The following is a 66,055-nucleotide window of genomic DNA, read 5'->3' as shown; positions in this document are numbered from 1 at the left end:
CTCTTATTATAATGCTATCTAGGGGCAGGGTTGTAAAAAATACTACTAGTATTTAGTATACTAATACTAGACTTAAGTATACTTAGTATTAGTATAAGAAAACTATACTAACCTTAGTATTAGTAAGTATTAGTATAGCCTTTGTTAGTATTAGTATTACTTAGGTATACTTAAGTATACTAATTAGTATATAAAAATAAATAAAAATAAATAGAAATATAGATAATATATTTTTAGTTATTAATATACTATATATAATAGTATATATATACTAGTATAAATATATATATACTATTAATACTTTTTATAGTATTTTTTTACTTTTTTTACTTTATAATTATAATTAATTTATAATTTATACTAGTTTTTAAGTATTAAGTTAATTATTACTAAGATACTAGATTAGTAAGCAAGAAGTTTTACTTACTAAAGTAGTTAAAAATAGTAATTATTTATTTAAAATATTAATTTATTATTCTTATTTATTTTTATTTATTTTTATTTATCTTTATTTATTTTTATTTATTTTTATTTATTTTTACTTACTAATTAGTATACTTAAGTATACTAATACTAAACTAGCCTAGTATTAGTATACCCCTATACTAGACTAGCCTAGTATTAGTATAGGCTCAAAAATACTATTAGTATTAGTATAGGCCAATACTAGACTTAAGTATACTAATTTACAACCCTGTCTAGGGGTGGTCCGACATTAGGGGTGGTCCGAGTTATAGGGTGGGGTCTTAGAATCCAGGGGTACCGGAAAACTGTCTCGCTAATCACCACCCCTGCTCGGAAAAGGAAAAAGTGCCTGGTGAGTTCGATATTTGGTTGATGTTTCGATGATTTCTCCACGCAGCTTTGCGCGAGCTGATTACCCGGCTTGGAGCTGCTGTCCGTTGAGGGTTCTTGTTCCTCGAACCAGATTCTTAGGACTCTTGATGTTGAAATAATTTTGGAGCTCTTCGTAAACATTTCTACATCGTTATAATCCAATCACAAGGCAGAATCACGAGAATATCTTCGTTATAAACACTCAGTCGACACAATGCCACGTTATCATTATCATGTCGCTTAACGAACGAAAGCGCCACCTCCACTGGCACCAACAAGGTTACCCGTCATCCATCCGCTCTCCGGCAGGCAGCAAACTCCTACAACACCAGCAACCTCTTCCAGGTACCCAGGGCGGCCGCCAATGCTCTGGGCCAAATCTAGAACCTCTTGGCTGTCAACATCAGGCCTAGCCTTAGCGAGGGGAGTAAGAATGTTAAACGGCCGCAGAGCCTCACGGGGCTCATCGGGCAGACTAGAGTACAGCCCAGTATCCATAGGGCCGGGGGCTACGGCATTGACCGTGGCCCTCTCAGCAAGCTCACGGGCCCAGACACGAGTCATGGCCTCAATTGCACCCTTGGTACCGGCATAAGATGTCTGCCACCAGACACCCCAAGTAGTGGTAGCGCTGGAAATGTTGACGATCCGACCAGAACGGTCAGTAGGCAGGTAGGGGAAGGCAGCCTTCACAAGCAGGGCGGGTGCCTTGCAGTTCAGGTTGAAAGTCGCATCGAAGAGATCAAGATCCAGCTGATCAATCCCCTGAGCGTTCACGGTAGCGGCGTTGTTGATGATGATGTCAATCTGGAACCGCCCATTTGCGTCGGTGAAATGGGCCTTCGCAGCGTCAACGACCTGCTGAGGAGCGTCGGACTTGCTCAGGTCGGCCTTGACGGGGAGAGCCTTGACGTTGTATTTGATCTCGAAGTCCTTGGCGAGCGCCTGAGCTTTCTCCGTTGAAGCGTCGGTGGCATAGTTGATAACAACGTTGGCGCCTCTGCTAGCGAAATGCTCGGCAACAACGGCACCGAAACCTTGCGGAACAATCGTCAGTTCAGAGTCATTTTGGAGTAGGCCCTCGTACCCTGGCCTATAGACAGCTCAACGCTATTCCGAGGAGTCAAGGTACATACTTCGCGAAGCGCCAGTGATAATGGCAAGTTTGCCCTCGAAAACTCTGAAAGGAGCCATTACTTCTCAGGTGTGAAATGTAAGGAGAAGAAAAAATAATCAATGTGACGTGGTGGCGGGGAGAAAGTTATCCCTCCCCACTGTGCGCCTTATATACTGTTATTGTCTTGGTCCTTCTGCCGTACTCTATATCCACAATGGAAGCTAGACGACTGGTCTATGCCTCCGGGCCGCATCCTGAGCGACTTCCGAGCGGTAGTTTGGGTCAGGGGTAAAGAAGGTTCTTACGGCCCATGGCACTCCACATAGCCACGTCAACTACCCGAATCGCTCGTCGATCTCAATGTTCATAAGCTGCTCGTGAAACCCGTTGGTAACAGCTCCTTGGCAGCAGTAACAGGGTCGGTGAGAAATTTGAGTGACGGGGCCATATGTGGTAGGTATTTCAGCACCTTGGTGAAAAGATAGCCCAAATTTGAAAAATAAACGAATAGGAAGATGATGCGAGTGTGCTTGGGTCTGCAAGGTATCTATCTCACAGAGGGCGGCACCATGATTTGTTCTCAGACGGCTCCAAGAAAGAAGTGGAATGAGACTCAGGGTTGCAGCCGAGTTTCCCAACCCCATAAAATATTTACGTTATTATGTACAGTGTTGAAGAGCTTGTTCCACATTTCCGGGTCAAGATGACCTGGTTCTACTCCGTTTTACACCACCGGAAGCCTCTGACGAATGCCCCGGCCTTCGCGAAAGGGCTATTTGTACCGAAAATGGCAGCGATCTGCTACGTATGGAGACAGTCCGTTTCGAGGCGGTGGGATCAATGCTACGCTGCGTAGAATCAAGGCAGTAAGTACTCTGAGAGGTGTATAAATCCCGCGAAGCATTGATTATTATGCTGGTACTATACTGACACGACTTCGGGACGCATCACGATGAGCTGTGAAATATCCGAGACAATCAGCATAGATATTAGTCTTCGTAGGAACTTTGTGGGAACCTCAAAGAGAATTCGTGAAGGTTAAGAATATCTTCCAACTTTTCGACCAAAGAAAGCAGTGTGATATCAAATGGCGGATGTCTGTACCGGGAAATGTTCGCTAACAAGAATTTCGCAAGTTAGTATTAATCTGAAGCCATATTAGAGTGTCGCGGCAGGGTATACGTGCTTGATGGAGCAGAATGTTCTAAATGTGAAGTATGGGTACTTTGAAAAGCGCTTCTGATAGGAAAGCTGTCGAAATTAAACTGCTTGACCTGGGTGGGGGGTGTAAACTCAGCCCATGCCGTCTCCTTTTATGGCAAGGAGCATCACAGTGCCGCACGGCATATATCTCATGCTGGGATTTGGTGGATACCATCTTGCACTTCTGTTGCTAAAACAATCGGGCCGCTTTTAAGCAGTCGACAACCCCAGGTTCGATCCCGCGCAGTTACTCTTCTTACAAGCTTTCTGGGCCACAAGATTCCGTTTTTCTTAACTGCTTGTTCTGTGGTGCTTCCATCTCCCGGCGACGGAAACATAGAGCACGAAGCTGGTTCATCAGTCGTAACGCGCGTCGTTCGCCACAAAATTGGACGCTCTAGCGTCAAACGATACTACGGTTACTATTCAGCCGTAACGCTGCAGCTCGGACAAGATGGGCGCCGCTACATCAAAAGATATGGCCGCTGCGGTCCTGGTGCCGCTCCCATTCAACATTATCACGTTGGTGCTGCGGTTCTGGATTCGAACGCAAAGGAAGGCCTGGGGTCCGGATGACTGGGCTATGGTTGCCACCGTTGTAGGTTCTTACGTTTCCGACAACCCCAAAGTCTGAGACTGACAGATCGAAGCCTGTTTGGATTGTGTCCCAAGTTGGCCTGCTAGGCATGGCCTGGAGCGGAGTTGGAGGAATTGATGCAACATTGACTGCACAACAGGTGACGAACTCCTATTTTGTGAGTACCTTCCCTGGAACGAATGGCCCGGCCAGCTCTAATGAGAGGTTCTGCAGTGGTTCTACGTGTTTCAAGAATTCTGGTGCTTTACCTTGGTCGCGGTGAAATGGTCAATCGGGTTTACTCTGTTGCGTATTGGTAACGGACAACGTTGGGTGCAAATAGTCATCTACACTTGTCTTGCGTTAGTCACTATTTGCACCGGAGGTACTGGCATGTATCTGTTTTTTCAATGTTCGCCAGTTGAGTAAGTTGTCTCGATGGTGCTTCCTGGAAGCTGCTCTTACTGACTGCATAGGAAAAACTGGTATCTTACGATGGAAGGAACCTGCAACCCCCGAGAGATTCAAACCGCGCTTTCGTTTCTTGTTGCTGCTGTGTCTATTTCTACCGATTGGATATTTGCAATCATGCCATTTGCGCTGATCTGGAAACTCCAAATGCCGAACAAAGTCAAGGCATCTGTCATTGGACTTTTGGGCTTGGGTTTCTTGTGAGTTCCTGCTCAGGGAGCCCCTGACATGATCGTTTTCTTGCTAACAACAGCCTACCAGCGCATCTGTTGCTCCCATCGTCCGACTAAAGTATCTCCTCCTGCTGAACGATTCCGCAAAGTTCCTTCACGGTCTAAGCATCATTCTTGCTTGGGCCCAGGCAGAAGTCGGCATCGGAATGCTTGTTGCGAACCTCCCCGCCTGCCGACCGCTTCTCGAACGGATGCTTGCGCACCTGACGTCCTTCACCAACTCCAAGAATAAATCCACGAAGGACCCCGCATCATCAGTGGCACCTAAGAATAGCTATCTTGAACTAGGCGAGAGGGATGCGACCAAGAAAGCTAATGGCGCCAGCCGGTCTGGCGTCGAGACAAGAGTATATGGCAGGGACATGGACGGTGACAGCAACGAAAGCCTGCCAGACGATCACAGTCAAAAAAGAATTATGACCGGGGGTGGCTTCGGCGCCATTCGAGTACAAAGGCAATTCAATATGGAAGTTGAGAAGAAGCCAAACGACAGCGTGGTGTGAAGCATATAAAAGAGATCTACATTAACAATGGCACGATGGGGTAGAAGAGAAAATCAAATTGATATGTATTCACGAGTAGATTTAAGATGCTTAATGGCGATGACCGTCTAGCCATAATATAATTTCGTTGGTGGCAGCTGTCGATCGTCAGCGTTGAGTTTTACGAGGTCCTTTGGAGACAAGCAAACTCGTAGCAACATATTCATTGCCTATGTTAAACTAATTTCTAAAACATGCACAGGTACTGCCCTGCCCCCCTAAACTTCGAGTATACATTTTTTGACTGGCTCGATTGCTTTGCGCGAGCCACTTCCGTGGCCAGGCGCGTACACAGTGGAGTGGGCCGGAGCGGGCCGGAGCTAGCGTTCCGCCATCTCCATAGACGGCCCGTTAGCTTCACCTACAGTCGCTAAGCAGTTCTTGGTATAGCTCAGCGTGTGTGACCCATGTCTGCGCAGAAGTATCGAAAGCAAAAGTAGTTTGCAATGTGGCCTACAGTTGAGAATTCCGAAACCAGCGAGCCCTAAAGAAGTTATCTTTCTCTGCGTTGTTTCCAAACCCTCAAACCATTGGCAACTTTGTCCCACAAAGTCTAGTTAAGACTCGAGCCAGACCCCTTAGAGATCATTTATGTCATCCTTCCCATCAGCCACCCACAGTCACTCCATCTACCAAAGGCGGTTGAGTGAGATGCTTTCTCACTGAGAAACTATTCATAGTTATTTATATATGATCTAGATTAAGGGACTGCGGCATATCTTCACGTACCCGCCCATGTAAAACCTTGAGCCACTCAAAGCACGGGGCATTTTCGATGGGCATGTCAGAGTTGAAGCCCAAGTGCACGAGCTTTGCCCTCCTCACGCTATCGCCTTCCCCGTCCACGCTCCGCTGGAAATCTCCCCCATCTCCGGCTCCGCAGCCGGGTCCGCGTTCCGGAGTGTGAGCAGCGGCGCCTTTCCTTTCAACGAAACGCTAGATTGACCCGAGAGTCTTGGGGAACAAAATTTGTGCGGTGACATCGTAAGCCGTAGTTGCGCATTATAAATCAATATTCCGGCTTACCCGGACATTCGAGGGGTAGAGGATGAGGACCTCATTGACTTTCTCGGCAGCCGAGATGCGCCGAGCTGCCATCTAAATAGTCAGAGCGCCAGGTTGGTCGACAGATGGAAATTACTCGGAAATAGAAGCAAACTTCCTCGATAGATCTCTTTTTCACCGAATCTGTTGGGTTTCGTATTCCAAGCCCGGCACTATCTCCGGGCCCGGCACTATCTCCGATCCGGTCACTATCTCCGATCCCGGCACTACCTCCGGTCCCGGCACTACCTCCGGTCCCATGACCGAGTCACTCCCCTGCACACGCACGCTAGAGTGCCGTTGAGCAACATGCCATTACTTATAAGGAGAGCCTCACAGTTTACGGGGCTATCTATCGACTCCAAGAAGTAGTGAGAAATTTTCCTTGTCTTCATACAATGTTCGCCTCCGACAAAGACACTGTCGCAGCTGCCCTTGCTGTCGAAGGCATTGCCTGCAACAATCTCCTCGCACCAAACCCAAAATTGGGAAATGCCATTGCGAATTCTCAAAGGAACAATCTGCCGGAGATCTCGGTATCTCCTCTACAAGGCCAGTTCCTCGCCATCCAATGCCAGCTGATCAATGCAAAAACTGTTCTCGAGATCGGCACGCTCGGTGGCTACTCGACCATATGGCTTGCACAAACAGGCGCAAGGGTTACCAGTATCGAGATCAACCCGAAGTACCGCGAAGTCGCACTGGAGAACGTCGCGGGACTTGACACTGAGATCATACTCGGTGCTGCTTTGGACGTTCTGCCGAAGCTGGCCAAGGAAGGCCGCAAATTCGATATGGTGTTCTGCGATGCCTCTTGGGGCGAACAGAAGAAGTACTTCGATTGGGCAGTTGAACTGACTAGGCCCAAGGGGTGTATTTATGTTGACAACGTTGTTTGGAATGTGCTTGAAAGTAATACCGCACAGACGGGGAAGAATTCGCTCTTGACTCATGTAGGCAAGAACAAAAGAGTCACGGCTACGCTGGTTCCCATGATCTCAACGGCACACACTGTGTCAAGGACGGATGGGCCAGACGGGCCGAGCGCGGGTCAAGCATCACGTGACACTGAATGAGCAGGGTGTGCGGCGTGAGCGCGCAGGGCGCACAAGAGGATCATGTGCTTAGAGGGCGCGCAGAAGCGAAGTAAGCGTGTACACACTAGGAATACTTAGGGGAAAAAAGGAAGAAGAAAGGAGGGAGTAGCTTTTAGCTTTAGTAATACTATATACCTACCTTTGCACTTATAGCGTGTTTACTTATTACCTTAGTTACCTACTACTATTTAATAGTCTAAAAGCTTTACCTAGACAACTAGCCTAATAAGTAATATGCCTACAAATACCTGTTATATAACCTAAGAGGTAGCTATGCCTAAGCATAGCAGCAGCAGCGCCTAAGCAGTAACTAACTTAACTAGTTGTCTTTTACCCCCTTTGCTTATAGAAGGGAGTACCCTAAGGAGCTGTAGCTTGTCCTATAGACTTGCTATATTAGTAGAGAAAGAGTAATAACTAGAGGAGGAGCTTAAGATTGCCTACAGGGAGACTTGAATTTATTATTAGTATAAAGAGCTCTTGTAGCTCTAAAGCAGTAGTTGTGCTCTTAACACTAGAGCTAACTATGTAATAGGCGTAGATAATAAGCTATTACCCTAAGACTAGAGTAGGGCTTAAGATAGCCTAGTGATCCTTTTAAGCACTAAACTAGATAATAGTTTACACCTATATTAACCCTTGTCTCTCTTTACACTGTTATATAATAGGGAATTATATAGAGACCTCTAGGTCTTCTTGTTTAACTACTGCATACGCTTTACACTATACATAAAGCAGTTTTATAATAACTACAACAAGATAGTGTATACAACAAGCTACCTTAAGGGCTATATAAAGAGGGGATAGATAAGGTATTTAACTAAGAAAGAATATAGCTTTATAAAGTAGGTAATTAAGGCGTAGGGAGATTTTAAAGATTTCCTATGCAACAAGCTTTTAGACCTAGGTAGCTATGTAGTTACAGTAACCTTATAGCTAGACTGCCTCTACTAAGGGCCTAACTAGAGCTTTAACTAGTTCTTTATAGAATATAAAGCGCTAAAGATAAAGCTGCCTTATACTATTCTAGAGAAGTAATGTATTTTTTTCCTCCTAACTAAGCTATAACTAAGCACTTAATAAGCTATTAGCTTATAGCTAGTGCTCCTAAGGATATGCATAGAGTTAGTTTTACTAGTAAGGCATATAAAGTAGGCTACTAACTTTTACTGTTAACTATAATATAGCTAGTATAATGCTTACCTTACTTAAGTAGTACCTAAGTAGCGCAAGAGAACTAACCTTACTGTTACACCTAGCTTTAATAACGTAAGTAAGTAGATAAATAGTAGGGTATACTATAACTATAATAAGTTAGGGTATATTATAAAGAACTACCTATAAGTAGAGAAACTATAGGGTATATACTACGCCTATAGAGTATAAGGCTATTATATAAATAAGTGCCTAGAGATAAAGTGTAAGAGATATAAAAGAAAGGGGTATATGTAGTGTAATTACTACAAGGAAGTAGATAATATAAACAGTATACTAGTAGTAGTAACAAGGGGGGGTAGTAATAAGGACACTATATTAAGATCTTGCTTATATTATAGAAGAGCACTATATAGGCAACAATAAAGGCGCTTATTAACTTAGGATTAGAAGCTAATATAGTAAGCCTAAGTATACTTAATACTAACTACTTACTATAGATATATCTATCTGCTCCCCTAGTTAATATAAATAATAAGCCTCTCTTAATAATAGAGTATACTACCTTTATATTAAGGCTACTAATAGTATAGGAGTAGTAAAGTATTAACTATATTACTTTATTATAGTAGACCTATAGCACTTAACACTTATCTTAGGTATTAAGTAGTTATAGGAGGTAAACCTAGTAGTTAACTAGTAAGTAAAGTACTAGTAATACCTTTACTATAAACAAGATGTTAGCCTTGTTAGGTTAAAAAAGGAATTCTATATACTATAAACTATAGTAATAGCGCTAACGCTATATATTACACCTATAGCGCCTACGCAGGAAGGGAGCAACAAGCTAGAGTAGTGTAAGTAAATAGCTAAGTATATAGACTTTAAGGAACTATTCTTAGAAGATAAAGCGCTTAGCCTACTAGAATACTCTATGCATAAGCACTATATTAACCTTAAAGAAGGTACTAAGGTGCTATAAGGACCTATCTATACGCTATTAGAAAGGGAGCTTAAGATACTTTATAAATACCTTAAGAAGGCTAAGGCTTAAGGGTAGATTAGGCTATTATAAGTCTAGGAGGGGCACTTATCTGTTTATCCTAAAGAAAGGGGAGCTGTGACTTTATGTTAACTATTGTGCGCTAAACAAGGTTATCAAAAGGACTAAACACTGCTACTGCTAATAGGAAAATCCTTAACTAGCTATCTAGTGCTAAGATTTACACTAAGCTTAATATTAAGAATATGTACTATTAGATATATATATATATAGGCAATAAGTAGAAGACAGCCTTTTACACCTAATATAGCTACTTTAAGTATTATGTTATACCTTTTAGCCTAGTTAATACACTAGTAATGTTTTAATTATATATTAACAAGGCCTTAGTAGGCCTAGTAGATATAGTGTATATTATATATTTAGATGATATTGTGTCTATAGTAGTAAATCTAAAGAGTATAAGGACTATGTAGTAGTGTCTTTATAAGGCTAGAGTAGTAGGGGCTTTACCTTAATCTAGGAAATATAAGTTCTATAGGATAATAATTAGGTTCTTAGGATTTATGTTTTAATAGAGGGTATCTTTATAAAGTAAGGGTATATTAAGGTAGTTACTTAGTAGCTACTACTATATAGTGTTAAAGATATTTAAATATTTCTTAGATTTATAGGGTTTTATAGGTAGTTTATTTAGAACTACTTTAAAATAGTAGTACCTTTAACTAATAAGCTAAAAGAGAACTAGAGAGGGAGCTATATCTAGATTCTATAGTAGTTATAGTGTTTAAGTAACTTATTATAGCCTTTACTAAAGCGCTAGTGCTACGCTATTTTAATATAGACTTACCTATAGTAATCTACACTAATATTTAAATTTACTATTAGGGTAGTGCTTATATAATAGTATAAAGGAGGTAGTATCCTATTGCTTTCTAATTATATAAGCTATAGGAGTAGAGATATACTATAGTACTAGTAATATAGAGCTACTAGTAATTATTAACAGCCTATAGAACTAGTAGTAATATATTAACTATAGTAAGAAAATAGTTATAGTATAAATAGATTACTTTAACCTTTAATTCCTAGATATAAAGAAGTACTTTAACCTAAGACAGCTACACTAGCTTAATAACTTAGTAGTGTATAATATTAATATTAAGTTTAAACTAGGTATATAAAACCCTATAAATAGACTCTTAAGAGGCTAGACTATACAGTAGATAATAAGGAGTAGCTACTAAGTAGTAAGGTAAAGGTAATATTAGTGTAGCTATAGTAGGCAGAGGTAGAATAGGAACCCCTTTAGGTTATAGTAATATTACTAAGGCTGCGCAAGAGGGCGTGTGTACAGAGGGCTAGGAGACAGCAGGGGTAGGCACCTAACCTTAGCCTGACTAGTTAGAAGGGGTAAACTAGGGGGCACAGCAGGAGCTGTGCTAGAGTAGTAATAGAGCAGAGGGCTAACCGCTTAAGCCTATTGCTAGGGCTATAAGTTGTGAATTATATGTCTTATAGAGGAGTAAAAATTAACGTAACTCTAAAATAGTAGATAGTAAAGTAAAGCTAATAATTACTATGTTACTGTAACTTTAATAGGGGACACCTTTATAAGGGAAGAGTAGTAGTCTAAGAGGTAAAAGTGTAGTAATTAAGCTAGGCTTATAAAGAGAAGGGCAGTAGAGGAGCCTAGTGTATTAACATAAGAGGTCTCCTCTATAAAGGAATATAAGTCTATATACCTTAAAAAGAGGGAATAAGGAGAAGGATCCTAGAAGACTACTATAACATAGAGTATATAGGACATCTAGGCGTTAGCTATATAATATAGCTACTATAAAGAAGCTACTATTAGGATAGACTATAGAAGAATATTAAAGAATATATTAATATATATATAGTATACTAGAAAATAAAGCTATAGTATTACTGCCCTTATAGCTACCTTGCTTTACTACTAATACTAAAATGTCTATATATAGAAATATTAATAGACTTTATTATAGGGCTTCTGCTATTAATATTACTACTAGGGAAAAAGCTATATAATATTATCCTTATTATAGTTAATTAGTATATAAAATATAGTATTTATATTACTATAAATATATGCCTTACTATAAGTAGCCTAGCTAACCTACTGTTTATAAGGGTATTTATAACTTTTAGAACACCTAAGGGTATTATCTTTAATTAAGGTGCACTATTTATAAGTAAGTTTTAGGTATACCTCTGCTACCTCTTAGGAATAAAGTAGTGTCTAAGCACTATGTTTTACCTATAGACTAATAGGTAGACTAAGAGGTAGAACTAGAATATAGAGCACTACTTTTACTACTTCTACGTAAGGGACTAAGTAGATTAGGTATAGTGACTTTACTTAGCTTAATTTATATATAATAACGTATATTACTTATCTATTAGTATATCCTTAAACAAGGTATTAATAGGCTAAGATTTACCTTTGCCTATAGATATCCTAATAGTAGGGGCAGCACTAGCCGTAAATATCTTAGTAAAAGAGAGGGTCTAATAACTTTGCACTAAGAAAGCTAATCTAGAGCTTATACTACACAAGGCAAGCGTACAGTAGACACAGGTGTACAATAAGAAAAGGACACTAAAGAGATTTAAGGTTAAAGACTAGGTACTACTGTTTAGTAAAAATATAAAGTAGAAGTGCCTAAGTAGTAAACTTATAGATAAGTAGCTAGGCCTTTTCTGTGTACTTATAGTAGTTAGCTTCTATAGCCTAGCTTACTAACTTAATACTTTTACCTACTACTGTATATATAATGTTTTCCTTATATTTTTACTAGAGCTATTTAAGAGTAGGGATAGTAAAAAGCCTAAGTAGCTATAGCTATATAAGATAAACACTAGGCTACTGTATAAGGTAGAAGAAATCTTTAACTATAGGGGACTAAGGTGTAATAGGTAGTACCTTATCTAATAGAAAGGATATAGTAGTAAAAAAGACACTTAAGAGCTATAGTATTATATTAAGATAAAGTTACTTATTAATAAGTATAAGAAGTAGAGAAGTAATATAATAGTAGTGTTAAGGGCCTATAGGCTAAATAACTAAGGCCTATAGGCTAGGGTATTTATAACTAGAGAAAATAAAGCTAAAATAAGTAACTAGAGTATATATAGGGCGTAGGTAATAAGCTAAAAAGACTATCCTAGGACAACGTAAGTAAGTAGCTTACTTAGTGCTATTACTACTAAGGGGTATAGTATTACTACCCTTCTTATTATTAGCGTTAGCCTTAGCCTTAGCCTTAGTAGTAGTGTAGTTAAGGTGTAGCTATGCCTCCTGCTAAAAGATAAAGTAGTACTATATATATGTTAGTAATAAGTAGTAGTAAGTAGCTTATAAGCAGTAAAGAAGAAGTAACGTATATAAGCTACTGCAGAGGTAACGTTCTTAATAGCTATAATAAGGCAGCTGGCCTACTCCTTGTTAAAGAGGGGAGCAGTGGCGGCAGCGCTAGCAGCGCTAAGCATAAGTGTGTCTAAGGGCGTAGCAGGGGCAGCTAGAACAGGGGGCGTAGGCAGGAGCACTAGGGGTACAACAGGGGTAACAGGAGAAGGCGCCAGGGGCGCACTGCTGGCAGTGTACGCCGCTGTAAGTATGTGCGCTATATTATTACTAGCGTTGTAGAACGCAGTTTAGAGCTAGGAGAAATCAGTGTGTGTAAATTAGATAAGCAGCAAAAGAGATACTTATAGTAGTAGCGTTAGGAGTGTCCTTAGTAGATGTGCCCTAGGCGTATATAGCCTAGTTAAGCACTTAGTAATGACCTAGGAGTAAGGCAGAGATCTAAGTAATAAGTAAGCAAGGTGTAAGTAGTGCTAGGGATACGCAAGGAGGGGTTATATAGGGCCTAGGTATAAGTGCCTACTGTTAGTATAATAAGTGTATTATATACCTTGGCCTAGAAGAAAGAGTAAGTAGGGAATAAGTAGTAATAATAATAAGATATATTACCCTAGTTAGAGTAGTGTTTAGTGGCCTTGTTAGTGTAGAGGTAGTGTACACAGGGTGTACAAGGCACATTATGTACCTTACTATGCTTATAGTGTGTGTAGCCCTTCTTCTTAGTAGGCTTTTATATAGAGTTAGTAATAAACAAGAGCAGTAAGTAAGTAGTATAAAGTATACCTTTATACTGCCCTTAGGGGTAGTAGGGCTAGCCTTTAGGGGACCCTTAGGGGGGCCCTTAGGGGGCTTAGGAGGACCCTTAGGAGGCACTATCTATAAAATAAAATATTAGTGCCTAAGTAGTAAATAAGTAGATAGAATAAGCGTATAGCAGTAGTTAGGCAAAGGGGAAGGTAAGTAAGTATTTAAAATTTCTATGTAGATGTTAGCGTAGGGTTATAAAATAAGCGTAGAAAGTGCTATAGGCGTATAGCGCTTATAAAAAAAATAGGGTAAAGAGAAGTACAAAATACACTTCTACTTAGATATAATAATAATAAGTTAGTAAGGCTAATAAGTGTAGTAAAAGCGTAAAGAAAACAATAAAATTATAATAACAAAAGAAAAAGGATCTATATAGTTAATTTAGGTTAAAGAAAAAAAGAAAAAAAAGAAGAAGAAAATAGCTATAAGAAGTTATTTATATAGGCCTAGGGAGGCCTAATTTAAAGAGAAAATATATCTAAAATAGGAAATTAGAAGAAAAAGAAGAAGCCTTTTACGCTTACCTAGGTTTAAATAGGAAACTAAAAGAAAAAAAGAAGCCTTTTACGCCTACCTAGTTTTATATAACAGTAATAATATATAAGACTAAGTAAAGAAGTTATAGTAATACTATAAAAAAGGGAAATTATATAAAGAGGACGTATAGTAATATAGTAGTATATAAGGGGCTATAGGAGCTTATAGCGTAGTAGGGTAGTAGAGGAAATAGCACTAGAGCTAGTCTACTCTAAAGAGGCTTCTAGGACAGAAGCCTAGAGGAGGAGGGCACTATGTTAAGGATAGATAGGCTAGATAGGCTAAGCGTGGGTTAAGTATTATGTGACACTGAATAAGTAGGGTGTGCGGCGCAAGTGTGCAGGGTGCACAAGAGGATTATGTGCTTAGAGGGCGCACAGAAGTAAAGTAAGCGTGTATACACTAGGAATACTTAGGGGAAAGAAGGAAAAAGAAAGGAGGAAGTAGCTTTTAGCTTTAGTAATACTATATACTTACCTTTGCACTTGCAGTGTGTTCGCTTATTACCCTAGTTACCCACTACTATTTGACATACTGCCTCTGCGGGACGGACTATTCTTGACGGTTTTTTAGTGGCGGTAGTAAATTGAGGCCTGTTAGTGGAGACGATGACTCTGATACTGGGGCCATAGTGACCTTTTATATGAAATAGTTAAGTAATTTGACTACACCAGGTATAATATGCTGACAAGGGGCAATTGGAATATGCCACGGTCAGTGAAGATTGGACCTGAGTGGCAGCTGATTGCAAGGTCATTGTACTTGATGATTCGAGGGTAGCATTTGGCTCTGGTATCTAAATATGAAGTTCACTATTATACACTCTCTGCGTAGCCAGTCTCCTTGACTGGTGCTTGCTTCTTCTCGAAAATCTTTTGCCTGATCTTGTCCGTCAAGTGGTCTGTCTTATCTCCCAAGAACGTCTTGATGCAACCATAGACGCCGGAAATGAACCAAAGAATAGCGTTCACTAAATCTATCCAAACAGCAACCTTCATTGCCCCGGTTTTGCTGCCCTTGTACGAGTCTTCGCTGTCTCTCTTGAGAAAGATGGCCGCGAAAATGCCGAAGACGACGATCCAAGCAATGAACAGAGTCAGATCCCAGGCAAAAGCGCGATATGTCTTGAATATCTTGATTTTGCTGCCGACGAAAGGGATAGCGCCGAGGGGCGTGGCGGCAACAAAGAGGACAGCTGTGACGGCTGAGGCCCCGGCGACAGTGATGGCAAGAATCCACTCGGGCGAGAAGCCGCTATCGCCCTTGCGGTCTGCGTCGACGCGGTTCCCGTAGAAGCCGCAGGCTATGAGGGCAAACAAGAACTGCAGCCCGCGGCACACAAGGCGTGGTATGACCTCTAAGGTCTTGAGCCAAGTCTTTCCCATGGTCTTGCCCGTCTCGGCACCTTCATTAAAGACACCGCGGCCGGCTTTTCGGCCAATTTCCCCCTTGTCGGCGGCCCGAAACTCTGACGCGGCGCCGGCGAGGCCTTGTACATTGCGGCCTAGCTCAATGGCAGTCTGGCCGGCCTGAAGAGCGGTTCCGAGTTTGCCCATTGTTGAATTGTAATGAAGAGTGATGAGTTTTATCGTGAAGTTGTTGAGAAAAGGTTGGCGAATTACGAATTGAGATACTTTGTGGAAGTGACCGATGATGAGAGGGCTATCAAACGTTGATGTAACAATAAAACAATGCGGGAATGCAAGACCGGCTGGCAGCTTGAAACAGAAATACTCCAAGGAAAAAACAGTCGCCAAGTGATTGAGAGAGAGCAACGAAACAACGCAGACTGAGAGAGTGACGAGGTGCTTGGATGGTACGGCTAGTATCTCTTCTTTATAGCATTTGGGAGGCAAAGACTCATTCGCCTTGTCAGAACGTGATACAAATGAATCACGGTAAGCAACAGTCACGCAAATAGCAGCAGCAAGTATTTGGCGCTGGCGCTGTTGTAATGACTGGTTGATAGCAGCCAATCATTCCAGAAGCTGTTGTTTGTCGACCCCTTGCAGGTGATCAAACATTGGAGGCAGCGGGGCTCAGACGTCTGAGCTGCTGTCACTTAATCCCCAATCATTGTCGATTGCCGCCCCCGGACGAGGCGCTTATCAGACCCTGTCGCCCATTACGCGCCGACAAAGAAGACCTCTTTGAACGAGAGGACCCACGGGACTGTGGTCATTTGGCGTATCTGCGTTTGCTTGTAACCCGCCCTGCAGTAAATGTATGCCGGCCTTAATAATAGCGCGCAGGCAGTAAGTGAAATGTAGGTATCTACAACGGCCGATCGACAGCCGAGCGGAGAATTTTTGTGCGCAAGAGGGGCCGATTGCGGCGGTTGACCGATTATGGAAACGTGGAGAGGCTTGCCTGCATGTTACTCGCGACTTGAGGCCATGAACACAGCCAATACCCCGCGAGCTGAGCCTCATTAAATCACCATGATGTGGAAGGGCTCAAGTGAACGAATTTGAGAAAAAAATCTCACCACCAACGGCTTTTCGGCACTAATATTGTGACGTGAGTTCATTTTGCATCTAAGGGTATGCCTAGTCTCTCTCTGCTCAGCGTTTGCTGCTCCGTCGTGCTAGTTACCTACACATCATATTAATGACATAAGTATGATGCAGCTTGTACATCTTTCCATTACTACCTAGAGTAAAACACACTGTAACCATAGAGTAATCTCTGTCTAGAAATCAGCTAGCTATTTAGCTCCAGTAATGGCAATAGTCGTAATAGTGAGAGTGACAGTGATAGGCAGTTGGAGGGGGGATATCACTGCTAGCTATCAAGCTAGTAGAAGTAGTAGCCATGTTACCTAAACTTGAAATGCCGGTAGTAGGGAGGGGTCATTAACTTTCGCCTGGTGCTATTATATTATAGTTTGACAAGCACTGCTCTCAAGACGGCCCTAGTCACATAGCGCAAGCTTTTTCAGTTTCGGTCACATGTCTTATCCAAATTGATAACCCAACCTTCCGATTCGGCCATGCCGAGCGACAAAACACAGGATACCGTTTTCCACAGCCACCTCCAAAAGTTATTCTGTTTTTTTTTTTTGTCGCCCGAGTTGTCCATCTTCAACTTTGTGCTGTTTCGTTTCATACCAGCCTTGCAAAACACCATGGTCTACGATGAATCCAAAAAAGACGTGGAAGCCGACGAGCGCATTGCTGAAGCCAATTGCTCTCCGCGCGCTGCCACCAACGACGCTCTTAGCACCCGTATCAAAAAGACGGTTAGTTCGGTTCCATGTTTTCGATAGCGTCCTACTGTCGTTGTTATGATTGCTTGTTCTGACGCGTATACGCTCCTAGTTCGACCGCCGATTGATGCCCATTGTGTTCTGCCTCTATGTCTTGTCCTATCTCGACCGTGGCAACATCGGCAACGCAAAAACCGCTGGGGCACAAACTGACCTTGGCCTGAGCGATTCTCAGTGGTCATTGGTGCTGATTTCTTTCTACATTGCCTATGTCTGTTTCGAGTGGACCACGGTGTTGTGGAAGATCTTCCCAGCCCACATATACGTTGCCGCTCTCTGCGTCTCGTACGTCGTGTCCTTTTCTTCTTCATGTTTCTGTGGGTAGTCATACATAGCTGACGACGTCTAAGATTTGGTACCGCGGCCATGTGTTCTGGGGCAGCGAATAACTTGGCCGGGCTCATCGCTTGCCGCGCACTGCTAGGCCTATTCGAGGCAGGCTTAGGGGCAAGCGCCCCGTACTTCCTTTCTCTTTTCTACCGTCGAGAAGAACTTGGCATCCGCGTGTCTCTTGTATTGGGAACATCCCCGTTAGCCAACTCGTTTGCTTCGGCACTTGCATACGGCATCGTTCATATCCGAGGCTCCCTGGAACCGTGGCGCTACCTATTCATTTTGGGTGTGTAACCTCCCCAAACAACCCTTCAGTTGATATCCTTTAGACTTACTTGAGCATGAAGAGGGTGCACCCACCGTCATATTCTCCCTCGTCGTCTTTTTCTTCTTGCCCGACTCCCCGGCGTTGGCAAAGTTCTTGACGGAAGAAGAAAAGATACACGCCGTAGAGCGACTCCAGGTCCGCGACCGCACCAAGAAGAACCGCCTCAACTGGAAGCAAGTGTTTGCTGGCTTGTCTGACTACCAAAACTATGTCCACTCGGCCATGCATTTCTGCTGCAACTATTCATTTGCTGCATTGTCCAACTTCCTTCCCACTATTGTCAAAGGCTTGGGATACTCGTCCATCAACGCACAGGGTCTGACAGCGCCAGTATACTTTGCTGCCTTCTTGTGCTGCATTACGTCGGCTTTTGTTTCCGACAGATATAGCAAACGCGGCTATGTTGTGGCTGCGTTTGCAAGTCTGGGCACCGTGGGATACTTGATCCTCACTGTCGTACGCGATTTGGATAGGCCCGGTTTGCGATATGCCGGTATCTGGTTTGCAGCTTGTGGCATATATCCGGCTCTAGTGATTAATGTTACCTGGGTTCTGAACAACCAGGGGGGCGACTCAAAGAGAGGAGCTGGCTTGGCCATGTTGGCAGTTTTTGGCCAGTGTTCATCCTTTGTGAGCAGCACCGTATTCCCTTCTACGGACGGGTAAGTGACCAAAATTCACTCCAAGCGCAGAAAGAAAAGATCATTACTGACATGCCTTTCATTTTAGACCTTTTTATACCAAAGGCTGTGCCATTGGCTGTGCCCTCACAGGCATGATAGTCATTATGTCACTGACATTACATTTTCTACTGGAGCATGACAATCGCAGGAGGGACAGGGAGCTCGGGCCAGTCGACAAGAATACAGCAGTTGATGTGACGGATGAGGGCGACAAGCACAGAAACTTTCGTTACTTTACTTGAGCCAAGCTTCATATTACGAGAACAAAACCCAGCGGTACGGATAACCGGAAAAACACCAGGGGTATTGTGGCCGTATTGGACGACGCAGTACCCCATCTTTTAGATGGTTCCTAGGCTGACTGGATGCTGTAACTCCGACCTCAGAAATCGCCGAACCCACGGAATCCATGATTCATATAATAGCTTGGGCTCTGATTCTCTGCACCTTGTTAGTGACCTTCACCTAGGCTGCGTTACACGCGTGTTTCCGGGCCGGCAATACAGAGTCTATCGTAGGTGCTCATACTGCTGTAAAGAGTTATCTTGCTGTTAGTAGCAGCATGTATTTAAGACGTCTAAGATTTAGAATAGATATAGACTGTTTAATACTGATCTTATAATACATCACTTAAAGTGGATTTTAGTGTCTCGAACTGCACTTGAGATTTTACCTGGTCTGTAGACTAGATAGTATACCTTTTAATACTAATAAATCTGCTAATAGTAGTTAGAGTAGTTAAGTTAGTTTAAGCTAGTATAGAGGTCGGCAGTATGTAAGTCCTGTTTGAGTCACTGGTTGGTGTCGAGTTCAGTGTACTTAATCTTCAAGTTATAAACAGTTCTTTAGGAGAAAAAAACCTGGCAATCAAACTAGATATGATTGTAAGTAACGAGCTGGACTACTAAAACATTTTAAGCCGATTCTGGATTCTTCCATGACTTTGAATAGTGATGGACATGCGACGACAATGTGCGTACCCTTCTCGCCGGACGTCATCATCGCATCAGCAGCGCTTCTACAAAGCCAAGAGCTGAAATCGACAAGAGGGCACCGAAGAACAGCAATCGTCCGCGGAAGGGCTGCTAGTAGCATATAGGTATGGCCAAGGCGGAAGATGCCGACCACAATGGGCCGTACTTCACTAGGGAGAACGGCTTTTGGTGTGGTGGGATTGGGACGGTATAATAATATGGAGGGTTGAAACTGGCGAATGCCCGAACAGGGAATATGTTCGAGGTCCACGAGTCCGTGGTACGAGAATTTTTGCTGCAACCAAAATGAATGGGGCGGGGAAGGGAGCAGCAGCAGCCATGAGACGTGGATGATGATTCGTGGCTCCGGGAATCATACGTTTACCCGTGCCGCACCGCGCTGTGCCTCTCTCCTAGCTCCTCAAGCTCAGCCCCCCCTGGTCAGTTCTGGCCATTGAGAGCCAGGAGACGAAGGCAGCTTTGCCGCTTGTCGGTTGCAAAAGTTCTTGTTACCATGGGCCCACGGAGACCCTGAACCAACCCGGCCGCTTCGCCAAAAGGCAGGTCGGAACTCGCGGAGAACCAGGGATAGGATCGCTTCGCTGAACCCCACCCCCTCTACTTATGGGAATTGCTGGCCTGTGTACGGAGTAGCTGCACCAGAAATTGAAAAGGAAAGAAAAGTTACTGGTGTGTTGAGAGACCCAGTCACAGCTGGTCGTCAAACTTATGCCAGCACCGATGCTGCGCCAACGAGTGGCGGAGAAGAAGTCTAGATAGAGTCTTTACGTCTCTGCTTTTATCGCCCACATTTATTGATCACTGGTGCACGTCACCTTGCCTCCGAGCTCCTTCTTTTCTGATGTATCAAGGTTTTGATGTTTTGTGGCTCCTCATTTCCATCGGAGAGTGTCTGTGGTGCTATCTGGTATTATGGGCCAGTCATAGGGATTTAGTTAGGAGGATCCATGGTAATCGCTCTCGCGCCTTACAGGGGAGAACAGGGGAGAACAGGGGAGGTAACCCTCCCACATCCCCTGGTTCGATCTTCATCGTTGGTTCGGTTACCATCTCCATATATTCCAAAGATCCAACCTTGACACCGCTGGTAAGGGACTGTTGCTACCTAACGACAGATATGGATGAGATGATGGGCCGCTGTTTTGATCGCGGAAGCTGGCCAGATTCCTCGGGTCCATAATGGCTGGCGAAGCACGGAGTAACAGCCACATAAGCTTAGTCGTGCGAAATGAGATAGACTCTACATGCACCCCACTGCGAAGTAAGGTTGGCAGCTTAATCCCATCGCCTCCGTGGTAGAACTAGGCCTGGATCCCAACAGCCAAGGGCGGCTGCATACAGGCATGGCAGAACAGATTGTCGAAACACCCACGGTGTTGCGACTGGAGTCTCGCCATAGTAGCGTGACCTTTTGCAAGCTAGAAGGTACTACCCTGGTGGATTACCTCTAACTCTTCCCTGTCGATCCGAAGAGGCGTGATATTGTGGGATTTTAGGCCGCAGGTGCAGAGTTCCAAGGTTTCTGTTGGTCCTGTTGGTCCTGTTAGCGTGATCCGAACCTTTGCTCTTCACTACCTCGCACCATTCTTCCCATTTGCTGCACATCCGTCAGATGTCCAGTTGTTGTAGCGAAAGCCGTAATTAATCAAAGTGCCACCTACTTACCCTGCCAGTCTCCCATGACTCGCTTGGAAGAAATCTATGTCGCTTCCGGACCCTTTGTACCTGCATCCAAGTCGTGGCAGCTTGAAGGCGGCGAAGCCATTCGTGATCCTGGGCACCATTAGTGGTCTGTTTACCAACCGTTCTGAAATTTCGGGTAAATCGTTTCGCAATTTTTCTTTAAGCTTTCAACCTGTTCAGAAGATGCAAATGGCACATATCTATCTATATACCCGCCTGCCCTCCGCCTTCGACTGACTGACATTCCTGCTTGACGTGCCCATGGCCGGTCCTAACACGTAAAAGCTTGTCTGTGCTTCTCGAACCCGACAACGTCAACGCTGCGTTACTTATCAGCTATGGCGGGCGTCACCAAAGAGGCTGTTGTGGTGAGTAAGAGTTGTATTTCCTCGGCTCTCCTTGGCAACCTCTTATTATACCATCCCATCTGCTAACATACACTGAAAAGCCTATTGAGGCCGTGCTCCTTACGCTTGCGGTCACCCTTGTTCTCGCACGATTATACCTTCGTCTGATTCTGCAGCGCCAGACACCCACTCTTAGCGATTGGTTTCTCATTGCTTCGATTCTCGATGCCATCGCGCTGTTCTCGACCGACACTATGGCGTATAAGTTGGGCGGAATGGATGAGTACGACCCATTTGCTCCAGAGGCTCCAGAGGACCAGCAGATTTCGCTCATGAAAGTTGCGTTTGCGGGCAACTACTTCTACGACACAGGCATTTACTTACCAAAGCTGGCTTTGCTGTCCTTTTACTTCAAGTTGGTTCCACCAACGATGCCTTTGTTGCGGAAAGTCCTATACGGAACGTGCGGGTTGACACTGGCTTTCGCCATGACTACTGCCTTCTTGGATACGTTTTGGTGTGGTCCCGACGTGTCTGTTAACTGGGGCTTGGATTCTTCCTGCTCAACCTTCGACTCTAAACTGGTATTCCGCATCGATTGGGGGATGAATTTTCTGTCAGATCTGCTGAGTATGTTCTTTTTTGCCCAACTCTTGTTTATTGCGCTTGGCTCACGAACTCGAAGTCTTTGCTATTCCATTCCCCCTTCTCCTCGGCCTTCAGCTCAGCAAAAGGTATATTATTGGGCTTGCAGCTACGTTCTCCACGGGCATGATCACAATTGGAACCAGTGTGGCGAGATTTGCCACTGTCGAATCCATTCAGGCATGGACCAACGTTTGTAAGTTTCCCCGGACCGATTGCTGTTCTCAACAGACTAACCAAAGAACAGATGTGCTATCAATGACGGAGATGGCAGCCGCCATCATTGTGGTATCGCTGCCAGCCCTCAAGTCACTTCTACATCGTCGTGGACTGGCCACATCGAAATATGGAACTGGCGAGACAGAGGCTTACAAGAAGAACGTAACAGAAGCCAGCCATAACCATTTCAAGCTCTCTTCTGGGACAGATCCATACGAAGCGACGACACGAGTGGTCGCCGAGGAGGATTCGGGCAGTGAGGTGGAGCTAAACAATCTCCAACGATCGGACGTGATTTACAAGTCGGCTCGCGTGAGCGTGACATACCAGAAGCGAGAGGATGTTGGTAGAGAGGAAAGGTTGTCGAAGCCTGCATCCTAGCTCAGCTCATTCCCCCCCGGCACGAAGCAAGGGGGGAGCGGGGAGCGGGAGGGGGTGCACCATGTACGTTAAGAATTAACCGCGACTTTATGCGGCCCCGGCCCGAACAAGGGTCGGCCGAATGGTCAATTATACCCTATCCGGGTTAATACAGCGATGCATGTCTACGGCGTAGCTGCTGGGAAAAAAAAATTTGAACCATACCACCCAGAGCAAGCCGATGGAAATGATAAGAACGGCACACCGTTTACTGAAACCAATGTACGAGGGGTAAAGGGAGCGAGATTAGAAAGAAGAGGGGGTAAATGATTCGGGGCTGATTTGCGCGTCAACATGCCATCTACCCACCTGTGCAGATTCTGCGGCCTTGCTTCTGCATTACTGGTCCCAACTGCTGTTCAACCTGTATAGCCCAAGGCCAAGCCAGACCGCTGGCCAACAAATGCCTAGAGGGATGTCGCTTCAAGTCCAGCCAATAGGAATTATACCATTGGTGACTCCTTGCAGTCATACCCTGCTTTTGCTAATTGGCGGACCAGAGTTCTGTGTCGTCCGTGCTTGATATATGATCTGAGGTCCCGTCGCACCAGTTTCAGTCATTGTGTCAATATACTTCTTCCTTTGTCGTTCAGTTTCTCAGCCTATATTCAAGATGGCGTACTTCATCGATGGGAAAGATTGCATGGCAGGTCGCCTTTCTGTTTTCAGACGTCGTCCTATGCTGACATTACATTCAGATATCGGAATGGATTCTATTAACGGCCTCCTATGTCTTCGTCGGTCTGCGCGTGTACACACGCCTCTTCCGCTTGCGGGAGAAGCTGGTCTTGTCCGACTATCTTCTACTCCTCTCGGCTTTCAACGCCCTCGGCCTGATCATATGCGACACGTTGACGTACCAGATGGGCGTCATGGATAACTGGGAACCGTCTGTTAGGCTGTCCAAGGTTTGCTTGCCTTAGCCCATCAGTTGACGAGCTATCTGAGAGCAAGACTGATTCTGTTGCAAGATATCCTTCGCCTCCAATTACTTCTATGATGTTGGAATGGGTTTTCCGAAGATGAGCATGCTTGCTTTCTACTGGGCCTACTTCCCCGCCGACACTAGCCCTGCGATGCGCAAGGCGCTGTGGGGTATCACTGCGTTCGTCGGACTTTCGTACATGACCATCCTCTGGGATGACACATTCTTCTGCGGCAAAGACGTTTCCATCCAATGGTCTCAGGAGGAGGGTGCTTGCAGCGTCTTTTATGCACCTGAGCCCTTCATCCTCAACTTCACTCTCAACTTGGCTTGCTATATCTTTGGTACGCGTTCTCGCCCACCCACAATGGTAGTAGACATGCTATCAACATCTTCCGTACTAACTCTTCCATTAACAGTCTATGTGCTCCCTATTACCCTCTTGATTCAAGGCGTTCTGAAGCCCTCGAAGGGCCTCAATTTAATCCTCGCCCTTGGTCTTACGACAATCTTCACCACTATCGTCCGTTTCATCACACTCAAGGTTGGAACAGGACAGGAGAACCTTGTCTGTACGTATAATGGCGATTCATCCTTTCACTCATCGTTGTATGACAAATGACTAATGCTCGTCAACTAGATCCTCTCAGTGTTCTCGAAATGACACTTGCCATCACTGTCGTTGCCCTTCCTGGCTTGAAGCCTCTCTTGGACGGCAGGTCCAAGAGCCCATCAATCGATACCGTCGAAGTCGAAAATCAGAACAAGACCTTCTCATGAAGAGTCCATACGCATTCTAATTGTATATTTGGAATTGGATACCATGGCCATGGGTGTGCGCCACTCTCCAGTTGGTTCTGTGGTCTTCACTTGATCACTTGACGTAACAACTGCTTTGTGCTGCTCTTCATCGCTTTTTTAAAGGGCAATAAACGTCCCAAGTCAACCATGTTCCATATTTTGCCAGAAGAAACTTTCCAAAACCTTGGAAGTAACCGGAGGCGAAAGAAATGTTGACCAAGAGAGACGGGTTTTAGAAGACTTCATATCATTCGATTTCGCGCACATAAACATTCTAGACGTTTTGTTTGTGACCGATTATGGGAAATAAAACATTTGTAACTGAATCCGAGCTCCCAGCGCGCCGCAGGTTATTTGTTGTTTGGTTTCGAAGTGGCGTATGTGTGTGCCCTTTCTAGCTGCTCATTGGATAGTAATATTAATACCTTCTCATCTACTGGCTTTTGACACCTTAAACATGCTTCGCAGTGGAGTTTTCTTTCAAAGATTATTGCCAAGACCTGTCGCATATATAAAAGAATCCATCTGGTGGTTGCTTACTATGCTTAAGTCGATCTCTTCCACAGTAACTGGTATCGCTAGTGTAGGTGATTGCAATGACGTTTTGTCGTAATTCTATGTACAAGCATGGGAAGTTCTCCGTCTAGAACGAAGGGCATTGAGTACTAGCTAAGTTTCCATAATCCACTAGCCTCTTATTCCAGCTTTACACTGTCAATCCAGTTCGTGTACCACATCCACTTAACAAAGATAGCATCTCAACTGGACTGCTCCATGCTTCCAAGTGCTCAACGGCACTCTAGCCGCTAGTATCCTTACAGGAGTATGCTAGGTCACCTCTGTAAGATGATCCTGGCTTCCATATATTCAATTTTATAGTGCGGAGCGGACCATTCTTGTACTTTGTTGACTATCGGTCGGTCCTATGTATTTGGCAAATATCAATAGTGTGATACGTTCTTGAAGCGGCCCTAATGGCAATGGTTTAATGTGGCCATAGTGTAAGAGAAGTCAACAGTCAAGGGCTTAAGCATAATATTGACCCAAGGTTTTCGACTACTAGGCTCTTGACCGTGCGAGCCGCAATACCCCCAGCTTCAGAACCGTTCAAGCCATCAAGGCGCTGTCTCGTAGGCTCTTGCGATTTAGATTGCAAGTATCCCCCCCCAAACTCAATAGACATAGCGAGTAGTTGTGCCGTTGCTGAATCCTCCATGCCTACATTGCGTCATCTGTCTTTTCCCGTTATAAAGTCTGCCACAACGATAGTGTCGGGCACCTCACTCCTCTGATAGACCAGATATTCTGCGATAGGTACTTTGATATAAAATCTGGGATCAAGTGGAACAACTATCAGTATTGATATCACAGGCGATCGATCGAATAGCAGCAATAGCGTATATTGACTATTGGTTGCTGAAGCTTTTGATTGATCATTTGAAGAAGAAGAAGAAGAAGGAGAAGGAGAAAGTGGCCACTGCCGTGGATGGATCACCATGGTGAAGGTGAGCAACCGAGGCGGGTCACATGACCTCGGAGCGGCTCCACTTCACCACCGGTCGGGGCGGTTGGTGATATCGCAACAATCAGTTTGTCATCCCTCAGAGACACCTTCTAAGTGGAACAGGTCAAAGAGATAGTCTTCGAGAAGTAAGTTGATGGGAATAAAACTATTCAGCTAAGTCAAATAATCAGCACCTTGCTCTACAACCAGTACTCCGCTCAATCAAAAAGGCATACTTGCCGTGCAAGCCCTTGCAACGGCACTGGCAGCGCACTCCTATCTCAAAATGACACATAGGCTCTCACACTTGATTAATGTAACATTTGAAACGAGGTCTTGTAGTTTTTGAAATGGGCTCCGCAGCTGTTTGAGGTCTTGTGGCCCATTGTTGTTACAAAACTCACAGCTACTGACGATGTGGGGCGTGGGGCTGTCTAAATTCTCTCATCAGAGCCTGCTTCTTAACGAGACAAGTCATTGGTCGATACCTGGTGGCCGGCCTCCGCAATGTCTTAGCCGATCAAACCAGGGAACTTGCTAAGACTGGTGGCTGGAAAAGTCGACATTAGCTTGCTGTTGCCCGCTAAGCCTTCCGAGACAGATCTTTGCTCTAGACTTCATACAGATACTCCGGACAACAAGAGCCGTTGACTCGTTCTGCCGCGCTAAAGTTGAATAAATATGACTTGCTGATTGAGATACCGCCCGAGACAAGTAAATTGGCTCCTAAACATACACACTTCGAAGTGATCCAAGAGGCACCATTTAGGCCAAGAGTACTCTCGCCTTAAACAAGAAATCTTTCAGACTCAAATAGCCTCGTTGCTGGCCTGGCAATCTAAGATCGTGAATGAACCCTTTCCCCGAATTCAGCTTCTTTGTGTGGGACTGTTGGGCAAGTATGCGGTGTGCTTGTGCAAGCTGGTATATCACTTTGCTGCCGGGATCACTACATGCTGACTCGTACCTTTGTCAGACGTACACGCGCGCTTTCCGTCCTTCTTATTCCGTACTTCCAATCACCTTTTGAAGAACCACCTCTAGCTGCCAGGGTATGTCGTTCGCGACTGGGGTGACACAAAGGCAGGGCAACAGGATGGTAGATAAGCTACCGTCCATAAGAAAGATCATCACTGTTATCGAGTATGCTCCAACACCCGCCTTTTTCCGATTCTACAGACAAGCTGATAGTGTTCCCCCCCTGTCAACCCGAGAGTACTGTGCACGATAACAGCGATAAACCTTATTTCCTAAAGGCCACAGGTTCAAATCCAGTTTTCTTGGATTTTTTTAGTTCTACTATATCAACCGGCTCCGCCGGGAAGGGTTGGGATGGTACTAACCCACCCTGCTTCCTACGCTGCGCTCCGGGTCGGGATAGGCCAAGACTATCCCTTTTGCCTCTGTGTTATCACTAAATCTACTGTCTACTGGACTCTGCATAGACTAGTGTGCATGGTGCTCTCTGGTGGACATGGGGGGGACACTATCAGCTTGTCTGATCACTCCCTTTCTCCTTCTAACGGGGACTTCTGCTTATAAGACTATCTGCGCAAGCGTAGTAAAAACAGAACCTTGTGCAATAGTGACGACCAAAGTTGATAGGGGGAGTTATCTGAAGAGAAACTTCAGGTTCGACATCGGACCTAGCGCCACGATAATGCCGCAGCAAAATGGATTTGGCTGATTACCTTGACTGGAAATACAAAGACTCTTGGTCTAGAACCGCCGACCTACCAAGCCCAAGCTGAAGACTAGCTTGTTGCTGCTTGCTACGAATGCCTCAGAGTCGAGCAGGGTTGAGCACAGAATCTTCAAGGTCTGTGGCCACTTAGGCTTCGTCATTTCCTTAATTACTCCCCACGATGTTACGTGTCCCTGTCTTTTTTCTTGACTGTGTCATCAAGTTAAAGTGGAGACTCTGGGGAGGACTTCAAAGGGTAGCAGTTAACAGGCAGACACTTTGCAGGTCAAACCTTAGCATCTCAGACTATCTCAAAGTACTGACCCACCTCCTCTTAAGTCACTTCTGTCCCCACACCACCAACTTCAAATTCTCTACACCACTAACTTCAAATCTTTAACTCCTAAGTTAATTAAAAAAAAGCTTTTCCAATAGTATATACTATAGCTTAAGTATTATTTTAAGGTCTAAACTAGGGGTAAATATCTCTAAAAAGTTAATTTATGCTACTATATTCTAGATACACTTTAAGCTGATAGAGATATCTTTGTTTTCTTCTTTTTTTTTATAGTAAAAGGGTAAACTAGTCTATGCATAGGTCTATGCAGGATTAAGCGAGAGACTTCTAGAGGTACTTTGATGACTCAAGTATTGCTCTGCAAAGTGTCTGCCTGTTAACTGCTACCCTTCAAAGGCAGCCTTCCAAGGATTAGATGCTGGACGCTCACGTGGCTTGGGTGCACGTAAGATAGCAACAGAAGCGCGTGTCTAAAAGGCGGATCAGTAGATTGCCAAGTCTGAGCGTGCGCAGGGAGTGTTAGTTAGTAGTGTCTTAAAGTGGTTTAGATATCGATAGATCCGTTGCTACATCCTGTGTCTTCAGCTGAAGAGAGATAAGAGGCCCAGCCTCAGAGCCATGCTTGTGGGCATGGCCCGCCACTAGCCGTGCCGTATGCCATATGGTCTTGAGTCAGTGCTGCAGTAGCGTAGGTATTTGTGAGCTAGGTACCGCCTGACCCATCAGTTTGGCTAGTACAGATGTTACATCGGATGAACTCTGAAGGGTGCAATATAGAGTTTCTTACCCCGAGAAGGGCCAATGCTAGCGAGATCTTACATAGTAGAAGAGGGCAGCGATGTGACTCCGTGTTGCTGGCACCGTCTGTCTCCTTCCCGATTCAGCGATGCCGCTCCACATCTATGGGCGCACCACGCGTATCATCACCCGTTCTGCCAAGTGCTTCATGGATGACGGACCGGGAGTGGATATTTACGGTTTCCCGGGTTCGCCAAATACCGCGCGTCTAAGAGCGCAGGCGATTCAGTAGATACCTTGCTTTTATTTGCAAGGTGCAACACTTAAATAGGGGTTATTCCAGCCGTCCACACGTGTCATATCTGAACCACGTACGGAGTAAGATGGTCTTGGATCTCGCCGTATCTTCCAAGTTCAACCCCCACTATCTGTCCTGGTAGTGTTGACGTGTCACCAGGCCCGGCAACTGGTTGCCTGGTTTTTTTTTTTTTTTTTCCCTTTCCATTTCTTTTCTGTTTTTTTCTTCTTCTTTTCTATTTTGTCGATCGTAACCATGACACCTGACAGCAATGCCTGGCACGCTATCAAGCCCCAAGGTCTCGCTTTGGCCATAGTGGTCACCGGCATTATATTCTTGGCCCTCACTACCGTCGTCGTTACTATACGATGCTGGATCCGATTTCGGGCGAACAACGTCGGCTTAGACGACTTTGCTATGGTAGCTGGATACGTAAGATAACCGCCCCTCCTTTCCTATCAGCCCAATGAATACGACATCAGTCGCTGATGATTCGCCCTGCCAATCTAGGTAGTTAACGTCCTTCATACTTTGGTTGCCATACGCGGGGGCTTCACAGGCCTGGGAAGCAGAGATGCTGTCCTGAACGGTGCTGCTCGGATGGAGGGTCTGAAAGTAAGCTTGTATCGAAGGAAAGAGCTGTTAAGCTCTCCAGCTAAACAAACTACTTTCTATTTTAGTCACTCCTGATATGGCAAGCATTGTATTCAGCAGGTCTATGCTTCATCAAGGCGAGTATCAGCATCACACTCATGCGTATCACGACACAGAAGGTTTATCATCGTATTCTTATCGGACTTCTCGTTTTTTGCTCCGTGGTGAGCGCAACAAGCATTATCGTGATTCTAAATCAGTGTCATCCTCTCGAAAGATATTGGGACAAAGCGGTGCCTGGTAGTTGCATGGCGCCTGCCAGCGCCACAGCAATGTCATACATTTCTTCCGCCGTCAATGTTCTCACTGACATCAGTGTTGCCACCATTCCTATTTTCCTTCTGCGTCATGTTCAGATGCGCTCGCAGCTCAAGTTTTACATCCGAATGCTATTTGGATTGGGTCTTTTGTGAGTCTTCCTGCCCTCTACCTCTAACCAAAACATCCCCCTATGGATGAATACATTACTTTAAAGGAAAGAATACACCGCTAACGAGATGTGGCTGTCAGAGCTGGTGTTGCCAGCACTATTCGGCTTGGCTTTACATCTGCATATATGGAGACCACTGACTTCCTATGTACGTATCTTCTACCCCTACTTACGATGGCCTTTTCTTTTGGAGTAGCAAACACCAAAGTTCAACCATTCTTACTCTTATTCATCAACAGATAATACTGGCAAGGTTGTCCTGTGCACCATCCTCGAATGTAGCATAGGCATCATTGCGGGGTCCCTCCCTATACTGAGAACGTTCTTCGCACGCCTGGCCAGGGATTACAGCTCGGGTACAGGAACGGGCCACAACAGCAAATTCAAAACAATCCATCTCACCTATGGTCAGTCCAACACCCGAAGAACGACGCAATGCGAACTCGACACGTACGTACACATTTCCGGAGGAGAGAACGAGAACGACAACAACGGCAGCGAGAACAGGGATGCCAAGAAGAGAGTTACCCTCACCCGTAAAGTGATTGTAGTTACAACGGACGTACGTCAGACCTCTGACGGGTTAGATGAGCTGAGTACTGGAGGAATAGCGACACCACCAAAGGTTATGGTGGCTCCTAGAGTATGAAGATTGGGATTGAACCCGACGAAAACCAAGCAAGACAGTTCTGAGTACATGGGACGAAACCGTGTTTTATATCATCCAACAATGTCACATAACATGTTAATCGATTTTATTTTTTTTGTGCATTTGCCAGACAGTTGAAGTGACTAGACATTTGCTTGAGATGATTCGTGAAGTTGAAAATTGCTTCGTGTGGCTGGTGCCGGTTGTGACGGGTACCGAGACTTGCATCATTGGTAGTGGTGCGTACAAAGCCAGCTTTAAGATTGTCCGGCACAACGGCTGTTGTAGTTTCGACGCCACGACCCCTTGCCAGCTTCACGACGGCTCCGGCGAGAATTCTGACTCTTCATAAACAGGCTCAACCAAAAAAGCTAGATGGGTTTAGAAGCGTACCTATTTGCCGTCACGGCGCTTGAAAACGAGGTGACTATCCACCATCGCTTGTAGACTAACGGCAGCATAGGCGGACGATCAGCAGGTACTCCACACTTTGATCTTGCTGTCCGCAACGATACAGTGGCCGGTGTTTATCCCATTGGCAATCATTCTGCGCATGTTTATGCTTGACTGCGTAGATGTTTGACACACTGATCATACCGCGATTGCATTACGGGGAAGCAAGGTATTATCTACATGTATCGTATACGAAGAAGGAAAAAGAAAGAAAGCGCTCGTATGCTTGGCAAAATGTTCTTTTGATGTCATTACAAAAGATACTGATCATTAATCCCATAACGTAGGCTGAAACAAAGAAACACTCTGGGTATCATGTTTATCACCCAATCTACAAATAAAAGGCTCCAATGCTGATAGCCAAACTCCACGCAATGCAAGTGTAAATGCCCATCCCGGATGCCAAGCGTGCGGCGCTTGAATCGTCATCTCTATTGTCCGAAGACGAGTGGCTCGGTTCACCCGATGAACCTGGCGTGGACTTCGTCGCGGCGCCGACGCCCTGTGAAGAGGTGGCGAGCGCGTCGCACGCCGCGCTATCGGGCTCCCCGCCGCCGAGCTTACCGCCGATGTTGGCGACGACGGCTTCGGAGTCGCGAACGGGGATGCTCGCTTTCCCATCGTCTCCTACCTTGACGGTGATGTCCTCGTTGGCGAGCTGGGTCATCTTCCCGTCGTTGCCCTGCTCGAAGCTGATACCGTTCCAGGTCGTGCCGCTGGTGGCGTCGGCGCCGTCGCTCGTCAGGTACGATAGGTGCAGCATCTGGCCGGCGAGGGAAGCGGGCAGGGTTACGTCAACGGTGATGCTCTCCTTGTCGGTCTCCGAAACGTTGGCGACCTTGCCGTTGAGGACGACAAGGGAGGCAAGCGAGTCGCCCTGGTACACGGACCAGGCCTTGACGTACTCGTTGTGAGCAGAGGGATAGTCGGTGATCTCGGCCTGCGCGACACGGGCAGTGCACGACCGGCCGATGGTTTGGCCGAAGGCGGCTATGCCGTAGTAGAGGGGGCGGACAAACCGGTCGCGTCCGAACATGGCGGTCGGCTGCCAGGCGCTGGCGTTGCTGTCATACGTCATGTGAAACTGGACGGACGAGATGTTGATCGTGGCAGCGTAGAACAGGAAGTTGAAGGTCCAGAGGGCGGCGGCGAAGGTGTTGCTTAACCCTTCGACACCCAAAGGGCCGACGACCGACATTTCTCGCAGCGCAAACGGGTGATTGGTCTGCTCGGCTTGGGTGATCTGGGCCTGAATGGCGGACTCGAACTGGGCTTTGGTCGTGTCAAAACGCATCATGTAATCGAGCGTCAATGGGTAGGGGAAGGACCCGACAAAGTAGTAGTAGTTGTGCTGGTTCCAGCTTGAAATGTAGCCGACATCTGAATTGCTGGGCCTTTCGTCGATTCCGTAGCTCGTCAGGTCCTTGATCTCGAAGCCGGTGCCGGCAACCCAGGCCGTCGAAGCGGATGCCTCGAATAAGTTGCTGCGCAGCCCACGCGGCTGCAGGACCCTTTCCCACACGGCGTCGGCACGTTCCCGCCATTCTTTGACGTACTGGGAACCCGTCCACGAGCTTGTCCGGAAGCGGTTGTGGTCGTAGAGGTCCGGCTCGTTTCCCAATTCAAAGGACATGAGGTTGAGGTTCGTACACCGGTCGAGGATCTGGGTGACCATGGTGGTGAGCCGATCGAGATAGTCGGACTCGGAGTAGCCCATGTTCAAGCCCCAAATGACGGGTGTGCCCTCGGGCATGCGGTTGGCAATCTCCATGAAGCGGGGGCCGATGATGAAGTTGTCTGCAGGTACATTGCCGTCTGCGAGTGGCCGAGGGTTCGGCTCAATGAGCCATTTGTCTTGCGAGTCGTCGTAGATGACGTAGTCCTGTGTGTTTCCTCCCAATCGCATATGTGGTGGCCGGCCGGTGAATTCGGCCAGGTTATTAAGGAGGTTGATGCTGAGGTCGTTTGGTGTCTCGTCGCCCATGAAGTAGTAGAGGTGGTCGAGCTCGATGCCGAAGCCGGCGAAGGAGGGGTCGATGTTTGCTGAGACATTGTGGGGGACTTCTTCGGAGAGCGTCAGGGATAGGATGTTATCGGCGGCGAAGGCGGCGGAGATGAGGCCGCAGCCCACAAGGAGACGACTCTGCAACGGCGTCATGTCGAACAGCTCCCGGGGACCGAGAGCGACTTTGAATCAAAGTGGGCAGGCTTGGGTAGGGCGGCGGCGGTATGGTCTCTGGAACATCGTGAGAACCCAATGAAGAGCGGGACGGTCAACCGACTTTAAAGGTTGCGCAAAACCCAAGGAAAGCAACCATTTCATCATTGCAGTGGATCACAAAGCCGGAGTTTTGGGGGGGAGCCCTCTTGCGTCAGTCGAAAACCCTTGTTGGTAGCTGGCACCAAGACTGGGCGTTTGCTCCAGTCTGACGCGTACTACACACATCGACGACTACTATGTGTATCAATTGGCAACGGGCGGGTGTATTCTGGAGGGAACAAACAGTGTGATGCGGATAAACCCAGTTTTCCTCCCGCACCACGCACCAAGATCTGTTTCGGGTCCTTTTCACCGAGCCCATTGGAGAGAGTCACAACTCCACGGGAGCCTAGACCAGTAGCCGTGAGAATGCCATGCCTGATTTGGCACGTTCGATGCCGTTGGTGCCGTGATTGCGACGGCCGGCTGGTGGGTTGATGACATCAGAGATGGATTGCAGACCCTGTCGAGCCAGTGGGCCAAGCGTTGGCAGATTTCTTACACACTACGGTATCCGTACACTACTCATGGCTACGGCGTAGTTTAATACGCTAGCAGAGCAGATTTGTATCCGCCCCGCAGGATGTGCGCGGGTAGCAGGGCAAGCCATCGGTGATGTCAAACAGAGCTTGGTTCGTGTTTTGCGCAAGATTGAGACAATGGCCAGCCCATCGACGAAGAAAAGGTCCGCAAGGATGGGGGGCTTTGCTCGGCCCGTGTGCATGTGTGTTTGAGGGCGAGGTTGATAAGGTTGACGGCGCCCTTGCTGGCGCCATGTTCCTCCTACAGCCTGTTGCGGTTAGGATGGGTGCCAACGGGAGGTTTCACAACCAGTGACCTCTTGGCCGCTCGCCGTTCGGGGCTGTGGTGTCCGTCTCTGACATGTTCCGTTTCCTGCAGGAACAATAGGAGAGCGCGTCGATTTATCCGTACTGTCGATCGCTTCTGTCCTCCTAAACGAAATTGGAAACAGATCGCTCCGACACCCGCTGAAGAGATGCAGCTCTCTGATGGAGATTTCCAACCGAACACCAGATTCTCGGAAGAGATGCGAGAGACTCTTTGCGCTGCCGTGTCACAGCGGAAGCAAGCGACCCTCAGAACGACACAGTTCGTCGCACCCCACTAGCAGCAACGAATATTTGCTGGGGAAGAGGAGCACAAACCGACGGACGGGGACGGCACTGCGGGAATCGGCCGGGAAATCCGCGTCAAATTGGCTGACGTCAACCTGATGTAGGGGACGGGGACGGTTGCGGTCACCAGGCTGTCCCGGTTTTGCAAACCGCCAAGTATCACACGTGCGGAGGGAATCGTCACGGAACCATACACCAAAACATGCGCTGCACGAAACGCCGATACCGTCGGGGAAGTCGAGTCGTCTGCCTCTAGGCCGAAAGTTTTGAGCGCGAGTGACCGGGCATCCCCTCTAGGCGCTCGCGCATCCTGGTTGAGCTTATTGACCCCGAGGATTGTTACGTTTCCTTGGAGGCCTTTTTGTTGATGCGTCAATGTCTGACAATAACCCCATAGAAACATAGGTCAGTCAAGAACGTCCCTGTCCAAGCGTCTCTTTTTGACCTTTTCAATGTCCGTTCTATATAGCTTTGATACACCGCAACGAGCAACGAGCACCCGAGCTGGCAGGAAAGGCAACCGGAAGCCTGGAAAATGGCATGGCTGGTAAGAGATCTGCTGTTCTCCACAGCCAAGGCTCGCACCCCGTCTCTGCCCCCCCGCTGACCTACCCCCCATGCCTTGGCATGCCGGGCACTCCAGCCCCGACGATCAGGAACTCCGTGCTGGACCGGCGGTGTCATAATGATTCTTTTCTGTTTGCATGCCAGCCTGCCCCCAGGTAACTCGATCTGGCAAACAGCGGCCGGATGGGATGTGCCAGCAGCACGTGCCAGTCTAGCAGGCGCCGGACATCTTCCCAGCTAAACCAGTCCCGCACCCAGTAATGGCTTCATAGACGAACAGGTTTGAATCATGGTTACAGGAACGTCAAACCGAGATTAAAAAAAAAAAATTCGATTGGTTCCTCGTTGATTCTTGATCACAAAGCACTCTGCTGAGCTGGTCTGGGAACAACGTTGCGTCTTCAATTGAGGGTTTGTCCAACACTCCAGACCGTTTGCTACCCGAAGCCTATCAGAGCTAGACGCCAGTTCAAAAGTTCCTCGAGGCCCATCTTCCGGGAGCAAATTACCGCATTAGCGGCTCCGGATGTACCGGTATACTTGTGGCTGCACTTGTCTTGGATGAGCCGCATAACAAGCCCCCCCCCTTACCACCGCCAAAAAGTCAAATTGACGGTTGTCAATTTGTCCGTCTCCAAAAAGGGAACCTACTCATCACCCCTTGAGCACGACACGACATCCAGCTTGCTCTGATTTTATCTTGGAGCATTCTTCTAGCAGGTCGTGGACAGGCATGTCTTCACAATGCACTTCATAGCAGACTACTGGCGGCTAAAGACAGCAAGCGCTGCTCAAATCTTCATGTATTAATTAACCATGGCCTCGGTGGGCTGGGCGTTATTACTTCTAGGCGGTATGCTAGACCACACTCTCCATGCAAGCCACTCACAGCTTAGCAGTACTTGCAGGCACCATCCGGGCAGTAGCCGTGGCTGCAGCTGAAGCTGCAGAGCCCCTTGTAGCTCTCGTCCAGCCCATCGGCAGGGCAGCCATCGCGTCCGTCACCGGCGGGCGGCGTCGTCGGCTGGCCGAAGGTGGAACATTGGCACACACCGTCGGGGCAGTATCCGTTGGAGCACGAGAAGCTGCAGAGACCAAGGTAGCTGTCCGACAGACCAGACTTGACCGTGCCGCCGACACAGACAGAGCCGGTCGCGGTGGGGGCAGGGACTGTGGAGGTGGCGGTCGCGGTGGGGACGGGGCACTTCTCCTTGATAAAGGCGGCGGCATCGTTGGAATATAGCTGGAAGTAGTTGGTGTGGGCAGCCTCGCCGCCGTCATTGCCCGAGGTCGTCGCGCAGACACCATCATCGCCGTTGCACCAGGAACGCAAGACGCTAGCGAACTGGTTCATGTTGCGCAAAGACGAGGCGGAGCGGGCCATGGTGCCGCTGTAGGCTGCTCCGGCTCCGACGTTGTAGCTCTGGCTGGCAACGTGCGTCGTATCACCGAAAAGAGTAGCGGCGCAGACTGTCGCGACGGATGTTAGTTAGTCACCGGCAGACCCATCTGCTAAGATGCTGGTTGGGAAAACTTACTCTTGCTTCCGGGAGCAGCTCCGGGGGTAAGTCCGGAATCGGCCAGGATGTTAGCAACAACGTTGCCGCCCTCGCTGTAGCCGCTCACGACGATCTTGGAGTTGGGGCACTTTGCGACGTACGCCCTGATCTGAGAGACGCCCGAGGCGCGGCCCTGCTCAACCGCTCTAGCGTAGCCGTTGGCGTTGGTAGCGTCGAACCGGATATCTTCGTAGTCGCAGCTAACAAGGCCGTTGCAGGTGGCGTCAATGAGGGACTGATGACGACCTGGGTATCCCTCATTCCATCCTCGGCCGACGAAGAGGTGCAGGTCGGTACAAGATCCGGTCCCAGTGGACTGGCGCTTTCCAGGGGCTGCAGAGGCCAGGAGGACTAGGTTGAAGAGAGCGGCGGCTTTCGGGGACAGCATGGTGGCGAATTACTATTAGGGTATTATTGACGCTGCGATTAACTGAAGCGAGTGAAAAGCGAGTGACACGGTTGACGAGACGGCCGTAGAGAGACAGGACATTTGGAACAGGAGGTCGGGGAAGACGGGGTTCTTTTTCTATTTACTCCGTACCATCATTGCAATGGAAATGGATGGCGCGGAGTGCGAGATGCCGTCCTAACCCATCTGTCACATCTAGAGCCATCTAGAGCAGCCCTGCAGTGTTGCCTGAATGTTCCTTTCTTCTTCGACTAAGCTGACAACATGACAATAGTGGGTTGCTTCGGAGCTGAACTTCTAAATTGGCATAAACATCATCGCCACATGGCGCGGTTGCAGGGGTGGGTTGAGGGGGCATGCATGCGCTTTTTTGCTGGGCAATAGGTAATACGAGGAGAAAGTACGGATACGAGAGACTGCCAGCAAAGCTCGCAGTTAGTCTGGATGAGGTTACAATCTTTTATGCAACCCCCAGAGAGGGGTGTATGGTCTATTGTTTTCCAAAGCACGTCCAGGGGCCGATGCTGTGCTAAGTGTGTTTTTACATGCCAACCCCCCTTGGGTTTAATCGAACTGCTGCAACATGAACCGGAGTTTATTCTTGCAGCTCCGAAAAGCTCCCTGCCCCCTTTGCTTTGATGCAGGATCGGGCAGAGATGAGGTTCCTCTGTCGGTACGGATAGTTCTTGTCAACCTCACTACATACCATCTTGGATCCTCGTTGAATTCAACCAAGGGGTTATTATCACCAACACACGTCAATGAAGGTCAATTTTCATTGATACGCTCTTACTGAGGGGGGCTGTTCGGCCTGCACGTGATGCTCTTGCATTCATCATAGGGTTTATGCTCTGATCAGTCGCACGCCGTACAAGGTATAATGTATTACACGGTGCAGCATGCATTATTATCAGTGACTCCGAAACTCCGATTTGTTGGGTTACTATCAGCTAGTGAGTGATACGTTAGTCTGCTCCAGGCAAACTTTAATGTCCCCACTATCCGCGGCATCTTTTGCCGTTGTTAGTGTATTCTTATCTTGTCCATCAGCTCGATGGAAAACCGTTCATCCGTATTTCCGTCAACATGAAATGTGTGTGGCTAGATCACCTTGGACTACTCCACTCAAAGCCATTGGGCACCCCGCCGAACCCGAGACATTATGTTACACTCCCCAACCTGCGGTGTGCGTACTTACAATTAATTAGGAACACAAGTAATTACTCCGTACCGCGCGCTAATCTTCAACATGCTGGGGGAGGTTATGAGATCTGCTGAGGTATTCTTCCTCCTGAGATCTTGAGAAAAGTAACTAGCACAGCCCACACTGGAAGCGGGCCGGCACCACAACCGTCAGCATACGCCAGGTATCTAATCCCTCTACTGGCATGCGCGGAAATTATTGGTGTCACTCCCGGCTTACTGAGGCTCTACTCCAAATTGACTGAGATTTATGGAATGCTGCCGCTTTCTTATCAGTCGTACTCACTTCAATCCATTTACGGTGATAATAGAATTGCCATGAACACCGACCACGGAAGATTTATTGAAAACACTTATCACAACATTCTTTCGTTGCATAAGGATGAACCGCAGCCTTGATGTACTCCTTGATCTTTGAAATGTGATGAACTGAACCTCAGCGTCTGTTAGAGAGAATGCAAAGTGGTTGTTCTTTCTAGAATCTACACAGGAGACCAAATCGAGTTGAAATACCCTCTCCAAGTGTGCCATGCTGTTTGGTGAGCCACATCTGTGGCGCTCACAGCTGGTACTAGCCACACGAAGCTATCCCAGCTTCACGACAACATATCTTTCAGATAATGGGACTTTCGATGATTGCTTACATGATGCAGTCGATATTGCTGAAAACGTATCCATGGATCCTCTGCTAAAATTTCCTAACTTCCCTAGTGATGATTCAAACTTACTATTAGCTTGACTTAAGAAGAGGAATTCCGTTGGTTATAGAGCAGGGTTAGGCTGCAATATGGCATCTGAAAGGGCCACCAGGAGATGCAAACAACTACCTAACAGTACCAAAGCAGGTTTGAACTTTCAATATGCTAGTAATGATCGTGTATCGTTCTCTGACAAGTGTTATGGTTCGGATCAAACTGCACTATCCTCTCGATGCCTGTGTCGTTTGTACCGTGGACGTGGTGGCTGGGGAGGCAGAGATTCTCTCTCCGCTACAGCCACGTAGGAAACACTGCTTCGCCTGCTGGGTGCATGCTTCTCTCCTGGCTCTTCCCCTGTTTGTCCCCATCCGCCAGATCTTGTGAACACAAAGCTTCGGTACTCTGTTCCGTCTTTTGGGAAATAATCCAGTTGATTGCGTGGCTGAAGAGGAATATGGTTGAACCGCCAATCCCAAACAGCGGCGTAACATCCGCGGTACGAGCCAAAGGCAACAGTAGTACCGATAGCACTTCCTACCACTATATCGTACCAGTTGTGCGCCTGATCAATCGTTAAGGAACAGGCGATAAGCAGTGCTCCAAGGAGCGGAGCGAAAGTAAGAGCAATCTTCCAGAGAGCAGGACGATAGTCGGCCCACACCTTCAACTTGGCGTTGAGGTACAGGAACAGATAAACGTAGCCTGCAAATGCAGCCGTGGAATGACCTGATGGGAAAGAGGTCATAGCATTCTTCAGCTTCTTCGAGTCCGGCTGAGTGCAAACATCGACCGAGTACATGACCTGCTCGAAGCCCACAGCATTGAGTCCTGTCGCATTGTTGGTGGTTGCCCGTGAGACATCCGGCATACAAACTGCGAGGAAATAGGGCCGAAAACCACCAATAAGTTGCTTCGTCACGACCTGGATTAAAGTGCCCAGTGATACTGAAAATATGAGGCCAATGATGCCGTTGCTCACATCCCAAATGCTCCTGACGCGAAATTGGGCCAGGAGAATGACGGCGATGGGAATGGAGAGGGATAGCAGCGCAGATAACCAGGTCTCGATGATCCAACCGCGGTCTGGGTATGCGAACTGAGGGTAGACGATCTCTCCCGAACCGTCAAAAGTGATGGGGAAATTTCGGACTGCTGCGAGGGGGGCATTGAAGATCTTCCGAGACGTGGTCAGCAGCAGCTCTGCTTGCTGTCGCCCTTACGCTAACTTACGCCGAGAGCGGCACCGCCCAATGCAGCTAAGACGAAAATGTCGAACCAAGTAATGCGAAGCCATGCAAGGAAGAAGTCCCAAGATGCCCTCACCGAGCGAATTGTGTCACGCGTAAACTCAGGCGGAGGATCGTCGTCATCGCCATGAATCCGTTGCACTCGACTGTTGGAATGCATGGTCTGACTAGGTCGGTCGATAGATGCAGACCTGTGGCTAGGCAAATTTCTGTATTGTTTACACTGTTAATGCCAGGGAAATGGATAAAAAGTCATGGAGAAGTGGGAGTTTCGTGGATTCGGAGTCTTTTAGTAAGGTCTACATCCGTTCCTAGGGGGTCTCAGGCGTAAAGCTACACAGCCATCTCGTCATCCCATCATTTCTGCTTTCTCTGTCAGAGCTGACTGCAACGCACGGTAGACGCGCGTTATCCCTCTGATACAAACGGGTCTGGGCATTCCTCTTTCTTTCTTTTTGTCGTTATGAGCCCGATAGCTCAGTCAGCCGCGAAGACGTTGGTGGACACGAAGTTAAGATGAAGGACCTAGTGCAAACTCTCGACATGGGAAGCAGCTTGATGATGGGCCAATAACACTGCGATTGTAGGCCAAGATTCTCAAAACGCATGAAGCTTGCAACCTAAGCTATCTATTTCTTCTCGATGTCTCTGCCGAGTAACTTAAACCCTACAATAATGCTCTTCCATTCATGTTCTTTTCAAGGTATATTCCAGCTTCTCACTGTACACATCCCTCAGCCGCGTAAGTATCGCAGACTGCAACAAGTGAAGCGTTGTCATAGACGGTCTGATCTACACGGATTTGGTCTCTGAAGCCGGCCCCTATCTCCAGTAGTTCTTGGCCTGGGACCCGACCGTCTCCTCGGATTTGCTGATCAATGTCAGGACCAAACCGCCCGGCCCGACCACCGCCGGATCGCCCGCCGACTGCAACAAGTCGGCCCTCATCATGGATGCCCTCTCCCATATAGACATGGCCGCCTAAGTGGGCATTTCCCTCAACACGTCACTGGCGTAGCACCCGTTCCTCTGCCATGCCATCTTGATTCTGTAAGCTTCATATATAAAGACTCCTAGATCTTTCTGCTTGTCTCCCACAGAGCCAATCGCTTCCCGCTCCATGTTCAAACCGTTTCTGCCCACAAGATACTCAAACGCTGTGATGACTTTGCCCACCGGTCTCCAGTCCTTACCAACCTGCCATCCCATTTTTCCTTTCCCATCCTCTTTAAGCGAATCATATTTCACTCTTTATTGGGACAGAACGGTCTTAGCCTCGGCTAGGGGAGGCTCGTCATCACTCCCTTCATACTCCTGAGTCTGCCGTTCGGAGGGCCACCACGTAACCATATGAACAACTCGACATCTTGAAGGAGGGTGTAATTTGTCGTTGGAAAATAAGTTCAACGCCGAGAGAAAATTGTTGATTGGCTCCTCGATAGGGGCGTGCGGGACATGTTTGGCTGGCCGGTTCTCGGATTACCACCGCGATGGGGGAGATGATGTGTGCAATTGAGGCTGGAGGCTTGAGTTGGTTGTGATGAAGTCTAATAGAGAGGAACAAAAGATGGCATGATTAAGCTTACGACCTCTATGAAATCTAGACTAGCAAGCAAGAAGAAATAACTTCAATGTGTCCATGTCATCGGTCATCCAATCTTGTTTTCAGGTTTCACCTCATACGTCGTCGTGACCACGATTCCTCCTTGTTGCCCGCTTGAATTGCTAGCGAGAGCATTGTCGCGGCCGCCTTTCGCAGACCAGACTGGCTCAGAAGGCATGACAATCTGCTCCTCTCTCGAGTTGATGTCCAGTTCGGTCATGTTATATTTGTTATGAAGTCTCTTAGAAGGTTTACCGGATTGATCCACGTTCTGTCCCCCGCCCCCTATTGTAACCAGTTAATGGCCATACTTATCGCTGAAACCAGTGTATTTCTGGTTTGCCCCATCACTACTTCCCTTGGAAGATCCCAGCCAACGTGAGCCAGGGAAGAGGGGTCTGATACACGCTGCATTGACTGCAATAATTCCGACGAACTGTTAAAAGGGAGCAAGGTTAACCTATTGAGTGTTTTTGTGACGTTTGCCTGTGTCATCGGGTACGAGTGTTTGGACATTCTTACTGTTTCTCTGATCGCCCAGATGGTGCTGACATTGATGCCATTAATGTCCCTCAGCGACAAGACGCAGCGAAGCAGTGCTGCAATCATCACGAACATTCCTGAGCAAAGCAGCATACCGATGGCCAAGTTCCTTTCGAAATTGAGTTTGACCGCCCATAGCAGAGGTAGCGGTATCGATACAATGAGCATGTCCGTGCTACATTTTTCTTGTCAGTGGCTGCTGTTGAACCCCAGAACGACTTGTTACGTACGATATGTTGAGCACCACCAAACACAGATAGTTGGCCACAGCCACAGTGCACTGATCTGAGGGAAGTGTTAATGAACGCGCCACACTCATCGTCAGGTTCAAGCTAGCATACCTCCTGGGAAAGGAATCACCTGCCAATTCTTGTGAACCGGGGTGAAATGACGCCAGATCACAAGTATCACTCCCACGTAGGCGAAAATGGTTGAAATAGCTGTCCATTTGACAGCCCTTTGTTGGCTTGTTTCAAGTCTTTTCGTGCCAATACGTCAGTCAGATGGTTGCGGAACATCAAGTCCTAAAGAAAACAAGGCACTTATGTGATGCGGTTGAAGAAGAACAGGATGCAAGCCTTTAGGCACCAGATAAGAGTAATGTAAAAGTTCTAGCCCGTCAGCAAGCATTTGGAGCCGAACTCAAGCTTCGCAATCTTTTCTGCCGTCAATGTGGCGCCAATCTCGTCCGTGATTCCGATATTGGTTCCATTCTGGCCTGAAAGGGTGTTGGAGGGGCAAAATTAACAAAGAAGAGCGATGTACTCACCAATGAGCTCCAACATTACCAGCTCAGGCTGAGAGAAGGAATGGTTAGAGGGTGCTCCACAAATTTCAGCTTCTCAGAACCTCAATCCTGAGTCGTTTGTGCTACTTACTGTCCAGAAAACAAGACAAAGGACAGCGAAGTAGCCATCGCCTTGCCAGTTGAAACCAACAATTTTCCTCCTCGAAAATATGCGAAGAAGGATAACAAATACCCCAAGTTAATACTCTGTCCAAGCCTCTGTTTGGAAAGGTGTTGCCATTGCGGTCGTGGTGAAATGAGCGGAGGAGCCAATCTTGGCAAACACCAAGCGTAAATTTACGGGTGGTCGAGATGGACGTTGAAAACCTTTTTGCCTCGACGGTGGATTAAGACAGCGGATCGTCTTGGATTAGTAGCAGCACCGCCTCCAGCGGCTTCTTGCTCTGCTTCACGAAAATATACTTCAAACTTCCCAGCAGATTCGGAATCTTCTCCCCCTGATTCTCATATACATCAGCGTACGGTCCAAACAACTGCCGTTGCTGGGTAGGCCATGGTCAAACGCTCCAGCACCGTGTCCAGATAGAGCTAGGTTTGTGCAAATCATGCGTTCAATGGTATCTTAGCAACTTAACGGTTACTACTCCAATTCTTGTATTTTCCCGCGGGGTTTGCTCCGCCCTCTAATCACTCATGAACAATCAAGGAGCGAAGCCTTAGTCAAATGATCCACCTTTTTCGGCCAGATGGATGCTCGTTATACCCGCCGTTCCCGTGTGTTTCCGTCCGGCCCCCTTTTCCGGTCTTAGGTAGTGGATATCACACCGGGGCCCCAGGGTTCGATGTTCTACTGAATGTTGCCGTCATCTTAACAGGGTTCCCCGCGAATTTTGGCCACAACATCTTGTGCAACGCTCCGAACTCGAATGGTTCAAATGGATAAGTCCTATAACGATGAGGGTCACAGCCGCTTTCCAAATTGCTCTTGAGGTAGTATTAGAGCCACGTCGAGTTAACGTGAGCGAATGATTGGAAACTTCTAGTGACGTCCGTATCGTCGTTGTCGAAGGCTGCAAAGCATGGACATGTCAGTCATCTTTGTTGGACTGTCAAAATGTGACATATAACTACACGCCACGTACTTACTCTTAGCGCTGTATCGTCATTGGTCTTCAAGTCTTCGCTCACGATGATCATCGTTCCGCATTTGTCCGATGCACAATCTTCATGGACCGATCATCATTTATGCAACTTCAATGGTCATCATACAAGATTGGTCTAGGGCATAAGTACGAACCTCTTGGTGACCCTCATAGAACCCTCATTCCTGCCTTGTTCTCAAATAAGATGGAGGCTTGGAGGTATCCACCATCAACAGTCTTGTTCCGAGTCCGTGAGAACCCTGGACTCTGGGCCAGCTGGTGTGGAGAAACAAAGTAATGTGTAAAACCTTGTGTGCCGAACACCCACTCCCTCTGCATCCTTAGTTCTAATCAGTCAGGCTTGTAAAACAGAGTCACATAGCTGAGGTGAAATTGCCCTCACATCACTACAATACTGTAGTGTGATGGGTAAGTAAGAAGTCCCTAACAGGTAGTGCGGAGTTTATAACCCACGTACGTCGAGACTCTCACTGGCCAAATCTGTACCGGATGTGCACAAGAACCTTGAAGAATCTATTCTTGAGATGAAGAAGCACGGCCACATTTACACGAGGGTGCTAAAATTGGCCTGATACCGTAGTATTACCGAACTCTCATACTGGAAACGCTTGGCAAAGGTGCTGTATTGCCTTTCTTGCTCTCATTGGTGCTCGGTGCATGCATGCTACCGTCGGCTTTGGCTCGGAGAGGAGCCCTGAATGCTGGCCAAAGGCTGCATACAAGAAGACTGGTCCGAGCTGCCGACAGATACTAGTTCGCTTGCTCATCTCTTTTCCGTCAACGTAAGGCCAACATTGCTCGCCGTCGCCAAGTTACTCAAGCTGTTCTTGTTGTTACCATCAACATGGGATCTACGCCCCAAGATATCACGTACGACTTTGTCATTTGCGGGTAAGCTCTCTGATCGGCATTAATCGAAGTAACGTTCGTCCCGCCGCAGTCGCTGACTATGTTCTCTTAGAGGAGGTACCTCTGGATGCGTTGTTGCATGTCGTCTTGCCGAGATCCCTGGGACCAGTGTTTTGGTTATCGAAGCTGGCGCACACAGCGAAAACCTCGAGAATGTCCACATGGCAGGGGGGTAAGGCGCGGCCCAAGCGCTGCCATTAGAATGCGACTAACATGCGTCTTCTATCCACAGCTGGTCTGAGTTATTTGACAAGGAAACCGATTGGAATGTCATCAGTGAGAGGAAGCCTGCTGTCAACAACCGACAGGTAAAGTTGAGCCGTGGCAAGTTCCTTGGTGGGTGTTCTGGCTGTAACGGCACGCTTTGCATCCGTGGCTCGAAGCAAGACTACGATGACTGGGAAGTCGATGGCTGGAGTGGTGAAGATTTCTTCAAGTACATTCGCAAGGTCAGTACGGAGTACACTATAAACTTTCAACCGAAAAACTCTGTCTCTCGCCCCACATATATTCCGCGTGCAGCTGCTGCATTGCCGAATATATGCTCTGAGAAAGATGCTGACATTGTTGGCAATCATGATAGGCAGAGAAGTTCCATGGCAAGTCTTGGTTTGAAGCATCCGATGACCATGGAAACAGCGGATACTTGAACATCGAACCGCAAGGTCTCGCCCCCATTTCCAACCTCATCATGGACTCAATGATTTCTAAGGGACTGCCCCTTGACCATGATATGTTTACCCATGGAAATAACCCTCATGGATGCGGGCATGTTCCTAGAACAGTCCACAATGGATTGCGTAGCACTGCCGCGGACTTTGTTACCAAGGAAAACAAGAAGAACAACCTTGATCTCATGGTTGAGACGCATGTCGAAAAGGTCATCATCGAAAACGTAGATGGCGAGCTTAGGGCTACTGGCGTTCGTGCTATCAAAGCTGATGGCTCCGCGGTCCAGATAAAGGCTAGCAAGGAGGTAATTGTTAGCGGCGGTGCTTACTGCAGCCCTAACATTCTCAACCGATCTGGGATCGGGGCGAAGTCTGAGCTAGAGGCGTTCGGTATCCCGACTCTGGTTGACTTGCCAGGCGTCGGTAAGAACCTAATGGACCATCTCGTAAGTTCCCGTAAGGTTTCATTGTTCACTGAAACAAGTCACTGACGCTGTTAATTTCCCAGATTGTATTTATGTTTTACGAGACTGAGAAAGCCGGACTTACAACCGACCATCACGTCTACCATGGTGACAATTTTGCCAAGACATACGCTCTGTGGAAGGACCAGAAGGCCGGCTTTCTCTCATCTTTCCCTTTCGGTGCATTTGCTTACGCTCGTCTGGATGAGCGTCTTGCAGATTCGGATCTGTGGAAGAACGCACCACGTGCTCCTGGCCGTGACCCGATGGGCCTGACACCGAAGCAGCCAAACATCGAATTCTTCACAACGGAGTGCTATGGTGGACCAAAGCAATTCGATAAGTTCCCGACTGATGGAAAGCATACTTTTAGCATGATTGCCGAGCTATTTGGCCCTCGGTCTCGTGGCACGGTGACCCTCCGAAACACCGAAGCCACAGCTGTTCCGGTGGTTGACACCAACTATCTCGCTGACCCTCTTGATGTCGAGGTCCTGGCAGAGGCGTGTCGGTTCGGCAACGAGATCATCATGGAAGGCAAGGGTACCAAGGATATTGTCAAGGGTTCCTGGCCGAGCGACCTGGTGCACCACAAATACAGAACCCGTGAGGAATGGATCCCCTATGTTCGTGACAATGCGACAACTTGTAGGTTCTTCGAATGCGAAACCCAGAATGCACTTGCTGACAGTCATTATGTAGGCTACCATGCCGCGGGAACTTGCGCTATGGGAAAGGCATCAGACCCTAACGCCGTTGTTGACCCTACTCTCACTGTGAAGGGCGTCAAGGGTCTCCGAGTGGCTGACTGTAGCATCATGCCTATTCTCCCTGGAGGCCATACGCAAATGCCTGCGTATGGAATCGGAGAAAAGGCTGCCGATCTCATCAAGGAAGCATGGAAGTTGTGATCGCATCAAGGAGGCTTAGAAAAATTCAGGTAAAAGCCGAAACTGCTTCTTTTCCCGGCACGACTGGAAAATCAAAACATGAAATCACCAAAACTGGCCATTGTCTCATTTAGATGGCACCAGAAATCAGAGTCCATGTCTTGAAGCAGCAGTAGTAAGACATCATAGAGCTAGCGTTCTCGCCTTAATTTGCATGTTCCTAGCTATTGCGGTCTACTGCCTTTGAAAAACAGGCATCCACTCCAAAGGCGTCTCAATGTCAATCCATCTGCCCCCCTCATAGGTGTTCGACTTGCCCTCAAGTAGCGGCTTCCATTTGCCCTCTCCCTCAAGAACAGGCAGATAAACACTGATGCTCGTCTTTCCAGACTCCAACACGGGGCACACCAGATATTTGTCTCCGAACATGTACTGCTGACCGATGTTCCATGTCTCCTTGTCACTTGGGAAAACGTAGAAGAGTGTTCTCATCACAGGCGTACCCCTTTCGTGTGCCTCCTTCATCAGAGATCGGATATACTCACGCAACTCCTCACGAAGAAACATGTACCTCTTGCAGATTTCATAGACCTCAGGGCCGTATGACCAGACTTCATTGGGTGCACCGCTGCGGCAAGTTGTACCTCCTGTAGTACCCTGCTGCGGCTGCTCTGGCTCGCGGCATCCATGGAGGCGGAAGACGGGACAAAACGCGCCCCATTGGAACCAGCGGACGAACAGCTCACGGAAGTTTTTGTCTCTCGGGTCGCCGCCATGGAAGCCTCCGATATCAGTGGTCCACCAAGGAAGGCCGCAGAGACCCATGTGAAGGCCAGCAGCGACCTGGTTCCGGAGGCTGCCCCAGGAAGAAGCGATGTCTCCGCTCCATACTAGAGCGCCATACTTTTGACTCCCCGCCCAGGCACATCGAATAAGGTTGACAATGTTTTCCTGTCCTTCTGCCTTCATGCCTTCATAAAAGGCGCGTGCATATTCGACCGGATATATGTTTCCGATAGAGACGTTAGAGCCCAGATGATAACGGTATGTGTCGAAGTTGTACACGGTATACTCAGGTTCGGCCTCATCAAGCCAGAAGACACGGATTCCTTTATCGTAATAGTTCTTCTTCGCTTTCTTCCAGACATAATCTCTGGCGCCAGGGTTCGTTGCGTCGAAGTGAGTAGTGTCTCCCTGGAAATTCATGGCGATCCGAATACCTCTGTCGGACTGGATGAGGTATCCCCTTTCAACCATCTCGTCCCAGTTCTCGGACTTTTGATCCACGGTCGGCCAGATTGAAACCATCAGCTCGATCTTTAGCTCTTGTAGCTCTTTGATCATGGCTTCCGGGTCGGGCCAGTATGTTGCGTCGAACTTCCACTCTCCTTGCAGCGGCCAATGGAAAAAGTCAATGACGATAAGGTCTATGGGCAGCTTGCGTCTCCGGTATTCGCGCGCAACTTCCAGTAGCTCCTCCTGTGTTTGGTATCGAAGTTTGCATTGCCAAAACCCGAGGCCGTATTCAGGCATCATCGGAACTTTGCCGGTGACATTGGCATAAGCCTCGACAATCTCCGCCGGAGTGTCACCGGCCACTATCCAGTAATCCAGGGCACGAGTAGACTTGGCCTCAAAGCTCATGATGTTGCGACCGAGAACAGCTCTTCCGACAGAAGGGTTGTTCCAGAGAAAGCCGTATCCCAGCGATGAGACGGCAAATGGGACACTGGCTTGGGAGTTCCTGTGCGCAAGCTCAAGATCGTGGCCCTTGAGATCCAGAAATGGCTGCTGGTACTGTCCCATACCGAATATTTTCTCATTGGCGTTGACGCTCTCAAATCGTGCTGTAAGGTGGTAGTCGTTGCTGTTCACGATGGCGAGGAATTCGCGAGCTTCGACATCAAGAGCGCTGCACTTGGGGTCTAGTACATCTCGTCGGTGACGGGAATACTCCTCGAGTAGCAATTCGCCCTTGGAGTTCCACATCAATAATTTTCCACCTCGAGTAAGAGAGGCCTTAATTTTCCCGTTGGTGATGGTGCCGGCGTTTGCATCAATGGCGATATCGACCTTGGTTTTGTTGGGATTAAACAGAGCCCAGTCTTCAGTAGGCATTTCGCGGGCTTTGCTCGCCCGAACTCGGAATGCATTGGGCCCCCATGCTTCAACCCAGAGCTCCTCCGCATCGTAAGTGAAGACCAGCTTCCCGTCCTTTTCCTGGAGTCCCATTCTTGTCGTCTGAAGGTGTTGATTAGCGGTCGAGCTGAACAATCGATGGTGACGACGGCGCCCTCAAGATATCGAAAGAGGGGAGAACACTTTCAGCTGAGGGGTAGTTTTGCGCAGCCCAGAAGTAGGCTTTTGTAGGCTACGGAGCAGATATGTCTCGGGTTAGGGAGCCCCGAGTGCGGAGTTGCTCCTGTTGCCGATGACCATGAGCCTATGAGATGGAGATCGCAGGCCAGGGCGATGGCACGACGAGGGCAGATGGCATACTGCGTTCCGAATTGACCACTTGGAAGCAGTGAAAGCCGCCATGTCCGCCAGCGGGTTCCAGAATTCCCCGCATCCCTTGAGCGAATGATGGTAACCAAGGGCAAGTTACTAAGTTGGAGTCACCAAGGCGCCGAAACCGACTCTCCGCAGACGCGGGCGCGAAGAAAGTTGAATGTCAAGTTAATGTGATGCCGGTTATTTTAGCTAAACCGAGTGGATTCTATGTATTCAAGAATTATCAATCCTTTCCGTTTCCTAATGGACATTAATAATCATGTCTGATGGCCCAGCCCCGCGCTGCAAAGACAGATACACTTTCATCTCCAATCTTTATTTTATATTTTCAGCCAAGCCCACCCTTGTATGCCCAATGTCAACGTGAGAGGGGTTTCCATTGTGTGGCTGTTGCCGCATAGACGCTTGGTTCATCGCTCGTTGATCGCCCTTTTGGTAAACGGAGGAGCTATCGTCTGAAGACGTCTGAACGTCGGTAGTATCGCTCAGGACGTTTTCTATTGCTGTGACATCATTCTGATTCCGATTCGAGTCTGCAAGCTCTTCCCTTATTTCCGCCATAGTCTTTTCTGCTTGAGCGGCATACTTGCATCGAGTACGAATAGCCGCGCCATATTTGTAAAACAAAAATGGGAATGGCACGCAACCAAGTGCCAGGAATGCAGGTATCGAAGAGGCCCAGTTGGTTCCAAGATTTCTGTACATATATTTCGTAAACAAAGGAAATGCGGCGCCAAATAAACTGCGAATGACGCAGTTGGCAGCGAGTACGCTTGCTGCGAAAATGGTATAAGCGTCGATGAGGTAGTTGCTAATCCCCATGAAGAGCAAGATCATGGAAAACCCGAAAGGAACGCCAGCGGCAACACTGGCCATCCAGTGTATGGATGGGTTTGTTGTCCAAGCAAACCAAAACAGCCCGATGGGAGCGGCTATAGCTCCAACCATGACTGAGATCAGGCGCGTTTCCGGGGGCGCACGTCCGCCTTTCCTCTTCCGGACTCGTTGATACCGGTTGTTTTCGGGCACTGAGTAGATGACTGCCGCAATCATACCGACCATTAGACCGAGAAATGGAAGACCGCTGACTCCCTGCGACCAACCTCGCTCTTGTTGATAAACAATGGGGAATGCAGCGAAGAGCATGTAAAGAGTCCCGTAGATGATGGCTGTGTATAATGAGAGAAGTAACACAATGGGTTCGCGAAACAACAAGGTCCACGGCCTTGACAAGGCAGTCTTGAAAGATTGTGCCAGACTGATCTTGCCTTTGTGGTGTTCCATCTTGCTCACATAGCATTTCCCCGTCCTCTTTGATAGCTCAGCAGCTCGTCGGCGAAGTAGGTACGGGGAGTATGTCTCGGGAACTAACGCTGTTCCCACAAGCCAAAATGTCCCAGAAATGGCAGCCAAGGTACCCATAAGCCAGCGCCAGCCAGCTGCAGATCCAAGGAATCCGCCAATGATGGGTCCAAAGACAGGCCCCAGCGACGGCGCTGCTGAGAACAGAGTCATTGCCAGGCCTCTCTCCTCATCTGGGAACATGTCCGCAATGACGCCACCCGAGTTGGAGAGAGGTGATGATCCGAACGCACCGGCGAAAAACCGGAGGACGATGAGAGTTCTAGCGGAGTCTGCACCGGCACATCCGGCGCTGAAGGCGGTCAAGGCGGCGTAAGTTAAGAAGAACACGGACTGGCGCCCGTATAACTCGCTGAGTGGCGCCCAGAGTAATGGTCCCAGAGCGAAGCCTAGGACGTAAAGGGAGACGCCCAAAACCGCTACTTCGTCTGAGGTTTCGAATTCTCGGACGATCTCGGGGATGCCGCCCGTGTACGCGGATGACAAAAGTGATACAGCGAGCGTGGTTAAGGCAACCATCATGGTGATGAACCACCTAGTAGTCTCGCTGTAATTCATGGGGTTCCTGGGATCGTGGGGAATCCATTGCACCAAGAAGGGATCTGCTTCGGTTCCAGAGCCAGAATATTGGTGGTTTTCTACCTCCGGCGTTATCCCTAATTGGTCTACGACTTGGCGCCAGTATGGAATCCTTGTGCGTACTGGAGACTCGAAGGATTCTTGGATCTGTTTTTCGACTTGTTTTCCGGCGTTTGCTGGCGCCATCGCGAGGCAGTTCCCAGAGTTGGATGACTCGTCGGGTGTATAGTAATAAAGAGTATACACAGATGGCCTACGGGGATCCAGGGGCGGGATAAATTAGGGGAGAGGGGCAACTATATTTGTTGCTATTTGGTCGCATTCACCCCGTGGCCCGCCGGGCAAGTTGATACAATCGACCGTAGCGTTGTACACCGAACGGGTTACGGGTCGAAACTAACCCTGAACTCCGTCTACCCCAATACCCTCTGTCTGGTTTGTTTCCTAGCCCCATGCTTGCCTTGGCCCTTGGAGAATACTTAGACAGCTGGCATGGAGATTCAGTGCGCATTATCAGGGATTATCGACAGTTCTCAGATTTTCGACACGGGCTTGAGATTGCTGGACCGTTTTGAAGTTAAAGTGACGCGTCACGGTACTACAGTCTACGGAGTATGACCCGAAAGATCATTGAGGCTCTCGCGGCGTCATTTCTTTCCCATTCAAGACTTCAGCTCATCTGATTCTCTTTTCTAGTCGAATTTCTTTTGTAGGCCTACATTTGCAATTTGACCTAAATGGCTTATACCGTATGCGACGAATCGCCTAATCAAATTTAGCGTTTCGTCAATATTCTTACACATTACCAATAGAGCCGCGAAACCTTTGTAGTCCAATCTACCCTCGGGCATCCATACGGGATTTTACATAAGACGAATAGGTATGCGAGGTAAGGCCTAGAGTCTTTACATCAGCTGCAGAACCAGAGTCGGACGCGGGCCAGGCTTACTTAGATACCCTCACTGCTCTGTAAGTTTGGGACTGGCAGCCAGATTTAATTTTGGCTCCAAAAGGAACGGAAGGATTGGTTGTTCGGTCAATGAACCAACTTCTCCTTCCGTACCGGATCCATGATCGTTAGATGATACGACTCTCGCTGGATGAGATCTCGACAGCACCAGTGCTCATTCCCTAAGTTCAAGATTATCCTCTACCATCATGGATGTCGGACCGGTAGTAAAACGTCGGCCGGGCCGATGACGAATAAGCACTTGCCAGACGGACTAAGCACAAAAATACCGTCCGTCCGCATGTTTCAATTTTCTGTGGGCCTCCTATTCGGTACATCGGAACGGCGGTTGAGAGCTTTCCGCAATCATTTTCGAATCCTTTGCGGGGGATTAGTCTGCCATCCCTGATTTGCGGAGTCATCGGGTCTGCAGTTCCAACATTTCTATTTCCCAAACTTCAAATGCTTACCAGGTGCTTGATGCCAGTCAAGCAGGCATCATGAATTTATTACGGACAGTTAGAGCCGCCATGCCAAGAATAGCCTTGGCTCTTTTGTGTTGTCCCGGGGAGTCGGAACCGCCCAGCCTCCCGTTATTGGCTTGGATGGTACAATTATGCCGGTGGCAGATACGAGGACTTGACTCCGTGGTGTGTGGCGCCCGAAGCAACAATTGTGGCAAGGTAGATTCGGCAACTGGAGTCTTGGCTCTTCATTATTATCAGGAAAATCTTGATAAAGACGGGTTTCATGACGCCATATGTCTCGACTCCTCGTAGCTCACAACCGAGGCCCAAAGATAGGATAGAACGCCACCAATTTTAAGTGGTTCATGATCGAGACCGGCTAGGATACTTGCCGTTCCCCACATCAACTCCAAACCTTTCACACGCAGCAATTCAAGCAATTCCTTGGCTTGATTTTGTGCGACTAACAAGCCTTCCGATAAGAGTATGTAGATGCAACCAAGCTTTTGAAGTAGTTTTGGTTTTGTTATTTCCAGACTTTGGTTGCAGATGCTAGGTTCGAGAATATAAACGTGGATTTCGTGTCATACTTGAAGTTTTGTGTATCTTTCATCATTTTTGACCGTCAACTCCATATGCAATCCATAAAATATATCTTCTAATACGACAAGCCAGCTATACCTGCGATGCCGGCGTAGGCAACGCAAGGATAATCGGCTTGAAGTAGCGGTACCACCGTTACGTTATTTGACGCGCTGGCGCCCAAGAGTGCCAGCTCCTTTCCAAGAGCGCTTCCCACCTTTGGCCATCCAGCCCCAACCCCGCCGGCAGGCTTCTTCGCAAACCCACCCCAGACACCCTGCATGTATGAACTGAGCTGTGTCTGCTGCTGGGTTGCTGCGCCGAACTTGCTGTACTGAGGGTATGTGCCAAAGACTGAGGGTATGTCGCTTGTGTGGTACGCGCCGGCGTTGGGGAATATGCTGGTAGAAGGAAACGAAGCGTCGTAGCGATAACGATAGACGGTATAACCGTTAAGAGCGAGGAAATTGGCCAACGATGATGTCGTGCAAGTGAAAACCGCATCAGTGAAAATTCTATAAACTAATTAGCTCACAGCAATCATCAGTGTCGTCTTAGCCTCATACCTGTCAGCCACATCCGTAATTGCGGTAGTGCCTTTCCCAGCATACAGGGCAAGGATTGAGGACTTTGTGATAGATGAGGTGATTCCAACCGTGGAGAGCGCATAGTCCAAGGCGGGAGCGCCACTCGTAATGCCCTGAGCGGCAATGAAGACGCGAGCTTCATTAAGCGTGGTTCCAATCAAGATGGGAATGTTAGGCCATGTCTTTGACGTGATGCTATTCCGGACGTCGCTGACCGAGGTACCGTCGCCGTTGACCGGGGGGAAGACAAGCGCTGCAGATTCGATGTAGGCTTTGATATCCGTGGCCGAGACTTTCCGCAAGCATGCAATGGGGGAAGACTGGCTTTGGCACTTGAAATTCTGGAGGACCTTTTTGTAGCTGTCCGATCCGGAGCCTATCAGAAGGGATTGTTGCGATTGCATGATTGCGGCCGAGAACGGCAGCGGACTGGGCGGGCTTGCGAGCAGCTGCTTCACAGACTCGCCCCCGGCGGAATCGCCAAAGATTGTGACACGCGAGGGGTCACCGCCAAAGCTGGCGATATTGTTTTGAACCCACTGCAGAGCAAAGCGCTGATCCAAGAAACCCGAATTCTGCGACCCGGCTGGTATATCGGGAGAGTTGGAGAATCCAAAGACTGACATGATTAGCAACCATCCGACCATACGTAACAAGCAAGATTCCTACTGTTCGTTCGATAGTTTATCGTTACAACAACCACGTCTTGCGTGAGGGCCAGTGAACTTCCATCGTAGATGGGTAGGCTGGCAGTTCCAAACTGCAAGTTACCCTGTACAAGTCAGCGATAATTGCCAAAATCATATGGACGAATTGTACTTACAGGAAACAGCCAAAACATGACAGCCTTCTTACTTGTAGACGATACACCGGGGGGTGTGAAGACGTTGAGGTATAAGCAGTCTTCACTCTCTTCCGGTAGAGGCCCAGTGGGATTGCCGAAGTACTGCTTTTGCAAAGCCGGCGAGCCCCCTTGGCTCGAAAATTGTTGCATGCATGCTGGACGGAATGCTTGAGCAGTTAACGTTGTCCATGGGTCGGCTGGCTGGGGAGGAGAGAACCGTTCCGGCGGTGACTTGGCGAATGGTACACCGAGGTACGCATTCGCGTAGCCAGTTGATGCAGCTGGCTGGGTCGTGGTGCCTACAATAGTACCAGATGGAATGACTACAGTCGGGCCGGCATCTCCAGCGGGCAAAGCGAGTACTCCAATAAAGAATGTGGATGAGAGGAGAATTTGGGCGAGCAATGGTTTGCGGATATTATTACCCATGATGAGTGGCTATATTGTCTTTGCGGCACAGGGAACTTGACCAGGATGTAAAGAAGCTGATGTTCCAAAGTGTTCTAGAAAACTCTCACGATCCTGCCGGCAATCACTTACTGTTTTATACATCCCCCCATTGCTAGGTTATAACAAATTGTGTCAACCACAAGCTGCCCGGCGCCGCCGACAGACAAGAATGGCAACGCCACCAAAAGACTATTGATGTCTTTGTGTCTATTTGGCCGAGACAATTTGATATCTGGTCATGCATACCTAACCGCTTCTAGTAAGGCACCCTTACAAACGAGTGAAACCTCTTCTCTCCATAAGGAGTGCACTGACCAAATGCATTCTCTCAGTCCCTCCAGAAATTAGAATAACTTGAGAAGGACAAAAGCAGTCAAGATGCAGAAAAAAAGTGAGAATATAGAGATATGCACAGCTTGGTATAAATGTTAGGGTCGGAGCTAGGAGCAAGGAACTTGTTCTAAATGCTTTGAGAGGTAGTTGAGGGAGGTGAGAAGGAAGTGTTAGTGCTACGGCCAAATACCCGTACTCCTTTGTGCATCGACAGACAGCAGCTAGGTAAGACAACCCGCAGAGCCTATAGAGCTATGACGACCAAGTGATCCGATCAACTGGGAACTATTACAGGCCGTTTCTGCTGCTGAAGCATTCGAGGCTGGTTCCGGAGCTTGAACCACGTGTTCGTCGCATCCAGCCAAAGTTGGCTCGGGTCGGTGAAGGCCTACGCCGCCATCTGCGTCTCCATCCTTTGATCATCTCCATTCCCCACAGCCCGCTCCAGGCAAGGTGACGCCGACGGTGTTGGGTGCCCCCGAGGAATTAGAAAAAGTGGCTGGACCGTCAGAATGTTTGGCTCGGCGAATAAACGCGCTCGGAAAGACATTCCACGTGGGAGGCAGCGGGGTTGGGTCGGACTTTTTGTTTAGAGAGTAACGATAGATATGGGCAGCCGAGGAGTTGCGATCACGAATGGGTAACACAAACGGCAACAACATTCTGGAGATAGCTAGTAGATGCCAGTCGTCAGGCCCGTAGGAGACGAGCTAGCAGAAATGCAGAAGCGTAACAAGGGCCAAGGCTAATGTCAATCCCCAAGTGCGCACTGGTGACTCCAGACACTAGCCATACTGCCGCAGGGCTGTAGCTATCAGTTTTCAAATCACGATTGACCAAGGTGAAAATAAAGGTTGGCCAGTGCTGGTGCCGGGTTCCTATGAGGGACTAGATGAGTGAAATACATGGTATTAATTGCTAAAGGGGTATCATTGGGTCATTATTTTCCAAGTTTCGTTTATGCCGTATTTCTTGCCCTAGCTCTGGCCCGGAGGAATGCTGCATGCCTCTGCGAGTGGTATTTAACATCGGGGGGATGCAACGGGTTGTAGAGGATGCGGCATATCTTGCACTCCATGAAGGCAGGCTTCGAGGACAGGTTGATGGTCGTCTGGACCGTCGCGACGGATTTCGAACGTGACGGTGGCTTCTTTGGGACGGCAGCCTCTTTCACCTCCTTGTCGTCTCGGAGCTCATTGAGCTTGCTGTTGGTGACCTCCTTCAGTTCTTTCCCGATTTGTGTCCTCGAGCTCCTCAAAACCCTCCCAGTCCTTGTTGTGTCAACGTCTCCACCTTCGTCACCGCCGTCCTTGGCATTCTCCACGGTATCTGATGAGGGCAGTATGGGATTGCTGGGCCGCAACCTCAGCCTGCGGGGCTCTTTGATTTTGTGGAAGACTGGAGGCGAGGACGGAGGAGTGTTGATCAGCTTTTCCGAGTCGGACAACGGATCGGAGGACTCGGTGGCTGAACTCGATCGGCATGGCTTAAAGTAACTCAGGATCGAGCTCTTAGGTATGTTGCTGGACGGTTGGGTGGGTTGCGCCGGATAAAGTCTCGGAAGCTCTGGTGTCCGTGTGGCTGGTTCCGCGGTGACTCTGCGCTTCTTTAGAAGCCCCGGACCTGTATCGTCATATTCTGTTGGGCGTGACCGTTTGCTGTATGTCCGCAAGTTACGCCTAGGTGCCATTAGTCGGAGTCGTGGTATGCGAAGCCAGAATAGAATCGTACCGCTTGTCGGTTGTTGTTGGTCTTGGAACGTCGCGTTGAATGTTGAGGCTGTACCACAATGAGCCAGGCTGCTAAAGTAAGTGAGCTGAGGGGAACCACATACAGCTTCGTTTCTTCTCCCGTCCGTTCCATCCCTTCCGCGAAAGAATCGGCGAAGTGTGGTGTTCTTCAACCGCTGGTGTCGGCTGCAGGCGCGGATGTGACGCGACGCGCTTGATCGTGTTGTTGGACGGCGTCAGGCAAGGTGTCAAGGTGAAGGGAAATATATCGGTAGCGTTTTCGAGCGCAGAATAGCTCAAGAACGTATGGTTGCCAAGTAATAGATATTGGCCAGGGGACAAAAAAGAGATAGAAAGGCCGATACTGTGACTGGGATGTGTGTGTCTTGTCTTTTCCTTGAGATGCGCGCGAGATGGTTTAATGGGGAGCTTGGGTGCGGAGGCCCCACCACAAAAAGCGCGCCGCGCGGATGACGTGCAGCAAAGCGCGTGTGAGACGCGTCGTGGTAGACATCTCGCGTCATCACGTGGGATCTTGGGACCCTTCTGCCCCTCCCTCCCCATCACGTTAATTTTCGTTCTTCTTGGGGATGCGCACAGTGTTCATGCAATACAAACAACCCTTCAGAGATCGGAGGTTCCGGGATCAGTTGTTGCAGGCCGTTCGGTCCACTGTTGTCGCTGCAGCTTTGGACCGGACGGGTGAGCTCCGATGCGACGCGAGCCAGTACACTCGCAGCATTCGGTGTCTTGAACTCGTGATGCTCGTTGTATTTTGTTGCATCAAACTACGACATGCCCTTCAGTCGTCGCCGTATTCCCTCGTCTGTGTCTGGTGTCTTGGTGTCGAGTAGCACCGTTGCGTCCTCTCCCGACTTGCCGCCGCTACCGTCCTCACCCAAGACCCATGTCTGCATCACTTCCTTGATCTCTTCCGGCTCCTTACGGCTTGCCTTGGCCTCTGTCATCCTCCACACGTATCCCGAGTAAACGGCGACCTCTGCGACAAGCACAAGGATGGAGCCAGCGAGGGTCAGGAAGATGCGCGCCGTGACTGTCCACCAGCGGGAAGCGATCCATATCGTCGCGGCAACGCCGACGATGCTGACGAGGAAGTTGAAAATGACCATGACCTGTTTTTGCACATCGCCGAGCGTAACCTCGTCATCGCCGTTGTCGGCCTCGCGCATGGGACGGTTCACTTCGGCAAATGCGTGCGCTCTCGAAGCGGCGCCGGGGACCTGCTGAGAAAAATTGTCGGTCCGGGACGGCTGCTTCATCATGCGTTGGTATGTTCGTTCCTCTTCTTCGCGTCGCAGGCGGGCCATCAAGGCTTTGTACTCGGCAGACTACAAACGGACTGTTAGCGAGTTGGCATCAGACGAACGGGTGATTGTGACGTCGTACAGGCTCTGGCTTCGGAGGCGGCGGAGGAATGTACACGTTGGCGCCTCGGAGCAGACCCTCCAAGCTGAATCCATCAATGCCCTCGCTCTTCAGGTCCCTCCACAGATGGAGAACCTGGCTATGTGTGATGGGGTCCCCGACGACCCGGGGTTTGAGAGTCGGTTCTTCTGCGTCGGGCGTTGCTACAGAAGTGGCTGACCCATCCGACGTCGATTCCTGCGCTGCTATGCCCGTCTTCGATGCGTCCGTCTTGTCCCGGCGCGATCTCACCTCAACCAGCCTCTGCAGACCGGCGGCGATGGAAGGCGTTACCGTAAGCTGTACCATGACTGCGGATGTGCCTCTTGTCTCTCACGCTATCATGTCGAGATTGACACTAGTCGAGGAAGGGAACCAGAAAAGGAGTAATTGTCGCAAGTTCTGTGTACCTAGGTATCCTCAGTACTGGATCTGTACGTACCCAAGGTACTTACCTTTGTACTCCGTAGTTGTGCACGAAACCTGAGGCCGCTGTGTCCCAGCTAGGTTAGTCAGCATCGCCGCTCTTGCTTGGGCTCACGTCACCAGTGCTTAGTGCTACTAAGGATATAAATCACCTTAATTACCTCCTCCTTAAGGACGCATCTAACTGTCTACTTACATTTTTATACTACCTTGTTATTCCTGTAGATTATTAACTTTACGTAACTTTCACTATATATAAGGACTTAGTTAATACTACTAGGTAACAGGATAAGTGTAGGTTTAGACAAGTAACCTAGCTCTTAGTGTACTTAATATCTAGGCGTCTATTATTTAGCTTTTATAAGATATTTATATATATTAGCTTATTTTTATTATCTCTATTACTAGAAGCTAACTATATAAACTAGTTATAAAGTTATTACTGCCTAGATTTATATTCTTCTTATAGATACTTCCTATTATATAACACTACTGAAATATTGTTGTTACTTAGCTTTCTTAGTAAATACTTTGTATCTTAATTTAAAATTCTTTGGAGTGGTTATAATGTTACTAAAGAGAAGCACTGATAAGTTTTTCTGCTAAGGGAGGGAGAAAGGCCCTAAATAGTATATAGAAGAGATTAATAATTCTACTATATTTACTTTGTTGCCCTCTAAAGCGTGAGCGCTACTAGACTAAGTATTTGCCCCCCTAGTTAGGCTAAGAGCATTAGCAAAGATATCCTACTAGTTAGGGCTAGCACCGTCACCCTCAGCATCCTACGCAACAGGCTAGATCCAGTTGCTATCGCTGTATAGAGTAACTTAAATGGTGGCGTTGCCTCTGTTGTTGATGGGTAAGGCAGGGAGGATGAGAGTTGAGGTTGCTGAGCGGATCAATACAGTATTGAGAGTTGGGCCAGTGAAAAAGGAAGGTCTGTTAGCGTTGGCCTGGACGCCAGCAGCAGCTGTTAAGGTGAGAGCAGAGAATACTTAGCGTGTAGAAGGTATCTTGGCGATTAATACGGTGGTTACGAATAGGCCCTTGAAATGTCGTCAATAAAAGTGTCCTAATCCCAACACCTTTTCTTTTTGGACACAATTTGAATATTTATTGCTCGTGAATTCCCATGAGCGGCAAGGCCGACATTGTCTACTATGCAGAGCCCTTGTCGTCGATAATTACAGCGGCTGATATAGGGTCATACATATTTTAAGTAGTGGGCGATGCATTCCACACACGGGCCTTGCCATTTTAGCGAAATTTACGGATATGCCCGGTGGCTCTCTACAGTACAGTCTGTTGCAATGACAGCGTCTAAAATTCAAAGCATCGCAGGACAAGGCGAGGAGGGCGCCCTATTAGGCCACCTAAAAGGCACCCTTTCGCCAGCAAATGGCTGGCGATAGCTAGGTCGAGAATCAGCTTCTATTTAATACAGGACCTACGTTATAAATGACTGTTTGATACTGGTGCTGTTAGATATCTTCTAGAAACAAAACAAAAAAGCTAAAATCTAAGAAAAATAAGGTATTAAATAGCTATAAATCTATAAGAGTTTATTTCTATATCTTTTATCTTTTGCTACTTTAATTATACTTTATATTAACTATAGATAGCATATAAGTATATTTAGTCTAGAGTTTAGAAAAATATGCCTAAACGCTAAATTTTAATTTAGATGCTATTTGTGTAACTATTAAAATTTAACCTATTATGTTTCTAGTGTCTAGACCTATTATCCTAAGAACCTAGATATTTTAGTAGCAAGAAAAGCTAGAATTTTTTAAAAAAAACCTCCTAAGTAAATTACTATAAATTCTAATTTATAATATCTTCTGTATACTTTTATTCTTATTCATTAGATAAACATCCTAGATTCTAACTTTTTCAGGTTTAAAAAGTTGAGTGTTTTCCCCGCATAGACCATGCTTTGAGTTTTGGACGGTATCAATGCAACAGACTGTAATAGTCATCTCATCGAGTGCAGTTGACAGGCACCAAATCCCTGAGTACCGTTTAGAATGGAATCATGACTGGGTACACACGGCAACACTGCACTCTTTTCCTTGAAGACAGCCAGCGTTGAGATTCAATTTCTCCATACAGCTGTTTCCTCTTTTCCCTTTGTTGGTCTGCAAGGGATTAATTTAACTGCGCATGGCGCAAGGTATTAAGTGGGTCGATACTTGATCGAAGCCACTAGGAGCGGAAGCGGAGCCGGAAGGGCCGACCAGCCGTCCAACCATCCCAGTGAATATAGTACTATTACTATTTGTTCGTATATGAGTAATAAACAATCATAATAACGGTAGTCGAACTGATTTACGTGACCAGGTCGGATCCGTAGGTGCCATATTCCTATATATTCTACCTTTCTTCTCATCATCTCCTCCTCATCATCTACACTCGCTTTCCCTCAATAGTTACACGTTCACATCGACTCAGGCGTCTTATCAACTCTACTTCTCTATTAAACATATCCTCATCCAACCAACATAATGAACCCTAAATCATTCATCACTCTCGTCTTTGCTAGCACCGCTCTTGGTGCTACTATTCCTTCAACAGAACCAAGCACCTCTCATTTAGTGCAACGCGACCGAGCCCAATACGAATCATGTGTAAGAGTTTGTTTACGGACTAAGAAATATGAGTGGCCTGCTACTTTGTTGGCTCGACATTGTGCAACCTACTGCAGTAAATATCTATAAGGCATATCTAGGCTGCGAAGGGGAAAGTTGCTCAATAGCAAATACTGCTCTTATGTTAGGCGCCTGGGGGGAAGACCTGGGGGGGGCACCGGCAGTAGGGCTGCAGACAGATATCCTAATACCTAAAGGACATGTAAAAGGGGAATTTGCAGAGATTAGGGACTTAGGAGGCTTAATTACACGACTGAAGAGACTATTATCTATGTTTTCCTGTAGCGGTCGTACCTAATCGTTAATAGTCAGTTACACGCACAGACCGTTTAACGTCTTCATACCCCTATCAACCCTACAATTCAATGTACAAAGGAAAAACATCATGTCTTACGGATAGCATCTGTCAATCTCGAGTTATAAACAGTGAGTTTATACCTAAGCTGAGGGGTAAGCAAACAGCGATGTGATTGTACACATGTATTTGGCTTGCTTCACTGAAGCTACTTAAATATATGGCTACGATGCGGAGCCCCTTGCTCAAATTGGAAAGATATGAGCCTCATCTTCAATACTCGAATGACCCGCAGGGGTCATTGACTAATAATTGGTACTACAATGAGCAGATGTCGCGCTGTGGCTTGCATCGCTCAAGGAACCGCAATACACGCAAAGTCATTTGATTTGGTCTACATAAGCGGATAAGTCGAGAGAGTAAAAGTGAGCCCCTCTCCCAAGGATTAAGGCTTTGCTCTCTGAGAGGAAACATAATCGATATGTACTACAGCTCCTATGAGGGTTGTTTACATAGCTCAGAATCCTATAGCCTTGAGAATTGTAAACCTTGTTGCTACATCCTACGCTCTCGACCAATTCTCTACGGTTTCTTACAATGTATAACTTGTTGTGCGGCTGAACAACACAGCAAGCTCATCTCCAGGCCCCACTGATGCGTCGCATTTATCACAATAGCCTTAGGTTGTGCATCAAGCGGGAAAGCTGTGTGAGGCGATCGCAAATATCTATTAGCTGTTGTTTGAGAAATTGAGAGCCTCTGATTGCATTTGCGGATTATCGGAGTTTTGTTCAACAGTAATTTCCAATGCGTTCAGTTGAAGTCGGAGTGCACCTAGAAGTCCATATTCTTCCAGTTAAGTCTATCAACACCCGGTAGGCGGTTCTCACTTGGCAGTTGTTGGCACTGGCGTGGACGGCCTTCCGTCAACAGGAAGATACTCTAATCCGCATTTCTTAGTGTTTTGAGACTTCCGGAAGCGCCTAAGGGAGAGTGTCTTTCGAAGTCCCATAACTAGTACTAAAATGCTACATCGCTGGCAAGGTCGCACGTCTTTTGTACTTGCCAGCCTGACACTGGCTGAGAAAGCACTCTACGTGTAACTAGCTGGCTGTATCCTACGCCATGGCTAAACAGAAGCAGTCGGTTTGATCCACTGGTCGGGCTGGTTCGGGGGTTTGCGCTTGTTGTATCTCAAACAGTCACCGAAGGGGAATTGGTCTGTCGGTTGACTTAACGAATGAATTGTCGATTGTTGAATTCTAACTAACGTGCATGATCAGCGAAGCGATCATACAAGCGAAGCGATCACCCAACAGCGACCATGCTATCTTCTTCCTTTCAACACGCGTTCGACCACCAGAAACAATGCCATCATCAAGCAACGAATGTCAATTAGTCCTAGCAGTCCAAGCTATTGAAGGACCCCAAATAACTAGCATCCGGGCTGCAGCCAAAATCTACTCAGTACCTTTCTCTACTTTACGCGACCAACTTCAAGGAAAACCTTTGCAACGTGACATTATGCCTAACTCACAGAATTTGACAGAGCTTGAAGAGAAGAAGCTAGTTGAGTTTATTTTAGACCTGGATTCCCGATCATTTCCTCCTCGGCTTAGTGGTGTTGAAGAAATGGCTAATCGACTGCTTGTTGACCGCAACGCGTCGCTAGTCAGCAAGCGCTGGGTGTCAAAGTTCGTTAAACGAACACCAGAGCTCTGAACACGTTTTATTCCTAAGTCAACTACAAGAGACCCTAATGCAAAGATCCTAAGGTTAGAGATGTGTAGTTCTCCCTTATAGTAAACATAATTATAAAGTATAGTATTATAGACTTAGATATCTATAGCTTTAATAGGACTAGTTTTATGATTGGCTAGATTACATCTAGAGTAGTTATTATAAGCGCTAAAAGACGTTTAAATACAAAAATAGTGTAGCCTAGTAATCAAAAACATATTACAGTTATTTAGACTATTAGCCTGTCTAGCTATAGTGCCTTACTATATATTATTATTGGAGATAAAAATCGACTCTCTACCTAGTATACTAGATCTAGTCTCCTACTTAAACAAGTTATTATAACGTCTAAAAATAGATAAATAATAAATAAAAGAGACCTAGATTAGCTTTAAATAAGTAGCATCTTAGACAGTAGCTTAGGCAGCAGATAGGCTACATATCTATAGTTAGGTAGTTAATAATAAGGAGAATAGGGGTATTATTGCGGAGTGTACCCCCTATAATACTTACTATTGCTAGACATAGAATTAAAGTGTCCCTATTATAAAAGGCACTAATTGTAAAATGAATTAGCGTTGTAAATAGCTCTTGAGTAGATAAATTAATTAACATAACACTTATTTTAATTTAATAATAGTTGTAATTGTTATTAACGTACTATATCCTCTCATCAAACACAAAGTCCGCACAGGCCACAGGCTGCTGGAAAGGGGTAAGCGGGCTGGCAGAAACAGGGATCTATATGTAGCAAAAGCAGGGGTTAGTCATGTATGTCACTAGCAAGTTAGGTGGCAAAGGCCAGTAAACAGACTTATGGTTAGCATTAGATTTTCTCCCACTTACCTACTAAGCTCTAGATTTCTTATAGCCTTATTAAACTATTTTTAATAGGTTACTAGACATCTTTAGCTAGAGATATATACTCTTAGTAGTTATTATCTATATTAATATTAGATATCTCTTCTTGTTTTATTTTCTTCTTTATATAGGCGTTATAGTTAAAGTTATCTTAATTATCTTATAATATCTTCTTATTTAGTATATCCTTAATCTAAATCTTATTAATATTAATTTTATCTAGGTTACTACTAATCCTACACTAAAGAAAGGATTACTAGACTATTTTACTTTTTTTAGCTAGGTAATAGGTAGCTATTACAACAGTATAGGTAACTATAATATATTTTATTAATATAGACTACTTAATAAGCTAGCTAGGCTAGCTAGGTTAAATAAGTTAAAGTAGCTAAATAAGCTAGCTAGGTTAAATAAGTTAAAGTAGCTAAATAGGCTAGCTAGGCTAGTAGACAGTAGCTTACTTTATTTACTATATATAGTTATCTATTACTTTAGATAACTACTACTTAAAGGGCTTATTAATAGTAGTATCTAAAGGTTAAAAGAGAAAGGTTATACCTAGTTGTTATAGGCTATACCTAGTTAATTAGCATAGGCTAGGTGCCTATTACTTGCCTTTATAAGTGCTGCTAGATAACAAGTAAGGGACTTGTTGTTATATACCTTTTGACTATCTAGCCAGATAGCTCAATTGGTAGTGCTTGCCATTATGTCCGCCTGCCTGATGGGCAGGCAGGCCCTACATAATGGGACACTGAAGGCTGAGATTCGCTGGCAGCCGAACTACGCCCACACTAGTGGGGCCTGTTCCTTCACATACAACAAGT

General features: G+C 47.2%; 17 protein-coding genes across 17 annotated transcripts; 6 read left to right on the top strand and 11 right to left on the bottom strand.

Annotated features, from left to right (window-relative positions):
* Positions 1-859: 859 nt before the first annotated feature.
* Positions 860-2,066, bottom strand: LY79DRAFT_616024 (short chain dehydrogenase). Its single transcript, XM_060561997.1, has 2 exons — positions 1,974-2,066; positions 860-1,874 (listed from the first exon to the last, which is right to left on the bottom strand). Exons 1-2 carry the CDS (start codon positions 2,029-2,031, stop codon positions 1,078-1,080), a joined length of 855 nt encoding a protein of 284 aa, XP_060409339.1. The 5' UTR covers positions 2,032-2,066; the 3' UTR covers positions 860-1,077.
* A 1,545-nt stretch (positions 2,067-3,611) lies between these two features.
* LY79DRAFT_640890 (uncharacterized protein) lies at positions 3,612-4,941 on the top strand (the record flags this gene model as incomplete). Its single annotated transcript, XM_060562343.1, has 5 exons — positions 3,612-3,755; positions 3,808-3,912; positions 3,969-4,159; positions 4,211-4,405; positions 4,467-4,941. The coding sequence occupies 5 exons, from the start codon at positions 3,612-3,614 to the stop codon at positions 4,939-4,941; spliced, it is 1,110 nt and encodes a 369-aa protein (XP_060409338.1).
* A 1,178-nt stretch (positions 4,942-6,119) lies between these two features.
* Positions 6,120-7,347, top strand: LY79DRAFT_652916 (O-methyltransferase, family 3; the record flags this gene model as incomplete). Its single annotated transcript, XM_060562587.1, has 3 exons — positions 6,120-6,560; positions 6,603-7,039; positions 7,317-7,347. The coding sequence occupies exons 1-3, from the start codon at positions 6,423-6,425 to the stop codon at positions 7,345-7,347; spliced, it is 606 nt and encodes a 201-aa protein (XP_060409337.1). The 5' UTR covers positions 6,120-6,422.
* A 7,479-nt stretch (positions 7,348-14,826) lies between these two features.
* LY79DRAFT_525181 (uncharacterized protein) lies at positions 14,827-15,567 on the bottom strand (the record flags this gene model as incomplete). Its single annotated transcript, XM_060555699.1, has 1 exon — positions 14,827-15,567. The coding sequence occupies one exon, from the start codon at positions 15,565-15,567 to the stop codon at positions 14,827-14,829; it is 741 nt and encodes a 246-aa protein (XP_060409336.1).
* A 1,571-nt stretch (positions 15,568-17,138) lies between these two features.
* Positions 17,139-18,865, top strand: LY79DRAFT_525144 (major facilitator superfamily transporter; the record flags this gene model as incomplete). The annotated part of the gene is made up of 5 exons (XM_060555698.1): positions 17,139-17,252; positions 17,332-17,564; positions 17,630-17,898; positions 17,960-18,602; positions 18,772-18,865. The coding sequence occupies 5 exons, from the start codon at positions 17,139-17,141 to the stop codon at positions 18,863-18,865; spliced, it is 1,353 nt and encodes a 450-aa protein (XP_060409335.1).
* A 2,774-nt stretch (positions 18,866-21,639) lies between these two features.
* LY79DRAFT_525189 (archaeal flagellin N-terminal-like domain-containing protein) lies at positions 21,640-24,637 on the top strand (the record flags this gene model as incomplete). The annotated part of the gene is made up of 8 exons (XM_060555700.1): positions 21,640-21,669; positions 21,750-22,278; positions 22,334-22,489; positions 22,541-22,854; positions 23,631-23,840; positions 23,904-24,201; positions 24,277-24,429; positions 24,498-24,637. 8 exons carry the CDS (start codon positions 21,640-21,642, stop codon positions 24,635-24,637), a joined length of 1,830 nt encoding a protein of 609 aa, XP_060409334.1.
* A 4,723-nt stretch (positions 24,638-29,360) lies between these two features.
* LY79DRAFT_567814 (uncharacterized protein) lies at positions 29,361-31,074 on the top strand. The gene is made up of 5 exons (XM_060558920.1): positions 29,361-29,612; positions 29,691-29,795; positions 29,861-30,243; positions 30,345-30,412; positions 30,504-31,074. The coding sequence occupies exons 1-5, from the start codon at positions 29,436-29,438 to the stop codon at positions 30,911-30,913; spliced, it is 1,143 nt and encodes a 380-aa protein (XP_060409333.1). The 5' UTR covers positions 29,361-29,435; the 3' UTR covers positions 30,914-31,074.
* A 623-nt stretch (positions 31,075-31,697) lies between these two features.
* On the bottom strand, positions 31,698-33,524 carry LY79DRAFT_673395 (glycoside hydrolase family 79 protein; the record flags this gene model as incomplete). Its single annotated transcript, XM_060564168.1, has 1 exon — positions 31,698-33,524. One exon carries the CDS (start codon positions 33,522-33,524, stop codon positions 31,698-31,700), a length of 1,827 nt encoding a protein of 608 aa, XP_060409332.1.
* Positions 33,525-36,039: 2,515 nt separating this feature from the next.
* LY79DRAFT_706894 (cutinase) lies at positions 36,040-37,693 on the bottom strand. Its single transcript, XM_060565037.1, has 2 exons — positions 36,868-37,693; positions 36,040-36,799 (listed from the first exon to the last, which is right to left on the bottom strand). Exons 1-2 carry the CDS (start codon positions 37,274-37,276, stop codon positions 36,222-36,224), a joined length of 987 nt encoding a protein of 328 aa, XP_060409331.1. The 5' UTR covers positions 37,277-37,693; the 3' UTR covers positions 36,040-36,221.
* A 1,716-nt stretch (positions 37,694-39,409) lies between these two features.
* Positions 39,410-41,412, bottom strand: LY79DRAFT_583425 (phosphatidic acid phosphatase type 2/haloperoxidase; the record flags this gene model as incomplete). The annotated part of the gene is made up of 3 exons (XM_060560321.1): positions 39,410-40,372; positions 40,429-40,642; positions 41,168-41,412. 3 exons carry the CDS (start codon positions 41,410-41,412, stop codon positions 39,410-39,412), a joined length of 1,422 nt encoding a protein of 473 aa, XP_060409330.1.
* Positions 41,413-41,895: 483 nt separating this feature from the next.
* Positions 41,896-43,619, bottom strand: LY79DRAFT_696850 (uncharacterized protein; the record flags this gene model as incomplete). Its single annotated transcript, XM_060564840.1, has 9 exons — positions 41,896-42,333; positions 42,373-42,484; positions 42,571-42,766; positions 42,822-42,876; positions 42,933-43,069; positions 43,234-43,309; positions 43,361-43,388; positions 43,470-43,539; positions 43,585-43,619. 9 exons carry the CDS (start codon positions 43,617-43,619, stop codon positions 42,095-42,097), a joined length of 948 nt encoding a protein of 315 aa, XP_060409329.1. The 3' UTR covers positions 41,896-42,094.
* Positions 43,620-45,067: 1,448 nt separating this feature from the next.
* LY79DRAFT_398270 (GMC oxidoreductase) lies at positions 45,068-47,622 on the top strand. Its single transcript, XM_060552999.1, has 6 exons — positions 45,068-45,393; positions 45,464-45,583; positions 45,644-45,860; positions 45,995-46,528; positions 46,591-47,194; positions 47,249-47,622. The coding sequence occupies exons 1-6, from the start codon at positions 45,347-45,349 to the stop codon at positions 47,455-47,457; spliced, it is 1,731 nt and encodes a 576-aa protein (XP_060409328.1). The 5' UTR covers positions 45,068-45,346; the 3' UTR covers positions 47,458-47,622.
* Positions 47,623-47,670: 48 nt separating this feature from the next.
* Positions 47,671-49,668, bottom strand: LY79DRAFT_593722 (family 31 glycosyl hydrolase; the record flags this gene model as incomplete). Its single annotated transcript, XM_060561598.1, has 1 exon — positions 47,671-49,668. One exon carries the CDS (start codon positions 49,666-49,668, stop codon positions 47,671-47,673), a length of 1,998 nt encoding a protein of 665 aa, XP_060409327.1.
* A 434-nt stretch (positions 49,669-50,102) lies between these two features.
* LY79DRAFT_567799 (major facilitator superfamily transporter) lies at positions 50,103-52,211 on the bottom strand. The gene has a single exon (XM_060558919.1). It carries the CDS (start codon positions 52,075-52,077, stop codon positions 50,266-50,268), a length of 1,812 nt encoding a protein of 603 aa, XP_060409326.1. The 5' UTR covers positions 52,078-52,211; the 3' UTR covers positions 50,103-50,265.
* A 1,581-nt stretch (positions 52,212-53,792) lies between these two features.
* LY79DRAFT_398249 (carboxylesterase) lies at positions 53,793-55,848 on the bottom strand. Its single transcript, XM_060552998.1, has 4 exons — positions 55,300-55,848; positions 55,146-55,248; positions 54,456-55,095; positions 53,793-54,404 (listed from the first exon to the last, which is right to left on the bottom strand). The coding sequence occupies exons 1-4, from the start codon at positions 55,747-55,749 to the stop codon at positions 53,966-53,968; spliced, it is 1,632 nt and encodes a 543-aa protein (XP_060409325.1). The 5' UTR covers positions 55,750-55,848; the 3' UTR covers positions 53,793-53,965.
* Positions 55,849-57,006: 1,158 nt separating this feature from the next.
* On the bottom strand, positions 57,007-58,110 carry LY79DRAFT_398228 (uncharacterized protein). The gene is made up of 3 exons (XM_060552997.1): positions 57,938-58,110; positions 57,835-57,882; positions 57,007-57,782 (listed from the first exon to the last, which is right to left on the bottom strand). The coding sequence occupies exons 1-3, from the start codon at positions 57,964-57,966 to the stop codon at positions 57,062-57,064; spliced, it is 798 nt and encodes a 265-aa protein (XP_060409324.1). The 5' UTR covers positions 57,967-58,110; the 3' UTR covers positions 57,007-57,061.
* Positions 58,111-58,509: 399 nt separating this feature from the next.
* Positions 58,510-59,697, bottom strand: LY79DRAFT_398221 (endoplasmic reticulum-based factor for assembly of V-ATPase-domain-containing protein). Its single transcript, XM_060552996.1, has 2 exons — positions 59,241-59,697; positions 58,510-59,182 (listed from the first exon to the last, which is right to left on the bottom strand). Exons 1-2 carry the CDS (start codon positions 59,565-59,567, stop codon positions 58,622-58,624), a joined length of 888 nt encoding a protein of 295 aa, XP_060409323.1. The 5' UTR covers positions 59,568-59,697; the 3' UTR covers positions 58,510-58,621.
* Between the last annotated feature and the right edge of the window lie 6,358 nt (positions 59,698-66,055).

Source organism: Colletotrichum navitas (assembly GCF_030913465.1).
Source record: "Colletotrichum navitas strain CBS 125086 chromosome Unknown LY79scaffold_86, whole genome shotgun sequence".
In the NCBI taxonomy this organism is placed as follows: domain Eukaryota; kingdom Fungi; phylum Ascomycota; class Sordariomycetes; order Glomerellales; family Glomerellaceae; genus Colletotrichum; species Colletotrichum navitas.
This window is presented reverse-complemented; position numbering and strand designations above follow the sequence as displayed.

What these genes read in the sequence shown, in the direction of transcription:
- LY79DRAFT_398228 (XM_060552997.1), bottom strand. Translation starts at nt 57,966, where the DNA reads ATGGAACGGACGGGAGAAGAAACGAAGCT. An exon ending in ACGGGAGAAGAAACGAAGCT is followed by an intron (nt 57,883 to 57,937) that starts GTATGTGGTTCC and finishes ATTGTGGTACAG; the next exon opens with CCTCAACATTCAACGCGACG. An exon ending in CCAACAACAACCGACAAGCG is followed by an intron (nt 57,783 to 57,834) that starts GTACGATTCTAT and finishes AATGGCACCTAG; the next exon opens with GCGTAACTTGCGGACATACA.
- LY79DRAFT_398249 (XM_060552998.1), bottom strand. Translation starts at nt 55,749, where the DNA reads ATGGGTAATAATATCCGCAAACCATTGCTCGCCCAAATTCTCCTCTCA. An exon ending in TCATGTTTTGGCTGTTTCCT is followed by an intron (nt 55,249 to 55,299) that starts GTAAGTACAATT and finishes TGACTTGTACAG; the next exon opens with GGTAACTTGCAGTTTGGAAC. An exon ending in ATTACGGATGTGGCTGACAG is followed by an intron (nt 54,405 to 54,455) that starts GTATGAGGCTAA and finishes ATTAGTTTATAG; the next exon opens with AATTTTCACTGATGCGGTTT.
- LY79DRAFT_616024 (XM_060561997.1), bottom strand. Translation starts at nt 2,031, where the DNA reads ATGGCTCCTTTCAGAGTTTTCGAGGGCAAACTTGCCATTATCACTGGC. An exon ending in TATCACTGGCGCTTCGCGAA is followed by an intron (nt 1,875 to 1,973) that starts GTATGTACCTTG and finishes TTGTTCCGCAAG; the next exon opens with GTTTCGGTGCCGTTGTTGCC.
- LY79DRAFT_706894 (XM_060565037.1), bottom strand. Translation starts at nt 37,276, where the DNA reads ATGCTGTCCCCGAAAGCCGCCGCTCTCTTCAACCTAGTCCTCCTGGCC. An exon ending in AGCTGCTCCCGGAAGCAAGA is followed by an intron (nt 36,800 to 36,867) that starts GTAAGTTTTCCC and finishes CCGTCGCGACAG; the next exon opens with TCTGCGCCGCTACTCTTTTC.
- LY79DRAFT_567814 (XM_060558920.1), top strand. Translation starts at nt 29,436, where the DNA reads ATGACACCTGACAGCAATGCCTGGCACGCTATCAAGCCCCAAGGTCTC. An exon ending in CTCGGATGGAGGGTCTGAAA is followed by an intron (nt 29,796 to 29,860) that starts GTAAGCTTGTAT and finishes TTTCTATTTTAG; the next exon opens with TCACTCCTGATATGGCAAGC. An exon ending in CTATTTGGATTGGGTCTTTT is followed by an intron (nt 30,244 to 30,344) that starts GTGAGTCTTCCT and finishes TGTGGCTGTCAG; the next exon opens with AGCTGGTGTTGCCAGCACTA.
- LY79DRAFT_567799 (XM_060558919.1), bottom strand. Translation starts at nt 52,077, where the DNA reads ATGGCGCCAGCAAACGCCGGAAAACAAGTCGAAAAACAGATCCAAGAA.
- LY79DRAFT_398221 (XM_060552996.1), bottom strand. Translation starts at nt 59,567, where the DNA reads ATGGTACAGCTTACGGTAACGCCTTCCATCGCCGCCGGTCTGCAGAGG. An exon ending in CGCCTCCGAAGCCAGAGCCT is followed by an intron (nt 59,183 to 59,240) that starts GTACGACGTCAC and finishes GTCCGTTTGTAG; the next exon opens with TCTGCCGAGTACAAAGCCTT.
- LY79DRAFT_398270 (XM_060552999.1), top strand. Translation starts at nt 45,347, where the DNA reads ATGGGATCTACGCCCCAAGATATCACGTACGACTTTGTCATTTGCGG. An exon ending in TCTTCAAGTACATTCGCAAG is followed by an intron (nt 45,861 to 45,994) that starts GTCAGTACGGAG and finishes CAATCATGATAG; the next exon opens with GCAGAGAAGTTCCATGGCAA. An exon ending in TCGTGACAATGCGACAACTT is followed by an intron (nt 47,195 to 47,248) that starts GTAGGTTCTTCG and finishes GTCATTATGTAG; the next exon opens with GCTACCATGCCGCGGGAACT.